A 72,089-nucleotide genomic window follows, 5' to 3' on the forward strand; every position below is an offset into this window, starting at 1 on the left:
ACAGAGTCCCTACTGGGAGACCACCTAGTGGAGCTGTGAGAAGAGGGCCACCATACTCCCAACCCCAGAATGTTACATCCACTGACAGCTTGCACTGTGTGCCTGGAAAAGTTGCAGACACTCAACACCAGCCCATGAAAGCAGCTGGGAGGGAGGCTGTACCCCACCAAGCCACAAAGGTGGAGCTGCTCAAGACCATGGGAACCCACCGCTTAATATCAGCATAACCTGGATGAGAGACATGGAGTCAAAGGAGATCATGTTTGAGCTTCAAGATTTGACTGCCCCATTGGATTTTGGACTTGCATGGGGCCTGTAGCCGCTTTGTTTTGATCAATTTCTCCCATTTGGAACGGCTGTATTCACCCAATGCCTGTACCTCCTTTGTATCTAACTAACCTGCTTTTGATTTTCCAGGCTCATAGGTGGAAGGGGCTTGCTTTGTCTCAGATGAGACTTTGGACTATGGATGTTTGAGTTGATGCTGAAATGAGTTAAGACTTTGGGGGACTGTTGGGAAGGCATGATTGGTTTTAAAATGTAAGGGCATGAGATTTGTAAGGAGCCAGCATGGAATATGGTTTGACTGTGTCCTTGCCCAATCTCATCTTGAATCCCCACGTGCTGTGGGAGGGACCTGGTAAGAGGTAATTGAATCACAGGGGCAGATCTTTCCCATGCTGTTCTCATGATAGCAAGTAAGTCTCACAAGAGCTGACGGTTTTAAAAAGGGAAGTTTCTCTGCACAAACTCTCTTTGCCAGCTGCCATCCATGTAAGATGTGACTTGCTCTTCCTTGTTCTCCACTGTGATTGTGAGGCTTCCCCAGCCACATGGAACTTTAAGTCCAATGAAACCTCTTTGTTTTATAAATTGCCCAAAATCAGGTATGTCTTTATCAACAGTGTGAAAACGACTAATATGGTGTTCTAACAAAAATACAAATGATATGAGATCAGAGAACAGAAGAGGAGAGAATAATTTTTGCTAGCAAGTCTTTTTTACATGGAATTTGAGCTGGGCTCTGAAGGAAATCAGAGTTTTAATTGGCATGTTGTGTTGCTAAAGGGAGGAACCCATAGGCAGGACTGGGAATTTAGATACCATTTAGATTATGAAGGACTTGAAAATCAAATTTTAAAAGTTATGCTTCTTAGCGGGGCGTGGTGGCGCATGCCTATAGTCCCAGCTACTTGGGAGGCTGAGGCAAGAAAAGCGCCTGAACCCAGGAGGCAGAGGTTGCAGTGAGCCGAGATCACACCATTGCACTCCAGCCTGTGCAACAGAGTGAGACTCTGCCTCAAAAAAAAAAAAAAAAAAAAAAAAAAAAAGATAAAAATTTATGCTTCACCTATTAGTAAATCACCAAAGACTTGCAAGACTAGTTAGGAAACCATCAGGAGTTAGGACTCGGGAAAAGATGACAGAAAAGGAGAGATTAGAGGTGATAATAAATTTTCAAGAACAGTAATGCCATTAAATAAATGGGTGAACACATAAAGAGGAACATATATGTAAGTCAAATGATAAAATGGGGTGGACATATTAACTTTTGGGGGTCTTGCATTATTTGGAGTGGTCAAGTAGGTAACTGGAAGTATAAAACAGAGTGTAGTGTTCTAAACCTGGCAGTTATTACAGTTATCCTGCATTTGTATTTGCTGTATACTGGTACTTTCCACTAGGTTATGTGGCTTTTAGAGCAGAAAGTATTACTTAAATACATCTTTATTTATCATGGAAATTCTTACTGCCCTATGCAAGAATGAGTTTTCTTTTTAATGGAATCATGGATTATATTTTTATTTGCCAGAAATAGGGATTGGGGGGGTGTAAGTTTTCACTTTTTCTATTCTTCTGCCTCCTGCTGGGATTGTACTTTGCTCATTTATGAGCGTTCTCAAGTTAACAATGTTAAGTTTGACATTTATGGGAAATATGTGAAGCCCGATACTTGGGTTGTAATGCCCTCTGCTGGGAAAAGTGATAGAACATCGGTGTCTTCTTGTGCAAAAGAAAAAAATAGAAGTTCAGATGTCAGAGACAGTAATTAAAGGCTTTTTATCCTTTAATCAAACATATATGTGCATATCTATTTTACATTAAAAAAACTCAAAATAGTGGATATATTTAAATACCAAGTTATTCTGGTAATTTAAAATGCAATTCCGTTTATAAAAACTAGCTTAACATAAATTTCATTAACACATTTATGGAAAACAAAAATAAATGATAAATCTATCATATGCCGTTATGTCCCATTTGAGCTTAAAGAAACATAATTATAGAATTTCAGTTATTTGTGACTATGCAACCATATGATTTTCCAAGACTGTTCAATGCAAAATTTTCAATTCATTTCTATCAAGCCAAATGTCCCAATTTAGGCTGGGAAAATATATTCACCATATTCATAAATATCTCATCAATATTTAATGACTAACGATTTATTGAAAATATACTATTTAAATTGAAATTTATTTAAACAAAGGTTAATGAATTTTTTTTTCCTTTTGGTTATAAAGTAACCATGCTCATTATGGAAAATATAAGACAGACTCTAGAAATCATTCATAAAATCACTAGAATAAACTCTGTTAAACAAACAAAAAAAAACCCTCTGGTCTCCTGTATTTTTTCTAGTCTTTTTTTCTACTCGTGTTTTATATAGCAGAGACAAACTAGAGAGTAGTTTTATGTCACTTTTTTCTTTGCGTTACGACTTATAAGTCTGTGCAATTTTAAAGAATTCTAATCCCAACATTGTACTTCTTTCCTTTTCCCTTTTCTACCCAATTAAAGATAAAAGCTCCCCAATACTAGCACAGAGCTTTTGATCATTATACCGGAAAGACTCTCTTGCTTGTCAGAGCCTTCCAGGCTCTACTTCTACTCCTCTTTGATCTGCAACTGCACTGCTGCCTACTAGTCAACATTCTAGTTTATTCCCAGAGCCCTCTACTGTTTACTCTGTGAAAACTATTTCTTCTTTGCTACAGTAGAAATTAGTGCCAGCAGTCTTTTTCAACAAATTAGTTTAGACCAGAGAAACTTCTGTGTCTCCAAATATATATGTCCTGTCTCACGTTTCTCAGTCCCCTTAAAGTTAAAAGGGGCCATTTAATAAGTTTTGACAAATGATCTAGGAGCATTAGTGGATATATTTTCATTCTGTTAGTGGGTCTATTAGCAGCATTCTCTTGCTCTGTGATTAGGATTGTAAAGGCAATGTTCACACGGCATAGCCACAAGATGAAAGCAGCCTGGTTTGCTAATCTGGCAGCGTAGGAGAGTCATCCTACTGTCAATAGCCTATGAGTGAGAAGTATATTTTGGCGTGCTAAGCTATGGAGATTTAAGTATGTGGAACCACAATAACATCTAGCCTATCCTGACTAATGCATGATAGTATATTCAGTCACAGTGTTTGACAATGTTGTTTTCTCTACTTTGGGTGCCCTTCCCAAGCACCTCCACCCCTTCACCAAGAACTTTTTCTTGGGCTTCCTCTTATTCATCCTACAGGGCTCATCTCAGGGGCATTAACTTGATAAACCTTTGATTGCCCCCATCCCTCATTCTGGATTAGTTGTCTGTCCCACCTGCTTCTGTAGCACCATAAGTATATAAATGAACAGTTCTTGGATATTTATGGATTGATGAAATTATTTTGTAGATATTGGTTATATAAAATTTCCTTTAGAATACTTATTAAAACAATTAGAATAGATCAGCAGTTTTCAAAGTGTTTTCTGCAGACCCCTAAGGGTCTCTGAGACTTTTTCAGGAAGTCTGTAAAATCAAACTAACAGTGAAAATAGATTAGTGACAAAAAACTGGGACTTTTAGCAAATCAAGGTAAAAGCACCAAACTATACCAGGAGTCATTGGATCATTGTATTTTTCACTGCCATGCATTTGCAGTAAAAAAATCCAACTTTATTTAAGAATGCTCTGGATGAAACATTAAAGATTACAAATTGTATTACATTTTGAAATTGAGTGCATACATATCTTGGTTATATTATGAATGACAAAATGAGAAGTAGACATAAGCATGGTTGCTGCATAATTGAATTGAATGGCAATCTTGAGTAAAAGCACTGAAGTAATTTTATGATTTGCAAGCTGAACGCATCATTTTTGTCATGGAACAACATTTTATCTGCTAAGAGTGACTGAAAACCTATTAGAATCAGAATCAGTAATTATTTAATATATTTAGAATCTGCATGTGGCAGATATTTTCTTGATAAAGTAAGCTTCTTATAAGGAAAGTGACTGTTGCTAATTATGAAATATGAGATTTATTAAGAAAATTAGAATTTCGGTAAACTTATTTGTGCTACAAATTAATAAACTCTGGCTCTCAGAGGCAGATGGAAGCAAAAAAGATGCCAACTCCCAGACAGAGTTCTGGCATGGATTCACATAAAACAATTACACTAGTATTCAAGTTGCATCTGAAGGCTTAAAAACATAAAATTACAAGATTAATTAGAATATTAGCAGTCACTGGTATCACTTTCCATAATCTCTACTCCTACCCCCACCTCAAGACTAGATCCTTTAATCTCCTCTGCCCCTTCTAGAGGAGTCGGCATCCAGGATCCACCTGAATGGGAGCCAAATTTGCCAGACCATGATTCAGAGGGCATTTTCATATAGGCTCAAATGAGAAATATACAATACCCTATAAATATAAATACTTTTGTGAAAGTAATCCTGATTTCATTTCCCAGCATGGACTTCTTACTGTGTTAGGTATTACCCAAAGCTGTAAGAAGTTTTCACCTTTTTCAGGAAAAGCAAGCAAGCAAACACACAAACACATAACACCAACAAACAAAAACTCCCACAAAAATGTAAATTATCAACAGCTTTGGGCACGGTGGCCCACGCCTGTAATCCCAGCACTTTGGGAGGCCAAGGCGGGAGGATCACGAGGTCAGGAGATCAAGACCATCCTGGCTAAGACGGTGAAACCCCGTCTCTACTAAAAAAAATACAAAAAATTAGCCGGGCGTGGTGGTGGACGCCTGTAGCCCCAGCTACTCGGGAGGCTGAGGCAGGAGAATGGCGTGAATCCAGGAGGCAGAGCTTGCAGTGAGCCAAGATAGCCTCACTGCCCTCCAGGCTAGGCCACAGAGCCAGACTCTGTCTCAAAAAAAAAAAAAAAAATCACTTCCTTATCCTGGACTTCTATGACTAAAAGGCAGGATTGTGTAAAGTGGGTGTTGTTCTGCATTCTTGGACAAGGTTGTTAACCTCTTGGTATCTGTTTATTCATCTATAAAGTTAAAATAATAATAGTACTCCTCATGGAATAGACAGAAGGATCAATTGGGATAATACATACAAAGTCATTAGAATTGTGCCTGACACATAGTAAGAACTCAGTAAACGTTAAGCATTACTGCTTCAATTATGATGATGATAATGAATACAATGTGTAATGTTAATTACCACCAAGGGAATTAAATATCAATATCATTAATAACTGAAATTTAATACGCTGAGACTACTTTAAAGGATCTTTGGTATTTCAATGTTTTAAGAAACTGAGTTTATGTATGACATAAAGGAACTAAAAATGCCATTTAAAAGTGATTTAATAAAATTTTAGGACAACTATTATTACATATATACTTATTTGAGATCTTTGGCAAATGCAAAATGGTTATCAGTAGATAGTATAAAATCCACACTTTCTGGAAGAAGAAAACTCAGTAAGTAAAAGATTTTCTCATCTATCTAATCTAGGTCATGGACGCTCAAGTAAAATTTAAATATTGTATAAGGACTTATCAAGACACTAAGTCAAATTTTCAGTAAATACCAATAAAAATTTTAATTTTTTAAAAGTGAGTATTACAGACTGTAGTTACTTAATGCGTGGAGATTGTGTGGTTCATAAAACAGGGCTCTACGCAAGCTTCTAGGGACTGTGGGACTGGGACCATGGCCAGAAATTAACATTTATGTCACACAAAAAACCCACCTGCAGACATACCGTGCTTACCTCCTTCTTGAACTCCCTTCTTTCCCGCCTCCAGCCTCTGACTCCTCCTTAACTTTCTCCCCAGACCCCCACTCCCTCTGCAGCTTCCAGAACCATCTTCTTGGCCTTCCCATCATCCCCCAGCCCAAGACGGATTCAGCCTTTCTTTTGTGCGCGTGTCTATTTAGCTCCTTTCCAAAGAACCGTGAGCCAGAATTACTGCGCCGAAGTGGAGGCCGCCGACAGCAGCCTGGTCAACCCGCAGCTGCTGGCGTCCGTTACCTACCTCTCTGTCTTCCTCCATTTCCACCGCGACGACGTGGCCCTGGAGGGCATGGGCCACTTCTTCCGAGAGCTGGCCCAGAAGAAGCGACAGGACGCCCAGAGTCTGTGGAAGACGCAAAACCACCGCGGAGCCCTCTGCGATGCCACCCAGAAGCCGTCCTGGGATGAACAGGACAGCAGCTTGGGCGCCCTGCAAGCCGCGTTGGCCCTGGAGATGAGCCTGAACCAGGTCCTGCTGAATCTGCACACCCTGGGCGCAAAGCATGCAGACCCTCACGTCTGTGGCTTCCTGGAGAACGACTTTCTAGGCCGCGAATGAAAACTCATCCGGAAGATTGGCAACCACCTGACCAGACTCAGCGGGCTGGAGGGGCCCAACCCGCGCTGGCCAGGCCTCTTCCTCTGGCGCAACAAGGAGCCTGCGGCTCCTGGAGGCCTTCAAGAGGCCCGCCGGCCCCATTCCTCTGTCAGACCTGGGGCAGCGTCCACCGGAGCTGCTCCCTTCAGCCTCAAGGTACTGTTTTTGTTTTGTTTTGTTTAGAAGAGTCTCCCTGCCTGGAGTGTAGTGGTGATTTCTCCTCACTGCAACCTCCGCCTCCCCGGTTCAAGTGATTCTCCTGCCTTAGCCTCCCGAGTAGCTGAGATTACTGGCGCCAGCCACCACCCCCCAGCTAATTAGACGAGGTTTCACCATGTTGGCCAGGCTGGTCCCAAACTCCAGACCTCAAGTGATCTGCCTGCCTCGGCCTCCCAAAGTGCTGGGATTACAGACATGAGCCACCAGGCCCGGCCCTCAAGATACTTTTTAACCACCCTGTGTCCTCCCGCAAGCCATGGTCCAAGTACAGGCAACCCTTCTTTTTATGGAAAAAGAAGTTAGAAAGGAAAACCCACGCACGAATTCTCAAAGCAAACAAAAACCAAAAAGAAAACTGTCATTAAACAGTTTGCTTTTAAATTTGTTTTAATTAAAATACATTACATATTTTCAGGGTGCATACTTTTCAAAATATGTTACAAATAAAGAATTTCCACAGAAACTTGTAACAACAGTGAAGAACTACTACTCTGCCTGGTCTCTGTAAGTCTAAAATGTGCTGTTTTGCCTGGTTTTGCTGATGTGAAATTCTTTCACAATGATTGCAAGAATTGATCAAGACCTCATACAAATAAAAGAGTGTAACTCAGTGCCTACATTCAGACTAGATTTAGATCACAACCACACACCTTCCACAAACACTATGATATGAAGGCAGATATAGCATATTCCAACCCAGTCTGCATAAAGTATTGATTCCAGTTACAGTGATTAATTTGCCATGGACAAGGACACACTTTCACAATTCTAGAAAGTCTGAATGACAAAAACCAAGAGTTTATGCTGTGATGAGATAGCCATGATGTGAGTTAATGAAACAGAAAAATAATTCGTATTATAATAGTCTGTTTTTGATGTGAACACTGTCTTTGCTTTGGTTTTTCTGGACCAAACCTGAGATGTCTTGTTTTATTGAGTTAGCTTAGAAGTCCACAGATATTCCCTTGGGATGACAGTTCTTTCAAAACAGCCATTGTACACACTAATTTAAAATGCATGTTAAGTAAGGCTTAGGAGTAACAGGCAAAATCAACCTACAATAGTTGCTAGGAGATGATTTTCTGTTAGACACCAGTCTTAGAGGCAATCCAGTTGCGGTAGGTGGTCACTCGTGTGTAGACCCCTGGACTATTGATTGCACCACATTCATTCCTTCGCCAGCTCACTACTCCAACAAGGTATTATTTTGAGAATTAGGATGAACTAATGGTCCTCCAGAGTCACCCTGAATAAAACAAAGAATATATATCGTTGTGAGAATTTCCTTTCGGATACTTCATTTACACTAAATGATAACTCCAGATAAAGTTTGTGAGTCATTAGCATTTTACCTACAGTGTAAATCCCTGTGTCACCATTAACTTCAACTGTGACTGACCAGAATACCTTGCCTAGGACTCTGGAGTTTACCTAAAACTGAAAGGTGTGATTTATTTTTTAAATTTATTTATATTTTAGAGACAGGATCTCACTCTGTCTCCCAGCCTGGAGTGCGGTGGCATGATCACAGCTCACTGCAGCCTGGAACTCCTGGGCTCAAGTAATCCTCCCACCTAACTTTCTGAGTAGCTAGGAATACAGGCATGCCACCACACTGAGCTAGCTATTTTTTTGTTTTTTGTAGAGATGAGGGCTCACTGTGATGCCCAGGCTGGTCTTGAACTCCTGATATCAAACAGTCCTCCTGCCTTGGTTTCCCAAAGTGCTGGGATTTCAGGCATGAGCCACTGCACCAAAGGTATGATTTAATAAGTTACAAGCTTTAATTCCATGACAAAGCTTTGGGAGACATATGAATATACTTGGAATACGGGACTTCATATCTGAGAAAAAATACCAGAACTCTAACCATGAGGGGGTAAGAAAGTGAGAGGAATTTCAGAATGGGCTGAAAGTAATTGAAAAAATTCTGAGATGATTATTTATTGAAATGTAGCTAAGAATCTGGACTGTGGTGCTAGACAGCCTAGGTTTGTATGTCAGCTATGATGTGCAAATTACTAAAATTTACCAGCCTCTATTTCCTCATCATAAAATGAGAATACTGGTATTATCTACATCATAAGAGTGTAATGAAGATTAAATGAATCAACATTTGTAGAGGACTTAAAACAGTGTTTGACTCAGAATAAGTCCAGCATAAATGTTTGTTAAACACTTAAAAACATATGTTGCATGTAGGGAAGAATTACTTTAGTGCCAAAGCTGAGAGGAACTTTGACAGGATTGGAAAAGTGCAAATTAATTGAAGTATAGAATTGTCTCCATATTGATGATTTTCATAAAGTAAGAGCAGTTATTTATATACTACTGGTCAATGTAAATAATAGCCAGAATTACCTGGCAGGCATCAATATTTCCTTCCATGTACCCAGCACATAGCATTGTATCCTGCACCATACCATGATAGGCTTCTTTAGCATTGCAAGTGTTTGTATCAATAATCTTCACAGATGCTTTCTGAAGGAACACTGGATATTTACCTAAAGGAATTAAATATCCGCAAACAAGCTGAAAGAACTGGATGACCTTGCTTTATCCTCTGTACATAAGACCCATATTTGACTATCGCATACTTTTAGAATGAAAAAGCCCACTCACTTTCCTCACTCAAACTGATAAAAAAGAAATGTTCAAATTATAATTTGAAATATCTTTCTAATGTTGCCTGTCTTTCTTTCTGTCTCTTCCTACATCTTTGGACCAGAGCTTTCTCAATTGGCTTTTCCAGGTTAGGGAGGTTCTACAACCAAATTGGTTTCCTTGGAATGTTTGAAACCCAGGCAGTTTGCAGTCATAACTCCATATGCACCATTCCCTAAGAGATTGTCTGAGAGTACTCAACATCTGGAGGTAAATGATGCCTTTGACTCTACACCTAGATTACTATTTTCCTGTTGGTTTTGTACCTTACATGGTATGTTACATTTTCCCTGGTCTTACCATTAAATGAAAGTCTTCCCCATCCTGTAACAACTCCTTCACCAGGTGGAAAAATCTGTGTGGCTTCAGGAAGAAAAACTCGATGTACATCATTCCTTTTTTTTTTGTTTTTTTTTTTTTGTTTTTTTTGAGACGGAGTCTCGCTCTGTCACCCAGGCTGGAGTGCAGTGGCGCGATCTCGGCTCACTGCAAGCTCCACCTCCCGGATTCACGCCATTCTCCTGCCTCAGCCTCCCGAGCAGCTGGGACTACAGGCGTCCGCCACCAAGCCCGGCTAATTTTTTGTATTTTTAGTAGAGACGAGGTTTCCCCATGTTGGCCAGGATGGTCTCGATCTCCTGACCTCGTGATCCACCCGCCTTGGCCTCTCAAAGTGCTGAGATTACAGGCGTGAGCCACCGCGCCCGGCCAATGTACATCATTCTTAAATAAAACCTTTTTAGTGAGCAGTGTAAGTGCAATATCATCATGATGTTCATCCTGGATGTAGTCTTCATGAATAATAATTTGTTGAGCATCATGTTGCATATAGGGTAGAGTTACTTTCATGCCAAAGCTGACAGTATAGTTTTTTGGATTTTTTGTCCTAAAGAAATAAAAATCATATATTTTGTATTTATTTCAAGATAATAGAAATACATTCTGTATCTACTGTACTCTTCTTGGCATGAATACTTCCTTGATCTATAGTTCATTAGCAATTTATAATCTGATTTTTAACTCATTTTAAAAAATCTTGAGCTCCTACACCATACACTATATAAGGCAATGGGGGAATAGAATAAAAATAAGTGGCCATGCCATAAAAAAGTTTAAATCTAGTGAAAGGTAGGTGTAAACACTAGCAGTTATAATAGGTTAAATAGTGGTGTATATAATTAGTGAGACTACAGAATAGGAAGACTTAAATCTGTATTCTTAAGGGAATGGAAGATTTCTTAGGGAAAATAGTATTTTGGATAAGACTATGGGTCTAAGTCGTATTTGCCTAAAAGATGAGCAGATGGGGGCAGGCATGTGCGGAGAGGAAGGTACATATGAAACAGAATGTGTTTCAGCAACTACAAGTAGTTTAGGATGTCTGTATTATAAAGTGATGAGAGGTAAGTATCATGTGAAGAAAAAAATGCACTGTCAAGAATGAATGACTCTTCCCATTTTTACTGAAAAGGTAGGAAAGTCTTAGATAGGCTTGCCATATAATTTTTCTTCCAAACCAGGACACTTTTGAGAATGAAAGGGAGTGCTGCTAATATTTAAACAGGAATAACAGGTACAAACTGGAACTTCCTCCAAAGCCTTTGGTTTCTGTTGCCTTGGGCAACATAATGAACTTACACTTTAAAACAGTGAGCCACAGTCACCAAGTATCTTTCACTGATCAATGATGCCCTACAGTAGTGTTGTCCATTCATTTTAAGGCGTGCTTGCCATGGCCATTCTCCTTCCTGAGCAGTGGAACCTACCCTGACTCTAACAAATGTAGGTGACATCCTTGCGCATCTCACACAGCCTGTCAGAAAAAGTCAGTTTTGTTTCATTAAGAATAACATTTGATTACAAAGCAGAGAGTGAGCTGAGTTCGCTTTGTACAGTTATATCTGACAATATCTTGTGCTTATAGCTACAGTATAATCTGTACAGGAATCATTAGCAGCCAGTGGATTGCCTGCATACCAGCATACTGTCATCAAGACACTAGCACTTGGAAAATGTGTGAGCTGTGGAAGGCAGATAAAGTTATAGTTAAGTTCATGCTCTGCAATCAGACTCCCTGAGTTTGTATTCTGGCCTCATCGTTTACAAGATAGATGAATTTGGGCAATTATTTCACTTCTTTGTGCATCAGTTTCCCCATCTCAAAAATGGAATCATAATCATCCCCATCTGTGGGATGGTTACAAAGATTAAATTAATTACTCTATGTGTGAAACACTTAGAACTGTTCCTAACCAACAGTAACAAATCATGACTGCTATGCTTTAGATCACCTCAAAACTTTAATTAAAAAGTATCTGAACTTACGGTTGTTGATAATTTCCGCAGCATTGACCTTACTGATTTCTGAAATAGAACAAAAAAATCGCAGTAAATTTAAAACCTAGCACCACTGACCTTGGGGCAATGGATTAAGATGATAGGTACAACAGGGCGGAAGGGTCCATAAATAATTTGCAATTTTAAAATAAAGTGTTAATACAAAGGAGAGAACACTGGCTTATTGGAATTGTCCTTTTACTATACATGAATGTATGACGTGGAGGTACCATCTTCATGGCTCCGCGTGCGAGACTTCTTTCTTATTTAATTAGAATTGTATTCCACATCATCTAAAGTGGAAAACTGTGAGTGTCTTTTCTTAGAAGAAGAGGAATTCCCTACAAGTGAACCTAATTCCTGTCAGTATACAAAAAATAACTTTTAAAAAGTGACCTGTCTTATAGTGGTGGATCCAATGCTGCTTTTGAAAGTTATGGGAGATTTTGTAAAAGATTAGCAAGACACATCAGTACTTATAAGGACTGTTTAGAGTATTAATATCTGCTTTTGAATGAAAAGCAGCCTGCCCTCACCCCTGAATCAAACAAAGTTTGGTATTATTGTGATTTGATTGTGTTTTTAATAGTGAAGAATACAAATAATTGCTCTGATGTAAAACAATGATGTTCATTAAAAAATACTGAAGGTCAGTTTTGTGTCTGATATTTGTGATATATGCTAGGGATAAAATGATGAAAGTAACGCCACTCCCATCATGAGCTTACCCATAAGCCTCAGAGAATTCAGATCTGTAGTCAAGGATCCTGAATGGTTCTTCAGCATCTAATGGAAGATACTTTCAATTCCTTTTCCTGTGTTTTCTTCCATTGATCTGGGACCCTTGAATACTAGTCGTATATGTGCTGTCACGCTGTTGTTATCAGGACTGGAAACAACATAAAGTTTTCATATGTTGCTGAAAACAGCAGTTTCTTCCTCATTGTCTGATCTTTCATAACTTGGTTTCTTCTGCTCCTTTATGGGTTTGTGGAGTACCTTTAGGTTAAGCACAGGACTATCCTTCCTCTTATATTTGCTTGGTGACAGTATGCATGCAACTGTATTATTCAATATGGAGAACAAGCAGTTACACAAATCTAAAAAAAGGGAGGCCAGACGTGGTGGCTCCCGCCTGTAATCCCAACACTTTGGGAGGCCGAGGCGGGCAGATCATCCAAGGTCAGGAACAGACTCAAAGTGATACAGTAAATTGCCAAAGATTCTAAGGCTATTAAATGCAAATTTGTAATATATATAAAATATATACTATATATTTATATTATTTAATATAAATATAAACTACATATAAATATATATATAGTATATATAAATTATATATATAATTTTTATCTGATACATATATCAATCATAAACACAGAAAAGAGAATGTTTGAGATAGTAGATGAAGATACGAAGTAAATAAACAGAATAAAATATTGGTTGAGACAGGAATATATACTATAAAGAGATTTTCATCTATAATAATCAACTGTCAGATTATGAATAAAAATAGTTACCACATAAGCATCTACTATGTGAAGATATTTTAGAAAAACTTTATGAAATATATTAATCTTTCAGGAGAAGTGTAGTCTCAGAGAGACTAAGTAATTTACCCAAAATTATATAGCCACTAAGAAGAGCCAAGGATCAAAACTCAATTTGTCTGACTCCAAAGCCCATACTTAAGCTATTACATTTCCTTCCTAAATTGTCATAGATACTAAGCTACTTGACATATGATACATGTTATCTCCAATGTGATACATATTCAACATTTAGGAATATGCTAGATACCACATAAGAGTGCCTAGCATATAATAAGAACTAAATAAATATTAATATTATTTTGCAATATGATTGTTGCCTTTGAAGATCATCTTGTGGAAGAGATGATATGAATGAAACCATTACATGTGGTATTAATATGATATAATTAAATGGCAAAGTTTATTTTTCAATTGCAAGTTCTATGTGAATGCAGAAAAGGAGACAATATGATTAAATATAATATAACTATAAATGTGAAAATATTTTATAATAAAGTTGATGGAAAAAGAAGTCAGAAAGCTCTCAACAAAATGCTGAAAATGGGTTGATTATAAGTGATTTATGAAGGAACATTGTTAATTTCAGTTAGTTTTTCTGTGGGTTATAGATCTTTTACTATAGAGATAAACTGATAAAGCTTTATAACAGTAGTTTACTAGGTTTTTTTAATAAGTAGCAAACAAAAACTAGACCTTGAAACTATGCAACTTCTCTCTCATAATTCAGTTTTCACAATGCATCATTCAGATATTTGGATTCCTAATTATTTCTACCTATTACAATGTTCAACAGCCATGAATATTCCTTAATTAATACAGGATTAAATTAATGTAATTAAGATTGGAAGGATATGGATTGGTTTGATTACAACTGAATGGAGCTCTTTTCCAAAGAGAGTGAATAAATTGAATATTTAATGTCTATGGCAATTAGGATAAAGAAAACATACCCTAGGACAAGAAAATCAACATTTGAATATCCTGTTACTAATTTAATTCTGTGTAGCAGTCTTAATGGGACACGGAGATTGCTCACTAACTATACCGAGGTCACTGTGAATACAGTCATTCTGCTCAGTTGATACCTAATGAGATGAAAATAACTTCTAGGAATGGGATGTCTACAAGGCATACTTGTACCATACGATTAACATTTCCATCTACGTAAGTAGTTTAAATGCCAGTATGAATTGAGAAAGATGTATAATAGAGCAGAAAAGAAAGGAAATCATTCTACAACTTTTCCATTACTTAATTATTTAAAACCTATAATTAAGTATGTTTAATTATATTAAAACATATTCTAGAAAGAAAACCTAAAACACACACATATACATATACATTTTTTTCCTGAGTGCTCTGGATGCAATATCAAGGTTTAAGCATAAATTATGAGAGGACTTCTATCTAAAGACGACAGAGTAAAATCACTTTTACATTTTCCTACCCCTAAGCCCAGAAAAAGAACAAAAGATAAGAATAGTGGGCCCCATTCTAAGGAAACAAACAATAAAGCTACCAGTTACAACTTCAAATTTTAAAATGTGAAGCAAATATGCTCCAAACTGTGAAATATACACTGAAGTGAGAGATTATGTACGTCAGAGATACATCTCACAAATTAAGCTAGATGTACATTTTTCTAAAAGTTCTCAGTGACTGAGTATTAAGACTTGAGAGCTGGCCAGACGTGGTGGCTCACACCTGTTATCTCAACACTTTGGGGGGCTGAGGTGAGCAGATCACCTGAGGTTGCAAGTTGGAGACCAGCCTGGCCAACATGATGAAGCCCTGTCTCTACTAAAAATACAAAAATTAGCTGGGCATAGTGGCAGGAGCCTGTAATCCCACCCACTTGGGAGACTGAGGTAGGAGAATTGCTTCAACCCAGGAGGGGGAGGTTGCAGTGAGCCAAGATTACACCACTGCACTCCAGCCTGGGCAACAGAGCAAGAGTCCATCCCTAAAATTAAAAAAAGAAACAAAAAAAAAAGACTTCAGAGCCTATAAAAAGACAGGAAGATTTCTGTAAAGGCCTATTTTAACACTGCATAATGGCAAAAGTAATAATAAAAGTGAAATCATGCAATTGTGACATTTTTATTGTATATGATCCAATCTTCCCGCTAAGGCAACTTGCTGAAAGTAAGCTGGGGAAAAGAAATAAGGGACGTCATAAATTATTATATCATAATTAGAGAGATTTCTTCAGGGCCATCCCAGCTTCTTAACTCTTAAAAAGTGAAAGTAAACGGACCCTGGGGTTAAAGAAAACAACAGTGAGATAAGAGAATGTTTGAGATAATAGACAAAGATATAAACTGCAGATTCCTTCAGCCTAGAAGTCCGAGACAGAGCAATAAGGGGAAAAAAATCCATAATTAGAAAGGAGAAAGTTAAATTGTCCCTGTTGACAGGTGACATAATCTTATATTTAAAACAAAACCTAAAGATGTAACCAAAACAGTCTTAGAACTGATAAATGAACTCAACTAAGTTTCAAGATCAAAATTCAACATATAAAAATCAGTAGCCTTTTTACACATCAATAACAAACTGGTTGAAAAAGAAATCAAGAAAACAATCCCAATTACAATAGCTACAGAAAAAGAGAAAGCTACAAACGAATTTAACCAAGGAGGTGAAAGATCTCTATAAACACAACTACAAAACTCTGAGGAAAGAAATAGAAGACACTCAAAAAAATTAAAAGACATCACATGTTCATGGAATGGAATAATTAATATTGCTAAAATGACTGTACTATCCATAGCAATCTACAGATTCAATACAACTCCTATCAAAATACCAATGACTTTTTTTAACCATTGACCTTTTCAACAGAAATAGAAAAAACAATCCTAAAATTGATATGGAACTACAAAAGACCCCAAATAGCCAAAGAAATCCTGAGCACAAAGAACAAAGCTGGAGGCATCATACTATCTGACTTCAACATATACAACATATACTTCAACAAAGCTGTAGTGACACTAATAGTATGGTATATATTTACAGCTATCTGACTTTCGACAAAAGCAACAAGAGCACACATTGGGAAAGGACAATCTTTTCAATAAATGGTGCTGGGGAAACTGGATATCCACAAACAGAAGAATGACACTAGACCCCTCTCTTACATCGTATATAAAAATCAAATCAGGGTGACATACAGACTTAAATGTACGGCACAAAACTGTAAAATTACTGGAGGAAAACACAGAAAAAATGCCCTAAGACATTAGTCTGGGCAAATGTTTTATGAATAAGACTTCAAAAGCACAGGTAATAAAAACAAAAATAGACGAATGGGATTATATCAAACTAAAAAACTTCTGCACAATAAAGGAAACTATCAATAGAGTAAACAGACAACCTGAAGAATAGAAGGAAACTATTCATCCAACAAGGGATTAATATTTAATATCTGGAATATATAAGGAACTCAACAGAAAAAGAAATCCAATTAAAAATAGGCAGCTGATCTGAATAGACATTTTTCAAAACAAGACAAACAAAGGGACATCAGGCCTATTTTTAAAAATGCTTGACCATGTGTGGTGGCTCACACCTGTGATCCTCACACTTTGGGAGGCCAAGGCGGGTGGATTACCTGAGGTCAGGAGTTTGAGACCAACCTGACCAACATGGTGAAACCCGTCTCTACTGAAAATACAAAAATTAGCCGGGCGTGATGATGGGGGCTTATAATCCCAACTACACAGGAAGCTGAGGCAGGATAATCACTTGAATCTGGGGGTTGGAGGTTGCAGTGAGTCAAGATCGTGCCACTTCACTCCAGCCTGGGCGAAAGAGCGAAACTCTGTCTCAAAAAAAATAAATAGGCCGGGTGCGGTGGCTCAAGCCTGTAATCCCAGCACTTTGGGAGGCCGAGACGGGCGGATCACGAGGTCAGGAGATCGAGACCATCCTGGCTAACCCGGTGAAACCCCGTCTCTACTAAAAAATACAAAAAACTAGCCGGGTGAGGTGGCGGGCGCCTGTAGTCCCAGCTACTGGGGAGGCTGAGGCAGGAGAATGGCGTGAACCCGGGAGGCGGAGCTTGCAGTGAGCTGAGATCCGGCCACAGCACTCCAGCCTGGGTGACAGAGCGAGACTCCGTCTCAAAAAAAAAAAAAAAAAAAAAAATAAATAAATAAATAAATAAATAAATAAATGAAATAAAATAAAATAAAATAAAATGCTTAACATCATTAACCATCAGGGAAATGCATATCAAAACCACAATGAAATATAATCTTACCCCAGTTAGAATGGCTATTATAAAAAGACCAAAAATAACAAATGCTGGCAAGGATGTGGAGAAAAGGGAGCTCTTCCACAACATTGGTAGAGATTTTTAATTAATACAGCCATTATGGAAAACAGTATGAAGTTTCCCAAAAAGCTAGAAATAGAACTACCATATTGTCTAGCAATCTTACTACTGGGTATATACATATCCAAAGAAAAGAAAATTAGTTTGTCAAAAAGAAATCTTTGCTCTCATGTTTATTGCAGCACTATTCACAATAGCCCTAAGTGTCCATCAACAGATGAATAGATAAAGAAAATGTGGCATAAATACATCATGAGATACTATTCTGTCATTTAAAAAAAATGGAATCCTGTCATTTTCAGCAACATGAATGGGGTACATTAAATGAAATAAGCCAAGCAGGCACAGAAAGATAAATACTACATGTTCACACTTACATGTAGAAGCTAAAAACTTTGATCTCATAGATATAGAGAGTAGAATAGTGGTTACTAGAAGCTAGAAAGTGTAGGAGAAGGGGAATAGGAAGAGGTGTGTTAACAGATACAAAATTACTATTAGGTAAGAGGAATAATTTCGTTTCTTCTAAAGCACTGTAGGATGGCTATATTTAACAATAATTTATTATATATTTTCAAATAGCTGGAAGAAAAAATTTTGAATGTTCTCAACAAAAATAAACAGATAATGTTTGAGGTAATGAATACGCTAATTACCCTGACTTGATCATTACATATTATATACATATATCTAAATATCATGCTAAACCTTACAAATACATACAATTACTATGTGTCAATTAAAAAAAAAAAAAAAAAAACACTCCCTCGGCCTATAATCTACCCTCTAGGCCCACTTCTTACAGTATTCTTTAGAAAACATCTATCCCAAACCCCAAAGAATAAATAATGTTACAAATAATGCAGTAGGAACTTCGTAGATCTTGGAGGGAAAAAAGCCAAAAGGAAGAAAAAATATTTTTAAAAACTAGAAGAGGAATTACTAAGGGAACAAAAATGTGTTAACAGCTAATTCCAATAGTCTCAAAGATGCAGTATACAAAAGAACTAAACAATGTACAACCATTTGGTGAAGAAGACCATTAAGCTGCAGAATTTAGTAAAGGAATGGAAGAGGAAAATAAGACTATCAGAGATAAAAGCCACATTGAGAAGAACAGGTACAGATTTTTTAATATCTTGTAACATGAGGACAGGCTTGAGCAAAACAAATAAAATAAAATTGAAAAGAGAAACTAAAATTATTGAAGGAATAAACAACATGAAAGGAAAAGGAGGTCCAACAAATGCTAAATTGGCAGCCCTGAAAAAAAGAACTCAACAAAGACATTTAAATCTGTAGCTTTAAAGGGCCCATTTGTTCAAAGAAAAATTAAAGGATGAACACAATACTAAGACTGACTGGATTTGATGAATCTATAGCATAAATAATCTTGTGATGATTTGGCAGAAAAAAGCAACAAAAAATCATTTACATTTATATTTACAAATAGGAAATGGTCAGGATCTTTTCTTTGACAACACTAAATTGACAAAAATACAGTGGGAATAGTTTACAAAGTTCTAAGGAAAAGATAATATAAACAAATACGTTTTTGCTTATATATTGTTATGCATGTAAAATCTCAGGAATTTCAGCAGCTCAAAATCTTAAAGGAATGACTTCAAGAAGACTGATAACCAACCTAGAGATTAGTCATAATAAGAAACTCAAGAATCAAGAACATTCACTTAAAGATGATAAATTTAATAAATGCATCTGTACATGTTTCTTCCCCAAATCCCGCTAAAATGATAGGAAAAGTGTGTGGTTTGGGGTTTTAAAGAAGTTAACCCACAAAGACAATGATAATGGGAGAGGAGGCAACAACAGCATTATGAAAGCTGGAGGCAGGTGAGTGGTAATTCGCCTAACAGACTAAGAAACCTAAAACCTTATATTGTAGTGGGAAAAGTAAAGGCATGTGCTGTCTTAAAAGAGTAGCTTAAATGGTACCAGGTACTCATGGAAGTAGGAATAGAAGAAATGAAATTAAAACCAGAAAAATTGATTGAAACAACTAGCTCCTGGTGTCTTCCCCAACTGCTAAGGTTTTCATACCATGGAGATTAAAACAGTTGAGGTCAGGTGCACCACACTCAAAACATCTATGCTGGACTCTTCCCAACTTGACTACAGAAAGGTAGCAGCAAATATTATATGCATGCAGAACAAGGGAGGAATTTTCCCCTATCTAAGAATTCTGACCAACTCAAAAGAAAATACCTAAATATACTGGTAATTTAGATTCTCTCAACAAAACATCTGACCAGATAGAACATCTGTAATAAAAACTAACACTTCCTTCAGTCAGGTCTTTGATCCCCAATTTTGAAAATTTGCAGACACCAAAGGATCAACATATATTTGAGAAAAGTATGTAATAGGAAATATGACTGAAATAACCAAAGAAAACCTTGAAAGAAAAAGACTATTCAGGCAAAAAAATAATTTAAACATTATTATCCTCAGAGAAAGCGTTTGTAAGAAATAAAATCAAGATGCTATATAAAGGAACATTTAGATAATTAGAAAAGTATCTGGGAATTTAAATATATAATAACAGAAATAAGAAATCAATAGAAAGTTTAGAAAGTAAACTTGAGAAAATCAAGAAAGTGATTTTTTTTTTTTTTTTTTGAAACTGAGTCTCACTCTGTTGCCAGTCTGGAGTGCAGGGTTGTGATCTTAGCTCACTGGAACCTCTGCCTCCTGGGTTCAAGTGACTCTCCTGCCTCAGCCTCCCGAGTAGCTGGGACTACAGGCACACACCACCATGCCCAGCTAATTTTTGTATTTTTAGTAGAGATGGGGTTTCATCATGTTGGCCAGGATAGTCTCGATCTCCTGACCTCGTGATCCACCCGCCTTGGCCTCCAAAAGTGCTAGGATTACAGGCATGAGCCACCGCACCCAGCCAAGAAAGTGATTTTTTTAAAAAAAGATGAAGAAAGGAAAATATAAAGGAAAAGATTTAAAAAAATAGATGTCACATTTAGGAGTCTCACTGTCAAAATAATAGGAGCTTCAGAAACAGAGCATGAAGGACAGGAAATCAACAAAGACATAATCCAAGAAAATTTCCAGGAACTGAAGTATAATGAATTTTCAGATTGTCATAGCCCACTAAATGTCAGCACAATAGATGAAAACAAGATCTCCACTCTGTCACATTACCATGAAATTTCAAAATACTATGGACAAAAAAAAAAAAAAAAAATCCAATGAGGTTTCAGAACATGATGGACAGGGGTAGAAGAAGTTTCCGTCAAAAATTCTAGAATCAAAATGTCATCATGACAGACTACAACGTGCTAGCAGCCCTCGCTCACTCTCAGTGCCTCCTCAGCCTCGGTGTCTTCTCTGGCTGTGCTTGAGGAGCCCTTCAGCCCACTGCTGCACTGTGGGAGCACCTCTCTGGGCTGACTGAGGCCAGAGCTGGCTCTCTCTGTTTGTGGGGTGGTGTTGGGGGAGAGGTGCAGGTGGGAACCGGAGCTGCGCATGGCGCTCGCAGGCCAGCGTGAGTTCCAGGTGGGCGTGGACTCAACAGGCCCCACACTCGGAGGGGCCAGCCGGCAGTGCCAACCCCGGGCAGTCAGGGGCTTAGCACCTGGGCCAGCAGCTGTGAAGGGGGCACCGGGTCCCCCAGCACTGCCAGCCTGCCCGTGCTGTACTCAAATTCTTGCTGGGCCTCAGCCACCTCCCTGCAGGACAGGGCTCGGGACCTGGAGCACCCCCATGCCCGAGCTCCCCTACGGTGGGCTCCCGTGCTGCCCGAGCCTCCCCGACAGGCACCGCCCCCTGCTGCACGTCCCGGGTCCCATTGACCACCCAAAGACTAAGGAGTGCAGGCTGTGCAGCGGGACTGGTGGGCAGCTCCACCTGAGGCCCTGGTGCAGGACCCACCAGGGGAAACCAACTGGGTTCCTGAATTGGGTGGGGGGGGGACTTGGAGAACTTTTATGTCTAGCTAGAGGATTGTAAATGCACCAATCAGCACTCTCTGTGTCTAGTTCAAGGTTTGTAAACACACCAATCAGCACTCTGTGTCTAGCTCAAGGTTTATAAATGCACCAATCAGTGCTCTGTGTCTAGCTAATCTTCTGGGGACTTGGAGAACTTTTATGTCTAGCTAGATGATTGTAAATGCACCAATCAGCACTCTGTGTCTAGCTCAGGGATTGTAAATGCACCAATCAGCACCCTGTCAAAATAGACCAATCAGCTCTCTGTAAAATGGACAAATCCACTCTCTGTAAAATGGACCAAACAGTAGGATGTGGGAGGGATCAGATAAGGGAATAAAAGCTGGCTGCCTGAGCCAGCGGCAAGCTGCGGGTCCCCTTCTCCACTGTGGAAGCTTTGTTCTTTTGGTCTTTACAATAAATCTTGCTGCCACTCACTCTTTGGGTCCACACCACCTTTATGAGCTGTAACAGTCATGGCGAAGGTCTGCAGCTTCACTGTCAGTGAGACCCCGAACCCACCAGAAGGAAGAAGCTCCAGACATATCTGAATATCTGAAGGAACAAACTCCAGACATACCATCTTTAAGAACTGTTAACACTCACCGCGGGTATCCGCGGCTTCATTCTTGAAGTCAGCAAGACCAAGAACCCATCAATTCCAGACACAATCAGACTTCTTGACAGGAGCTTTGAAGGCAATAAGACAACAGAGCATCAGCATCAAAATGAAGAGGAAAAATTGTTTTCAACTTAGAATTCGATATTATTAATTAAGGTAAACGGTAGATTTAAGACATTTTCAGGCACACAAGTTGTCAAAAATGTACACTTCCCATCATAACCCTTTCCCAGAAAGCTCCTGGAGCATATACTCCACTACAACTGAGTGAATACAGTAATAAAAAGAAATATGGAATTCAGGTATTAGGGTGTCAGACTCAACAGGTAGTTGAAGGTAAATGCTGCTAAAGGGAAATCCCAAAATGACTGCTATGTCGCCAGAGTATGAATGTGTACAGAATCTTCATTCTTCCATAGTAGAAAGTGAACAGATGATGCCAACAATTGAAAAATTAGAATACAGCAGTATTAAGAAGCAGAGAATTGAAAGTGGTTGTGTCTGAGAAATGGAAAATAGGGATAGTGAAGGAGAGCCTGTGTTTGCATAAAAAACCTCTGAGTAACTATTTGATTATTTATGAGTATATCCAACTATGGAGGAAGAAAAACAACACCCAGGTGTAGCAATACCACGAAGAAAGTGTTGATGGTGAGTATATGCTCCATCTAAATATATATTCGAAACCAAACAACTGTAGTAACATTTATTACAGACCAGAACAAAGTGTTACAAATGTTCACAATGTAATAAGAATAACATTGCTAACAAACTACTGAGAAGTGTAGGAGGAAAATGAAAAGTACAAATACATGATTTTCTTGTCTTTCATAGTAGGATATAAATGATATAATATCTAAAGTTAAAACATAGCATTTTTAAAAAATGACTCTAACTTTTCTTATGTTTTCCAAAGTCTTCCTATCTGTGCATTCATGTCTGTGTATGAATATCCATTCTTTTACCTGTGTATAGTAAAAAAGATGTCTGCAATACAGTGTTTGACAAATGTTAACAATGCTGATTTCTGTAATCTGTGGATCCTGGTGCCATTTTAAAGGGAGATAATTCACTGTTTCAAATTTTTTTATCTTTTGTAGAGATTGAAATAAAGATTACAATAAAATGAAATAAATAAAATGTATTATTTACCAACCTATTGCCAGAAAATGAACCAGGAGACTATTAGTTATTCCAAAGATTAACTACACTCCAAACACAAGAAGGGCAATCATCCATAGTGACACAGATGTACGGGAAGCCATGACTGGTCCGCAAGTAAAGGATGATATGAATCTGAAGGCTCTACTAGAAAAACCCACAGTCATTTTAAATCTGTATTTCTTGTCTCCTGCTTGCCCCTAGAAACTCTATAATTCAGATACAATAGTAACAAAAGACATTTTTAAAAGGAGGAAGAAAGGGAGAGTGGGAGGGAGGGAGGAAGAGTGAGAGCAAGAGACAAAAATTTTTTTAAAAATCAGTTTCCCTTAAAGTTTTTGATTGAACCTCTCTAAATCTGTTATGAGATTACATTTAGGAGTACAGTGGTTGGTTACAAGTTATCTATACTTGGCACCTTGCTCCCTCCCATGATCAAGGATTAGAAACAGAGTATCAGTAAGTGAAGATCTTGTCAGGTCAGAGGGGTAGGGAAGGGAAGGGAAATGTCCTAGAAGTTCTTTATGTCTAAGCCCATATTAATCTTTTAAAGTATGATCATGATCCTATATTATTTATTATGTCTTTATTTTATACAAAGAACATGCACAAATATGAAGTGCTATACTGTGTTAGAGAACTGTCCACCTATCTTATTAGCTTATTTATTACTCTCTTTCAAAGAACTCTTTCGTAGAAAAGCATGTCGTGGTGAATCTATCAGGTATTTTCACTATGTCTTGTTTAGGCAAAAATTGGTATTGAGAGCCTCAATCTAAGTTGAAATAAGGATCTGTGGGAGTTTTCTAGACAAAATGGCATAGGAAGACATCTAGGAAGAGGGAACAACATGCAATGCTTAAAGAAAGACCAGCAATTCCATTTCGTTATGGCAAACTGTGAGTCATGAATCATTCAAAGATGACATTGGAGAGTATGATGGCTAATTTTATGTGTTACCTTTGGCTAGGCTGTGGTGCTGAGCTGTTTGGTCAAACACTACTTTAGATGTTGCTGTGAAGGTATTCCATTGCTGTAATAACATTTATAATCAATTGACTTTAAGTAAAGGAGGTTACCTTTGATAATGTGGGTGAATCTCATCCAATCAGTTGAAGACCTTAAGAGCAAAAATGAAGGCTTCCAGGAGAAGAAAAAATTCTGCCTTGAGATGATAACATAAAAATCCTTCCTGAGTTCCAGCCTGGCAGCCTGTTCTATGGATTTCAGACTTTCAAATCACACAGTTGTATGAACCAATTCCTTAAAATAAACCTGTGTGTGTATGTTTGTATATATGTGTGTTTCTATATCTGTATCTTCTATTGGTTCTGTTTTCCTAGAAAACTCTGCCTGACACGAACAGAGAAGTAGGAGCAAGAATTACCCTTGATACTACACAAGGGTGTTAAGATTTTGACTTCTGTATTGAGACTCTTTCAAGTGCAATTGGAGAGTGGCCTTAATCAGAATCACCCAAGGTGATTAAACTGCAGATTGTGGAATCTTATTCCAGATCAAGTGAAATAGAATTCCTAGTAGGGCCTGGAAATTTGCACTTTAATAATCCTGGTGATGCAGATTCTCACTACACTATGCACTATCTTTATGGTAAAATATAGAAAGACTTTAATCTACGAAGGCATGTTGTCAGCTTTTTTTCAGATATATTTTCAGATTAAAAGTAGCATCTGAGTGCACTGTGTATGATACATTGGATCATAGAAAAAATAAATTGGGTTGATGCTTTCAGGAATATAAGATCTTTTTTGAAATCCATCCTCTACTGATGTTTTATCATTTTTCTAGAAAATGATTTCATATCAGTTTTCTCCTCAAACTTCCAGCACCATCTGACTCATCCTCACTCCTAGTTGATAACTGTAGTATTCCACTGAGAAAATGGAAGACATCACTAAAGAATTTTTACAATTCCATCATATTTCTGAACTTCTCTTCATCTGTGCCCCAAACTCTCTTTTCTTTAAGTTTCTATAAATAAACTGCATGTGTCCCTGTCTTAGGCCAACCCCTCCACTATCTCTTCTCACTCTCCAACAAATAACCTATGTTCTAGACATTTCAAACCATTTACAGCTCTATGGACACATAAGACTCTTGTCTCTATGCCCTTGCACTCTGTTCTTTCACCTAAAATGTTCACCTCAAGTCTACCCTGTGAGCTTGCACTCAAACTTTATCACAAAACTCTGTCATATCCTTTTCATTGTCGTCTTCTGTGGTCAACCATATTATGTCCTACATTCATAGTATTTTTTTGTGTTTACATTTCAGTCTTTTTACCGTTAGTTTTAAGCATGTTGTGATCTGGGACCATATCATTATTTGGTTTTTTTTTGTATCCAGGATATTGCACAGTGCCTAGCATTAAAGGTTGAATAAGTGAATGAATAAAGGCAAGGGAGATCAAGGGCAACTACATTTTGGAGGAAAGATCAGAGGGACCCAAGTTATGTAAAGCCTTCAGAGCTAGTCAAAAGAGTTTCGACTTTATCTTGTGGAATAACTAACACGAGGGCTTGTAGTGCTTAGGAAGATGAAATTGCAGGTAATATGCGTGATAATAGTGGAAAGGAGGAAGAAAGTAAAAGAAAATCAACAAAGAAAGCTATTCTATTCCATGGGACTGGAGTGATGGGATTCTGCGTGATGATAATTAGAAAGAAAGTAGGAATTCAAAAAAGTTTACAGGAGTAAAATATATGCAAGAACTTGGTAATTAGTTTACTATATGGATAATGGATAAGGATATGTTAATGAACAAATTTCCCTCAAGAGGAAGGGGAGAATGAAATGAAATCTAGAAGAGATAATTTGGGGAGAAAAAATTGTAAATTTTTCATATTTTGAGTTTGAGGAGCATTGAAATTTTCAGGAAACAATTGGAGATGTCAGACTCTTAGTTAAATGAGGACTGACACTTGGAAGTATAAATTTAGAAGTTATCTAAACAAGAGAGAATCAAGGCTGTGAAACTGTATCAGTGTGTCAGATGGCTTATTATATTAAAAATTAGACAAAATTAGTATTTCTTTTTCCAAGGCAAACATTTGTTTTCATTCCAATGATGGCTAATTATCTCAAATTTTTTATACCCTCCCTAAATGTCACAGTCTTATTCTTTACTATCTCTCAAAAGCCTTTAAATAATGAGCATTTTTTTTCCTCATTGTCAAATTTAAAATATTACTGATCTTTTAATGATGTGTCAACACTTAGTTCATCTCATAAGCATTCAGCTCCACCAAAACTACCTTACTCACTGGTTGGTTCTCTAATCACTTTTCTGTCTCCTGTGAACTCTTACTAATTACTTTTTTCCCTTAATCATTGTTTAATTGAGGATACATTTGTACATTTCTTATTTTGGCTCATTTTATTGTTAAGTTTTTAATTCAGAACAGGTCTTTGCATATATTTTGGGCAAATCTTTTGTTTTATGTCTACAGTTTGTTTTCAGAAGTTGTATTCTATGAGAACAAAAAAACCTAAATTTATTAAATTGTAATCAAATAAGATGTTTTAGAATTCACCCAGACACTGTGGATTAAAGGTGAAAAACTGAAATGACGTCCTAATTTTCAACTTTATGTCATTAGATTGCTATAGGATTTAATATTTTCATTCCTTATTCCCTTTTCCATATTGATTATCTCTTGTCACAACACAAATGATTCTCTGGGTTGTAGCTACCTTTAATTTGTAACCTAAAGACTTCATGACAGTGACTAGATTAAATAGCTGCCTAAAAATGGCAGAGACTTCTCAAGCAGCAAGAATATCAGCTATTAACCAATTTCTGGTAGTCCATACAACAAATTCTTCTGGAAAATCACATAAGGAATTACTCGGAGGGGACAGAGAATATAAATTATATTTTGCCATAAAAAAAAAACTCCTGGATGTAAACTTCTCAATACTTCTTTGCAAAAATCTAAAACATTGCCTTCTTCTGAGATGTTCCTCATTCTATTTAATAGGACTAACTCTAAGAAAAAATTTGAAATTGATAAAATGTGGTTTTGAATTCTTTATTTCCACTTCCGGTATTTTTTTTTCTTTCTCTTAACTATTCATCAGACACCCACATGCAAGCACAAAGTTCACTAAGATCTTCTCAAATGTACATGCAAGTAAGCTATATTTCTAAATCCCTCCATGTTCTGCTGTGTAATCAGATTAATGCCTCATTATGAGAAGCTAATCCCTGAATTAAAGCTTGAACCTTTCCCAGGTAACAAGGACTTATTCGAAAGAATGGCTTTATCTTTTGAAATCTTTTAGGTTAGAACTTCTCACGAGTGTCAACACGATGAAAGAAAATGAGGAGGTGCCTTAAAGGAAACAATATCCACTCAGCATAAAGGTGATGACTCCCTGGCAGGCAAAACAAAACAAAACAATCATGCTGTTTCTTTTCCACTTTTAAATGTGTTTGATCACTCTTTTATTGATAGATCAGAAGTGTTGGTAATAAGAAAACATCAGGGTTATGAATAAAATAGTATCCTTAATAAAAAAGAAATAGTCACACAACAAAAACCTTTTTACTTTAGTTGAAGAAAAATTCTTAGTATATTCTATCACAATGAATGTTCCCTGTCAAATCACATTTTCATATGAATACTGATATTGTGAATATATATATATAAACACATACACACATATCTTAAAGGGTTCAAATATTGACTTAAAATACACATTTTAGAAAATTATTTGTGTAAGGTATGTACTTATATTTCACAGTTATCCAAACATTAAGTGTTATAAGTTAAATTCAGTTAATTTTGCTATATTTTATATATGTAGATGAAAATTCCTTGTGAGCTGAAAGTATGTTCTTAAAATTTTGCCATAAATGATCACTGTTCACTTATTGTGATAATTATCGTTAGATACTTTAAAAATAGATGCATGTGTAAATACATAATTGTACGATTCTGGTTCATGAATATTTAACAAGTAAAATATGTGCATTTACATATGTTTCAACAGAGAATACTTATGAAGCAATGATACTGTGAGATTCAATATATTATTCATGAAAGCCTTTAGAAAGCAAAAGTTATTAAACAAATACAAGGAAATCCTAATCCTCATCACTATCAATAACAATTTATCATTTGTTTTATAAGAAAAGAAAATGTTCCCTCTGCTACCTGCTCTCTACAATAGTGACACATTCATACTATTTTTCATTCACAGGAGGTTTAGCTGCACATCACTTTTCTAAAGCACTCTTCAAATCATTACAAAAAAACTATAAATTGCAAACACAAGTGTGATAGGGTTGTCTCCATGCAGGAAACCAAAAATGCTGTGGAAAAACTACAAGTTTCTTACCCAAACTCAGCTATTTTACCGCAATCTTTGGATGGGGGTCATATTGGGGAGATAGTGTTAATTCTATTGATGTCAGAATTTTAAGCAAGCAAATCTCCACTTACCTATACATAATGTGCTGATATAATGGCTGTTCAAGTAAATAAAGAAAACTTATGCGCTTCTTTTGTCGTGATCTATCCCAGCCCGCGGGATAGTCAGTGTAGGCCCTGGAGGAGGGGGTGGGAATTTGGGGAACAAGAGACACCAGAAACGGAGACAAGACAGTGCTCTGATCAAGTCTCGTTTAACGGCGGTAATGCAATGCCTTATATACATTTGGAGGGGAAGGGGTTGGGCTAAGGCGGGAATGACCTCATTGCGGAGGGCGCGGTCAGATAGGTTTCGGTTTCTCCTGTCGGACGTCATGTTGCGCCTGCGCTGTCAGGTAGTAATTTTCGCGGGCGCGGGAAAAATGAATGAAGAAGAAATAGGAAGAGCGCCATCTTTTAATGGCGGTATTAATACAGGGAAGAAGGTAAATCTAGGGAGAAGGTATGGGGTGGAAATGAATATAGCTCAGGTGTTTAATCCTTAATTATTATTCGCTATGGCCGGGGCGTGCAGCTCCGAACAGTGATCAGTTCTTCTCTGGTAAATGTGCTAACCACAATGACAGTTGAGATTTTGAGGGCTGGGTAAAACAGCAAAAAACAAATAAAAGGAAACTTGTTTAACAAGTGTGATGACAGCTATGGATCTGTGATTTAAAGGAAGAAATGTAAATCCCCTTTGAGTTGGATATTTAGAAAAAAAAAATAGATATTACTTGGATTGGTCTTCTGAGAGGTCCACCCTCAAAATACCACCACAGATTGGTGAGTCTGTGTTCTGACTCAAGTTCCATCCATCCTTTCATGGCATAGAGCTCCTCCCCAGAAAAACCAACTATCTAACAGAGATGTCTTTGACAAATAACTTAAATGCAAATTGTCTTTATTTGATACAATTATTCTGCCACAGCGTTACTCATTTGAAACATGCTTAATCCAAAAATTCTCAATGAGGCTCTGCATATACTTTTGCAGAAACTGATTTACAGAGGGAGGGAGGTTTTAGAGTAAGAAATAGTTCTGGTTTAGAAATTCTTTATAGGAAATGGAATTATTTAGTCAAGAGTTGTTTTACTAAGTGAATATGGTAATTCAATATAATACCACGAAAAAGAAAAGAAACACTAAATAAAATTGCACATTTTTAATGGGTGCTAATAAATGTATTTAAATTCATGTACATGTTTATAAAGACATAAATAAATATCCAAAAATATCTGGAAGGATTCACAAAATAAGAATTACCTCAGAGAAGGAAAGAGACCAGAATTGGAAATGATGAGTGGAAAAATATTAGCCTGATCTATAATGGGTTCATTTTCTTCACAAACATAATGTATTCATATATTTCATATGTAATTAAAAAACAATTAGAATACTTATTGAATTGAAATAAAAGCATATCTTGTATATGGATCTGAGTAGGGAAAAAAGATAGAATTAGCAATAAAATTTAGCTTTTGGGGATGTCAGGACAAAATTAATATAAACTAAAAATGAACTGTATTTGTTGACTTCGTGAAACTTTCCAGACTGAGATGGTGTCTTAAAGCAATAGGCACAATCTATGAGAATACAGTGGATAAAAAGTCTCACAAAAAATGTGAACTAGTTTTTAAAGCATAGTAAGAATATATCAAGAAAAAAAATGTCAGAGAAGGGCTTCCCAGACTTGGAGTACACCACTTGGAAAGACACATAACAGCATGTTCTATAAATCCCAACTGAGGGGTTGAAACATAGGCAACATGCAAGGACATGATGGGACATGAAAAAGAAGCATGTAGCAGCCAGATCCTGATAGTGCATCTCATTTTTGTTCAGCTGGACACCATGACTACCTCCATGAAGCTAGCCACCAGTCCAGGACCACAGAGATGAGAAAGAGCTCTTGAGGGGCTCACAGTCTAGTAGGAGATTCAGATGCGTAATTTTTACATCTGTGGAAAGTGTAGTGACAGGTGTAAGCCTGGGGCAACCTGAAGCCACCATCCTGGGGATGTAAGGAAAGGCTGCCTGGTGGGAGTTACACCTGAATTGTGTTTTAAATAATGAATAGGAAGAGTAAGTCAAGCTTTTTATGGATTTGCAAGTCATAATAAAGAATATGGGTTTTATTTTCTAAGCGCGGTAAGACAGGGAGGTAAGGGGAGGAATAGGATTTTAAGCAGGAGATAGAAGTGCTGCCAGACTAATTCTCCATGATCATTAAGATGATTGTTCTTGAAGAATGCCATTATAGTACATTAAAGATAGGTAGGAGGACTAACGATTCAGATGGCATGCCACATTTTCTTTTTTAAAAAAATGCCAGATTAATTTACAGCATAGCACCTCTCTGGCTCTTAAGTTACCTTCTCTGATGATGGCTTGGTTTGATTTTTTAAAATCTTCTCTTTTTTAATCAAATGCCTGAGAAAGGTAATGTGGGAATGCTCTCTCATTACTCTGGTTAGTGATTTCTGTCTCATTGAATGTTGTCTTTAGCAGATGAGATAAATCTGACTTAAAGAGCATAAATCTAAATTTATAAAACCTGAGGTGGTTATTTAATGGATTCTTGTATAACATGTATTCCTATATTTAGTGAAAATAAAGTTTTGTTTTTACAACCATGAGTGTCTATTGTGACAAATTTTAAATGAAGTTAATTAATTTTTAAGGCAACAACACAAGAAAGTATAATATATTGGTCAAGTGCAGTGGCTCACTCACGCCTGTAATCCCAGCACTTTGGGAAGCCAAGGCAGGTGGATCACCTGAGGTCAGGCGTTCAAGACCAGCCTGGCCATCATAGTGAACCCCGTCTCTACTAAAAATATAAAATTAGCCGAGCATGTTGGCCTGTAATCCCAGCTACTCAAGAGGCTGAGACAGGAAAATCACTTGAACCTGGGAGGTGGAGGTTGCAATGAGCTGAGATTAAACCATTGCACTCCAGCCTGGTCAAGAAAAGCAAAACTCCATCTCAAAAAATAAAATAAAGTAAAATAAAATAATTTTTAAAAATAAAGTGTAATATAATTATTTAATTTTCACAATAAAGTATAATAATTATGCAGGACAACAACATATTCTAATATAATTGGGTTATTTTGAAACCCATTAATCACTATAAACTGTAAGTCTGAAATGCCCTTAACACATATCATCATGAAATGTTTCAAAAACAGATTCTTCTGAAACTTTCTCTTGCATTGAAATTATGAAAAATAAAAACCAGTAAGAGACTTTACTTACCACCATCAGTGGCAGGCAATACTTAGGGCATTTAACAACATATCTGGCACAGTGGCCAAAAGCTCGTTTGTAATGTCATCAAACAGAAATTGTGCCCCAGTTGCATCATCTAGTGAAAATTTCTTTCAAAAACATAAATGAGAAATAATTACATTCAGTGGTGTGGGGTTAGTGTCTAACAACAAGGTCTTGATACCGGTGGGAGGGAGCTAATTAAAAACATTTGCCAATTTCCACAGTATAAATACACCATGGCCAATTTCAAGCTATATACATGACATCACTATGGATTTAGGCAAGGATGAGCAGTAGCATTCTATTATATATCGCCAGCATATAGATACAACATATGCAAATAATCTCAAGACCATGAATACTAACAAAATTTAAAATAATGAAGACATCATGCATTTTGAGTATTTACTACCTTTAATTTTTAACTATTGCTGTTTCACTACTAGCTTATATGATTCTTGAAGTTTTAACACTCAATTCTTGTACATTGCTGCAAGCCAGATTCAGCACATCATTGCTTCACTTTAACTATTAAAATTTACAAATACTTCACAAGTTTGAATTTTTGAAAGGACTTATAAAACTCCGCAAAGAGTACTCACATAAAGCTTTTATATACAAGTATATGGCCGGGCGCGGTGGCTCAAGCCTGTAATCCCAGCACTTTGGGAGGCCGAGACGGGCAGATCACGAAGTCAGGAGATCGAGACCATCCTGACTAACACGGTGAAACCCCGTCTCTACTAAAAAATACAAAAAGCTAGCCGGGCGAGATGGCGGGCGCCTGTAGTCCCAGCTACTCGGGAGGCTGAGGCAGGAGAATGGTGTAAACCCGGGAGGTGGAGCTTGCAGTGAGCTGAGATCTGGCCACTGCACTCCAGCCTGGGAGACAGAGTGAGACTCCGTCTCAAAAAAAATAAAAAAAAAAAGTATATGATAATTATACACTGTACACATGTATCAAAATAGCACATGTACTCCCAAAATATGTAGAAACTATTATATATCAATTAAAAATGTAAAAATAAATAAAGAATGCAAAGCAGCAAGAGAGAGAGTGTAGGCAAGTATTAGGGGAGCCAAGAGATATACAGGTGCAAATGCCCCATGGTCCCTACTCACACATACACACATTTTGTCTCCAGATTGAACCACCAAAATCAATGTGATGAATCTTAACTTCATGAACACTCAAGGCAGAAGTTCTCAGCAGGATCTTGGGTCTGCAAAACAAAATGGCCCAGAGGTTGCTAGGAGAGCTTCAGACTTTAAACCTCACTTAAATCTCACTGGACTTACTCTGGCCAAGATTCAAAGCTAAGCAACTTTTTTCCCAAAGAAAAGTATTCCCAAAGAAAAGGATAGAGTTTTCCCAGTCCAGCTGTATATTAAGTCTATCTTATACAAAATCCAATAATGAAATTAACAAAAAATAATGCCTCAAATATATGTTACCCAAGATGATTTCAGGTTCATGCTTTTGAAATGTAGAAGACTGAGAAAAGATGAGCAATTCTATTTTGACATACTAATAAAAACTGCCTATTAGATTTTCAAGAGGAAATTTTTAGAGATATGCCACTGAAGGTTCGGGGGATGGCAAAACAGTGATATCTAAAGCTACAATTAAAACACTTGGAAGTGGAAGCATAGAGTTGGCATTGAAAGCCATTGAACAGGCATGTGTGGTGGCTCAGGCCTCTAATCCCAGCACTTTGGGAGGCCAGTGGGTGGATCACCTGAGGTCAGGAGTTCAAGACCACCCTGGCCAACATAGTAAAATCCTGTCTCTACAAAAAAATACAAAAAATTAGCCAGGCATGGTGTTGGGCACCTGTAATCCCAGCTACTCAGGAGGCTGAGGCACGAGAATCACTTGAACCCAGGAGACAGAGATTGCAATGAGCCAAGATCATACCATTGCACTCCAGCCTGGGCGACAAGAGTGAAACTCTGTCTAAAAAGAAAGCCATTGAACTGGATAAGATCACCTAGGGTATGAGTGTAAGTAGAGAAGAGGAGAGATACGAGCCTGAGCTCCGGGACAGTCCAACATCTAAAGTTGGGGAAGATGTGGAAGATCCAGCAGAAAAACTGAGAAGAAATTGCTAATGACATAGAAAGATTGCCATAAAATATGTTTTTTTTTCCTAGAAGCCAGATAAAGAAAGTGTTTCCATAAAAAATGATCAACAATGCTAAATATTACTGATAGATTAATTAAAGGAAGAATTGAGAATTGAGCATTGGAGTTGCAACACGAAACTCATTGGTGACCATGACTAATGCAGTTTTGGAGGAACATCTGAGTCAATATTTGGAGTGAGTTTGAGAGGGAATGAATGGAAAGGAAAAAAAGACAGCACTTTGAACTAGTTTCACAAAGAAATATAACAGGTGAAGATGTAGGATTAAAAAATAAGTATGTTTTTATCTGGAAGATATTGCAAAGGTTACTGTGTCTATGGAAATGATCCAGTATAGAAGGTAAAATTGATGACATAAACAGGGATGGGGAACAGTTACAGAAATAAAATCTTTGAGAAGGTGAGTACAGATGGGTTCTTAGCACAAGGGCGGAGTTTGGCCTTAGAGTGGTGTACAAACAGTTAATCCACTGTAACAAAAAGGAGGATAGACAGCAAAAACACCTAATGCCTATCTTGCATTTGCTATGTGTTCTAAGTACATTACTTTTAACTCCTTGAATACCCCCAAACAACACCATAAAACAGATATCATTCTTATCCCCATATCACATCAAAGAAACTGAGACATAGTGATTTCAAATAATTTGCCCAAAGTCACCCATCTTGTACATGGCAAAGCCAGCATTTGCACAAAGGCTGTTTAGTTCAAGTTCAGTTCCCTATACTGCCCTTTGAGAAGCAAATAGATTTGCAGATTTTTATGGTAAGTGCCAGTAGAAACTCTCATCTTGTTCCTTTGTTTTCTTGGTGAAATAACGAGCATGATCATCTGGTGAGTGTAAGGAGGAGAAAAAGACAGTGTTGGAGTTAAGGGTAGGAGAGAAGTGAATGAGTTATTTAGGAGAATAAGAGGGCGTTTTGGTTAAGGAAGTGCAAAAGGATTTTCAGAGAGCATTAAGGATCTAGCTGAGGTTTATGACTATGATTTTAAAGAGTAGTCAGCATGATGTGTGTTTTTCTCCAGCTAAAATCAACAACTATGGTACATGCACTAAAAAGTTGAAGAGTTGGATTAAACTGTGTTTGTGTTTTTGCCGAGCTAGATAGTGAATGGGGAGATAGGGGCAGGGACAGTGAATGTAGATGTCATGACTGATCACAGTATTTAAGTCATGACAAATGGTAAATGACAAGCTCAATGAGGAGAACATGAAGATATTTGCGGGTATGCCAAAAAATAAAAATAAAAATTCTAGTCAATGGAGAAAAGCTTCTAGCAGGCTTTGAGCCATTAGACCAATATCTAAGACCAACTTTTTTTTTTTTTTTTTTTTTTTGAGACGAAGTCTCGTTCTGTCTCCCAGGCTGGAGTGCAATGGCATGATCTCGGCTCACTGCAAGCTCCACCTCCGGGATTCACGCCATTCTCCTGCCTCAGTCTCCCAAGTAGCTGGGACTACAGGCGCCCGCCACCACACCCGGCTAATTTTTTGTATTTTTTAGTAGAGACGGAATTTCACTGTGTTAGGCAGGATGGTCTTGATCTCCTGACCTCTGATCCGCCCGCCTGGGCCTCACAAAGTGCTGGGATTACAGACGTGAGCCACTGCATCCTGCCTCTAAGACCAAATTTTTTAAAATAAACTTAAAAACATTTTTAGATACTTGTTATCACTTTGTCTCTTCTGATTTATTTTTCAGTGAAAGTATTCCTTGAATGCATTAATAGAAAAGTCTGTGTTGCATAACAAAATACTGCCTTATGAGTTAAAAAAGAGTTCTCATCCACTGATAAGTTGGAGGTGTTTCTACAGTAGACACAATCCTTGAACAAGGAAGTCACTTTCAAAAATTCCTTATTAAAGCCAAAACTAGTTGGTTAATTGGAGGCTTTGCAAGAAGGAGGGAACAACCTTGTCAACTTTGTGCTATCATATATGGCATTAATTTTTTTTAATCTTTAAAAAAATGCCATTTTAATTAGCACTACATGCACAAAAAGATCTTGGCTTATGCTTCATAGCCAAGATATCCGTATCTTATATCACAAAGAGTTTCATATTTCAAACACATAAATTTTTATGTTTCTCAAGAACATATGGACATTTACTAATAGTTGTGGTCCCGCTAGTCAGTAATGGTATGCTCTTTGTCAAATTCTTGCTCAGTGGATTCCTTCAAAATGGACTTCAACTTCCCCTACTTAAAAACAGGAAGAAAGAATTAAATTAGACCAAGTTGTTTTTTGCTTTATTTTGTTTTGTTTTTTTCTGCTTAGCTGGGGGATGAGGGGGGCATAAGATACCTCCTTAATCATTCATCTCTGGTTTCTTTTCCATACCACTTATGAGCTGTAAAAGCATTTTAAGAAAATCTTTTACTTTTTAATAAAATGGTGACTAATTTTGTAATGCAAATAATGACACTTTTGTCAATTTAGCATTTTAATTTTCATGCATTGTGATTAGTGTCGTTGGTTTTATTTCTCAAGGCAGACCTCTAATTCTTTGCTTGTGTGAACTTCTCAATGTGCTGTTAACATCAGAAGGCCAGGAGGGTGCAGTCTATTACTACCAGAAAGAAAGAAAAAACACTTACTTTTAGCTGATCCATCACACATAGAGTCCATATGAATGTAAAGATTCTAAGTTCTTAAGACTGAAGTAAAGGCTGCTATTGCACCCCATAAAGAATCCACCTTTCGCTGAATAATAACTGTTTTACCTTATATAATTTGCGCCACTTGCTCCTTACCTACACCAAGCCTAGAGATTGGCCACTCATGCTATCATTTCCCTGCTTGTTCAACCAGAGAGCCTCAATCTTGAGAAATCTTCACTCTTCATTTCTTTCTCATGGACCCCTTAGTCTCACAACTTCTCTTCCTCCACCAATCTCCCACCCTCCTTCAAATTCCCGTCTACCCTTTCCTTCCAATCACTTTCCTCTTTCTTCCATATTGGGGTTATTACTCATTCAGTTCCATTTGTTTTCCCTCTGGAAGAAGCAAGGGACAGACTGTGATTCAACTCATAATGTTGGGGATAAATTAAATGTTTGTAACGTCTGACCTCTGAATTAACTATCCTCAAGACAAGGAAATCATTACACAGCCTGCAATACCTTTGGCCTCTTAGTAATACTAAAGTTTGTTCTACTTTGAGTTGCACTATAAAAGGACGTCTTCTGTTATCTTACCAAGGTATATTCCTAGCCCAAGGAAAACGGTGAATATGTGTTCATTTCTTACTAGGACAGCTGCAGTAGCTTTCTAAACTGTCTGCCTGTATCTCATTCTGTGCTCTTCACCCCCACTCCAGCCAATTGTCTTCATCAAAGTTAAGTAATCTTTTCAAAGTATGTATTAGATTATCTCACTCCCTTTGCTCAGAAAACTCCTGGACGTCCCATTGCAGTTAGAATGAAAATCCAAGGTCTTTACCATGGCTTACCAAGTGGTACTTGACTTGGCCCCCAGCTACCTCTTCCATCTTCTTTCCTACCGTCTCTCATTTATCCACGGGATTTCAATCACATTGGCCTTCTTTCTGCCCCACATATCCATCTCACTTTTCTCTCTCTCTCTGGATCTTATACTTGTTCCCTTTGGATATCTTTTCTTTCATATGTTTTCTATGTTTTGGCTTTTCATTCTTTTTTTTTTTTTTTTTTTTTTTGAGATGGAGTCTCGCTCTGTCACCCGGGCTAGAGTGCAGTGGTGTGATCTCGGCTCACTGCAACCTCCACCTCCCAGGTTCAAGGGATTCTCCTGCCTCAGCCTCCCAAGTAGCTGGAACTACAGGCACGTGCCACCACGCCCGGCTAATTTTTTATTTTTAGTAGAGACGGGGTTTCACCATCTTGGCCAGGCTGGTCTCAAACTCCTGACCTTGTGATCCACCCGCCTTGGCCTCCCAAAGTGCTGGGATTACAGGCTTGAGCCACCGCGCCCGGCTTGGCTTTTCATTCTTTAGGTACAGCTCAAATGGCTACCCCCTCAGAGATGTCATTCAGACTTCCCAATCTAAAGTATAGCTTATCTGCTCCATCATTTTCTATCACATTACTTTTTATTTCCTTTATAACATTTATCATAATGTAAAATTATCTTATTTATGTGTTTAGTGCCTATCTTTATTCCCTAAATGTGGTATCCTTGAAGGAAGACATTGTATCTATACCTGACATTTCCTGAAACACATTAGGGACTCAATAAATGTGTGTGGCTGGCCCGAAACAGAAGTGAGGAGAGAAAGAAACCATCTTGTTACAGTTGGTTATAGATTTGCTTGATGTCAATATGCATGTCATTTGAGCCATATTTTACAATAAAGAATAAAATAGTAACTCTACAAACAACTGAAGAAAGGAGTATTTTTTTAGTTTATTTTAATGGCCTTTAAATTTTTGGTGACTTTTACATTTGGAAAATTACATAAGGTAAATTATTTGTAGAGATTACAAAGTTAACCATCCATATGATTGCACTTTTACTATAAGGAGATGCCACACAGTTCTCTGCCCTTGATGACCTCATATTATTTTGCTGTAAGCAAAAGCAAATGACAAAAGATGAATATGAAGAAAATGTTGTATAAATAATTGCCACTCAAAAGTCATTCTTTAATTCCTGACAAATTTTGGATCTAAACTCAATGAGGACAAATTTGTGTAAGGATAAATGTATCAACTTATCACAGATGATGGAGAGTGACTTTAAGCAAATCATTTCTCTTCTCTGGTCTTCAGTTTCTTGATCTGTAAATTGAAAGACTCAGTCTAGTTGGACCTCTGATACTCCTTCTTCACTGCAAGATTGCATGATTTTATGAGGTACATGAATCATTTCACATATAAGTAAAAAATTAATTTACACTGTCGCACATATTCCAGTTTAACAAAATGAAATTATAATTGATATAATAAAAAGTAACTCATTTGATAAATCCCCTATATATGTTCTCATACTTTCAAAATTGATATTTTATTTTCTTTTGATTCTGGAAAACAAATTAAAGTCAATTCTGAATATAATGGTAAAATGAATCACAATTCAGTTATTAAGAAAAATTATATATTAGCCTTTTAGCCATTTTTATTTTTCTTTTTTTTTTTTTTTTTTTTTTTTGAGACAGGGTCTCACTCTGTCGCCCAGGCTGGAGTGCAGTGGTGGCGCAATCACAAATCATCACAGCCTCGACCTGCTGGGCTCAAGCAATCCTCCCACCTCAGCCTCCTGAATAGTTGGGACTACAGGTGTACGCCACCATGCCTAGTTAATTTTTGTATTTTTTTGAACACAGATTTAGTCATGTTTCCCAGGCTGCCCTCAAACTACTGGGCTCAAGCAATCCGCCTATCTTGGCCTCCCAAAGTGCTAGGATCATAGGCATAAGGCACTACACCCAGCCTCTTCCTATCTCTTACATTAATTTAAAAGATTAATAAATGCAAGGACAGTGTTTTAGCTATAACAAAATATTAATAAAGACATTTATATTTTTATATATAATAAAACAATTAGTTTACCAACAATCAAAATAAAGATATCCCGAAGCCACAGATAAGAATAGCCTGCAGTTGTCTTTATGTTCCTTTGTATAATTCCTTTTCTTTCAGAGTCTAGTCTTGGATATAATCCAATTGTGATAAGAAGTCACTCGAGTATAGACACCTGGCTTATTCTTTTTACCACATTCATCACCCCAGCTTACTATTCCAACAAGATGCCAGATATTTCTGGAATCAGGGTAAGCTAGTGGTCCACCAGAATCATTCTAGAAGAAGAAAAGAAAAAAATGTTTCTTGTCTTAACAAAAACTTTCCTTTTACCTGTCCTGTGGAGTTGTCAATACCTCCTGAGCACTGAAACCAGTTCACTCTCTTTGGGCTTAGAACTCTGAAACCCTTAAGATTTTTTTTAAACACAAGACAGCTACAAACCAGAGTATATGGCCTAAAACTGCCAAATGTTGACTTGAGCAAACCAGAGTTTGACTTATATAATGAGTGCAGCTTGAATATGGAGAAGGTGACTTAGCTACTTGCACTGAGCTTAAGTCTCTATGATGAAGCCTTTGAGGAACGAGTAGCATAGGCACATGCCCAGACTCCTGATGCATCTCTGGATAAAGAGAAGACAACATTCTAGGCCTGCAGGTTGCCTGGAAAGTAGGACAAAATTCACCTTGCAAACATCTTCTAAGTATTATTCTTTGTATGAATTCCTAGATTGGAAACTTCACGAGGGCAGGAGTGTGTTCACCTCCACATCCCTAGCATGTAGGCTAGTGTCTGGTACATAAATGGGATTAACATACTAATAGATTTTAGTGTATTGAAATACAAAGTTACTATGTCAATATCACTAACACAAAAAAAAAATTTATGTGGATAAAAACTTCCATTTGATTAACTGTTTGGGAGAAAACAATTGGTTAATGTAACTAGACATACCTGACATGCATCAGCTTCTCCTGACATAAATCCAGCACATAACATTGTATCAGTCACAAAGCCAGAGTATGCATACGGGGCATTGCAAATTTTGTTGTCAATAATCTTCAAAAAGGCTTCTTGAAGTATCACTGGAAATGAACCTAAAAGCAATAAGTACTGCATATTATGCAGATCTTAGACTTTGCTGGGACAAAGAGTATTTACAGGATAAAGCAGATTCTCTTGGTCACCAAGAGTCAGGCCAGTCCCAGGTTAGATTAGTCTCTTTCAGGTGTTTGTAATTGTTGGCTGCCTAACATAATTTCAATTTTTCCAATTCCTATTCCTAGAGATATTTTAGAAAGTGAAGACAATTTGACATCATGCTTTTTGTCCTACCACTTGGTTTTCTTTTCAGTATATTTACTGATTGATTAATGGCATGAGGGGATGATTGATTGATTAAACAGTTATTCCCATGCAGCTATTATGATTTTATAAAAAAACTTACCATTCATGTTAAGTGTTCCCCATCCTGTAACAACAACACTGTCATTTTCTGAGAGCTTCATTTTGGCTTCAGGAAGACAAATCCTGCGAACGTACTTCGTAAAAGAAACTTCTTCAGCAAGCTGCACAAGGGCAATATCATCATGAAGCCCAGGACTGCTATAATTTTCATGAAAAATAATGTTTTGGACTTTCCGTGTCATATATGGTTTATTTACTACAATTCCAAAGTTGACAGTCCAATCTTTTGAATTATTTTTCCTAGAGGACACAATGTAATTAGAATACACTCAGTTTCTGGGTCACAACAGTGTTCGTAGTGGTGATTATCTCACAAATTTAAGGCATGAGGTTTCCAAACAACACTATAACCCACTGAAATTCTATTTGGAAAAATATCTTTGACATGGAGCTGTTGTAAATGTTGCAGTCACATAAAAATAATGCTGAGGACTCTGACTTGTCAGATTTCTGCCGATCCTTTCAAGTAGAGTCACTGATGTTTTCCCCTGCTTCTTCAGTTCCATCCAGTTTCTAAACATTTAATTTGGTCAGGAATCACATAAGCATCCTCAATCCCATAAGTGGATGGGGTCCAAAATTAGTCTTATTGCCACATACCCTCGGTTTCAATAGCTACTTTTTTGACCCTCACCCTTCTACCACCCTCAAGTAGGCCCTAATGTCTATTGTTACCTTCCTTGTATCCATATGTACTCAATGTTTAGCTCTCACTTATAAGGGAGAACTGTGGTATTTAATTTTCTGTTCCAGCGTTAATTCATTTAGTTAGGATAATAGCCTGCAACTGCATCCATGTTCCTGCAAAGTCCATGATTTTATTCTTTTTTATGGCTGCATAGTATTCCATGGGGTATATTATCCACATTTTCTTTATCCAGTTCACCATTGCTGGACATCTAGGTTGAATTAATGTTTTTGCTATTGTAAATACAGCTGTGGTGTACATACAAGTGCATATGTCTTTTTCGTAGAACAATTTATCTTCCTTTGGATATACTCAATTTTTGGGTCCAGGTTAAATTTTACATCAGATGGATATGCTGTCTTTCTTCTTCAAATTTCCATAGTACTTACTATCTTTGTAATACATGTTATGTTTACAACACTATGCAGCCTTGTACTTTTAATATATGACATTTAAATTTTTTCAACTAGATTATAAATTTCTGGATGGCAAGACAAGGAAGCACCTAGTAACTGGAGTCAGACATACTTAAATTCACATTCAATTTCTATTATTTAAGAGCTAGGCTGGGCATGGCGGCTCATGCCTATAATCCCAGCAATTTGGGAGGCTGAGGCAGGCGGGTCACCCGAGGTCAGGAGTTCAAGACCAGTCTGACTAAAACAAAAACAAAAACAAAACAAAACAAAAAAGGCCAGTCCGACTAACATGGTAAAACCCAATCTCTACTAAAAATACAAGAATTAGCTGGACACGGTGGCACGTGCCTGTAATCCCAGCTACTCAGGAGGCTGAGGCAGGAGAATCATTTGAACCCAGGAGGGAGAGGTTGCAGTGAGCTGAGATCGCGCCATTGCACTCCAGCCTGGGCAACAGAGTGAGACTACATCTCAAAAAACAAACAAACAAACAAACAAAAGAGCTGAGTGATCTTAGGCAAGATTTGTCACCTTTCCTGAGTGAGCCTTGGTTTCCTCGTCTTCAAATAGTTTAAACTATACCTTCCATACAGAATTGAATGTTGTGATTAAATGAAATGATGTTAAGTAAAGCACTTAATGTCAGGCCAAGGTACCTATTTGGAAAATGTTAATACTTCCATTCGCTTTTCTCTCCTTCCCTAATTTAAATGCTTTTCCTGCTCTTTAATTATGCAGGTGATCGTAAATGTTCTATATGATTGTAAATTTTATATGGTCTTGGTGAACCTTGACACAGTAAGTTAACCCCTACATACTATCCAAAATAGTTTTGCACCCAGCATCCTTCATTTAGTCAAATGTTCAAACTTACTTAGCAAAGCAGTGAGCTGCAGATAATAGCCACCTGCTGCTGATCAGAGAGGCTCCACAGTAGTGATGGCCTTTCCATTGCATGCTGGCCTGCCATGGCCATGCCCCCAAAAGGGCATTTTTTCCATTCACAATTCTGTTGTCAGTTATGATACTGTTGGCTAGTTGTCTCCCACAACCTAGAGAAAGGATTAATTTACACAAGAGCAGGTATCTTTGATTATGCATTATAAAAAATATATCATTAAAAATTACTTGAAACCTTCAGTGATTGTTCAACATCTTCTAATTGATGATGTTTCTTTCCTACAAGATATTCCTGTGTTGGTTCTGTATTCTATCTTGGTTTGAGTGGTTCTTACTTATTCTCTTTTCCAGCCTCAAACATCTTTCAACCACTATCTTTTGTTGTGTCTATGTGTTACAACTCTTGTCTCTAAGCAGATTCTTGAAGGTGGAGACTTTGCCTCATTGGTGTCTACATCTTGCATAGAATATGCACTGCTGTCTGTAAGACACCATGTGAACAAAAGATACTCCATAAATATCCATGGAGTGAATGAATGCATGAATGTACCTTGTGGACAACATGATACTCTAAAGAGAATGTATTTAAAAGATGTAACCGGACAGTGATGTGCTCCCATTAGGCCCAGCTAATTGGGAGGCTGAGGCAGGAGGATTACTTGAGCCCAAGAGTTCCAGGCTAGTCCACTATAATTGCACCTGTGAATTGCACTACAGCCCACACAACACAGCAACATCCCACCTCTAAAGCAAAAAATAATAATAATGTTTAAGATGCAGAACTGTTTTTATCTTTAATAAATATATTTTATATAGCCAGGTTTTATATTTTCTTCTTATCCTAAATTGTCATTTCCTTCAGTCTTTCTCATTTTAACATATTTAAATATGACACTTTTCACTCACAATTTTATTATTTGGAATCAATTCTTATTTAACTTTTTATATATGTTTAAATAAATGTTAAAATTAATAGACCACTGTTTTTCAAAGAGAAATTCTAAGTCGATATCTAGTATATCCAGTAATTTGGAAAGTGTGTTATGGGATTTCCACATGATATATTTCAAATATTTTTAATAGAAAAATAATGAGAAAATACCTGTGAGTTCATCAAATTTATAATAAAAAGGTCCTTAACTTACAGTTGTTGGTAAGCATTTCAGAAGCAGCCTTGCTGATTTCTGAAAGTGAAACACAAAACAAAATATAAAATTGACCAAATACCACCAAGCAATTGACTTCAACCTAAGAACATAAATGCTAACTTTCCTAACCCAATATTGTCCAACATTTAACTATTTGGAGTAGTTCAGGTATTTTCAGCCCCTCTGACTCTTATTTGTTATATTACAGCCATCTCTCCATATCTCTGCTAGGTAGCCTAGAAAAAGAGAAAAAGGAATAAAAAACAAAAATCAGTCTTATGATTATTGAAGTAAAATATTCAGTGCTGTAAGAAGCTGGCACCCTTACAAATATTTTTAAGAGATCTTGGCAGGGATTTCTTCCCCATGATAATTCTCTTTACTCTGAAATGCCGAGAATTATATATATTTTAAGGAAAAATGTGCCAATTAAAATTATACTTCATCGGGCCTATCCTGCTTTTTAGGGAAATCTCCTTACTAAGAATGAATCATGAAATTTTGAGAACTTAAATTTAAATCTTTGTCCTATTGATAAAAGACTTCAGAGAGAAGGAGAAGAGGAGGAAGCTAAAGAAACACCAGAAAATGATGACTATACTCTATGGGACACAGAAAGAGAGTAAACAATGTATCCCTCTTTCCCAAAAGCTACTCACAGAAAAATTTTATTGCTCTTTTGAAAAGTTATACCTCAGGTTCACTTCTTACTAGTGATTCACTGGTAACAGGATCTTTATTGTGTGGCAAAGGAGCAGTAACTGGCAGATGTTGCTGGCCTTTCAAGTCCTCAAGGACGCTAGGATTAATAGTCTGGCTGCAAGAACCATGAAACTGGACTCTGAAACCACGTGCTTATCACCTAGCTGGCCTTTTAACAATCAAAGTGACAGTTTCAAGACCTTTGCAGAACCTTCACGATCTTTACAAACTTCACTTTCTGTAAGGAGGCAAAATCTTAACATTTTCTTCCCTTATTTTCTAGGGAATTTTCCAGACAATTTTTTTTTCTTTAAAAGTGGTATTACTCCAGTTTTCTCACAAGAATCGGTAAGAACTCGCATCCCCAACATTGTTCTTACTCCTGCAGTCTCCTTACTGAAACACCAAGAAAGCCCTAAATCTGCTTTCTGTCATGAGATCCTGGCAAAAGTAGGGAGAAGAAAAGAAAAATACTTTGCCTGGGCTCCGTGGCTCACGCCTGTAATCCCAGCACTCTGGGAGGCCGAGGCGAGCGGATCACAAGGTCAAGAGATTGAGACCAGCCTGACTAACATGATAAAACCCCCTCTCTACCAAAAATACAAAAAAATTAGCCAGGCATGGTGGCAGACGCCTGTAGTACCAGACTGAGGTGGAGAATTGCTTGAACCTGGGAGGCAGAGGTTGCAGTGAGCCGAGATCGTGCCGTTGCACTCCAGCCTGGGCAACAGAGCAAGACTCCATCTCAAAAAAAAAAAAAAAAGATACTTCAGTTAGAACCCTTCACCCCCTTTCCCATGCATAATAGCCAAACCCTTCCAAACTTACATCCATGCTTGCAATGTAACCCTCATTCCTATCATTCTTGAGACAATGATTCCTTAGCACTGCCCTTTCCACTACCAAGTCATTGCTAGGGGTGACGGAGTTAGGTACGCATATTTTTTTCCCAAATTACTAAAACTCTTAGTTCACTTTTTAGTACTTTAAAAAAAAAATACAGAAAAAAACCTATGTAATAGAAAATAATGGAAATAAGTCAAATACCCTTGAGTTTAATGGAAGTGGGAACTGCGTTCCAGGATGCCATGTTGTTTTTCAACATCTGATGTAATATAGCCTTGATTTTAGTCCTCATGCTAACTCTCTCTGCTGGAGGAAACTTGAATTTCAGCTGTAACTGTACAGTTGAACCATTGGCATTAGGCCTAGAAACAACAGACATTTTTTAATGTACTGTTTCTTGATCTTTTAGAGGTTTTGTGAACATATTAAATTTCACACATTTTAATTATCACATTTTCTTTACATATATTAAAGAAAAATATACAGATACTATCTAAACATGTATAAAATGCAAAGATACGTAAAAAATCTTCTAGTATGTCTAGTCCAGACATACTATTCAAGGAAGAAAATATAGACCACAAACTAAAATCAGAATATTTCAAACACATACAGGAAACGGAATACTGGCCAAGACATGATTGGCATGAAGTCTTACTATAATACAATAAAAACCAGTGCTCTCATACAGAATTTCTCTAATAACTTCATTTTAGAGAAAGAGATCAATGAGAAAGTAAAGGTAGGGCAGGGAAGCATTCAAAACATAATTTCCAGCATGTGTTTAGAAGCCAGTGCTAAACTTCTTCCCATGGTTTTTTTATACATAACCAGTATGCCCACAACAGATTTATGCAATGAGAAAGCTCAGAAAGAGAATTCTAAAGCATGAAGAACATCTCGATTATATATTCAGTACACTATTTTTATTAATCAGGAAAAGAGATTACTTCATTTTGGAAGACTTTCAAACCAAACCATATCAATCAGAATTTTTGAAAATATCCATAATTTCACTTTCAAATAATCATGATCAATTATAGGGTCTTTGAAGGTTTTTGTTTATCTGTAGGTAAGTAGGTTGGTTAGGTCAGCTGGATTTTTTGTTTGTTTTGTTTTGAGAGTTCAGAATTCTCCAGAATAGATATTAACAATTACCAATTACAAGTGAGCTCTACCCTCATTACTCTTCCCCCATACACCATACCTTCCTCCCTGCATCCCTCCCTACCACCACTATCTTCAGGCATCCTTCATAGGTATGTCTATACAGATGTTATCTTAAAATATTGTCTTTGTTCCAAAGTCATTGCAAAAATGAAAATTATTAAGGAAACTAAATAGGATGTTTTTAGGGAAGGTATGGGCTAAAAACAAACCAGTTGAATTATTTGTTTTCCATGGAGTTATAATTATCTTTCATCATAACAGTCAGTTAGGACTGACCACCACCAATAACCTTATAATTCTTTTGCAGGTATGAAGATTAAAGATTTGTGTATAACGACTCTTGCCTAGAACAGAAATTTGCTAGATACAGTGATACTTTCATTCATGGAGAACTTGATTTTTCTTTTTCTTTTTCTTTTTTCTGTTTCCTTCGTTCCTTCCTTTCTTTCTGTTCCTTTGTTTCTGTTTTTCTTTATGTTTGTTTTTTGGTGTTATTGTTATCTAAAATCAAGGTTGTATGATATATCACCTACTTTCCTTTCATAAAATCTTGAATGAACTTGTACTTACAGAAGTTTGATGACCTCAGATTTGATATATTCCTTATATATACTGGAATTTTGAAATGCATTTAACATCTGACAAGAGAAAAAAAGAGTCACCATATATATTTCAATCAAATTTATGATAAAATTAACTTTAAAAATCTCTGATTTACCTTAGTCTCAATATCTTTGCTTAGATTTGTGCTGGCTTGTGAAGCTACATTTTCACAATTGTCATTGTACGTGACTCCAGAAATATGAAAATCACCTTGATAATAGTAAGTCTTCTCTGCAAAATTAAGGAAAAAAAAAAACCTCAATGAATTTTAAAGTGGAAAGTGACTTTAAAGCAATTTATACCTCTGCCTCAACATTCAACCCAGCTTTAGAAATAATCCATTTATACCTCTGCCGCAACATTTATACCTCTGCCTTAACCATTTATACCTCTACCTCAACATTCAACCCAAGTTTAGAAAAAATCCAAGGGAGGGAGAAAAATAAAAGGAGAGGAGTGAACAATAGTTTATTCCAGAAATGGCAAATCCATATCGTTCATTCAATGACCCCACCTTTCCCTTTATGTGATAATAGACATTACTGTCCTGCCAAGTCCAGATATACCCTCAGCACCCTTCTCAAAACAGCAATGCCCACAATCACTAACAATCCACCTGAGTATGCACTAGAGATAAAACATCTTTTACATGTATAGTCTAAACTCAGCCTAGCAATTACCCAATTAATCTTTCTAAGCAATTTTAATACAGGAAACATACAAGCATCAGTTATCCTTCACTTTCTGGATGATATACCCTGTCTTGCACCCTTTTGCATGCCCTTTGCCTGCTGGCCTGGTTTCTATTCCTTGATGTTATTCCTGGAGGACTCCATAGTGCCATTATTATATTATTAGTAGTAGTAGTAGTAGTAGTAGTAGTAGTATACTTTAAGTTCTGGGATACATGTGCAGAACGTGCAGATTTGTCACGTAGGTTTACACGTGCCATGGTGGTTTGCTGCACCCATCAACCTGTCACCTACATTAGGTATTTATCCTAATGCTATCCCTCCCCTAGACCCCCACCTCCCGACAGGCCCCGGTGTCTGATGTTCCCCTCCCTGTGTCCATGTGTTTTCATTGTTCAATTCCCACTTATGAGTGAGAACATGCGGTGTTTGATTTTCTGTTCCTGTGTTAGTTTGCTGAGAATGATGGTTTCCAGCTTCATCCATGTCCCTGCAAAGGATATGGACTCATCCTTTTTGTAGCTGACTAGTACTCCATGGTGTATAAGTGCCATATTTTCTTTATCCAGTCTATCATTGATGGGCATTTGGGTTGGTTCCAAGTCTTTGCTATTGTGAACAGTGCTGCAATAAACATAAGGGTGCATATATCTTTATAGGAGAATGATTTATAATCCTTTGGGTATATACCCAGTAATGGGATTGCTGGGTCAAATGGTATTTCTGGTTCTAGATCCTTAAGGAATCACCTCACTGTCTTCCACAATGGTTGAACTAATTTACTCTCCCACCAACAGTGTAAAAGCATGGTGCCCTTTTATTTCTCTACAGCATATGATAGGTGGTGCTTGCTGTGTGTCACAAGGTCTCATATCTCCATCTTTTCCTTTCCCCAAATATAAACTGTTTCACCTGGTACATTAGGTCACCACAATTTAAAACAGGACAAATCTTTTAAAAATAGGAACTGCCCAGATGTGGTGGATTATACCTATAGTCCTAGCACTTTTTGAAGTCGAGGTGGGAGGATTGCTTGAGTCCAGGAGTTCAAGACCAGCCTGGGCAACATAGTGAGACCCTGACTCTACAAAAAATTTTTAAAATTACCAGGCATGGTGGCACATGCCTGTAGTCATGCTACTGAGGAGGCTAAAGTGGGAGAATTGCTTGAGCCCAGGAGTTCAAGGCTACAGTGAGCTGTGATTGCACCACTGCACTCCAGACTTGGTGACAGAGTGAGACCCCCATCTCAAAAAAAACAGGAACTAACATGAAACAATGCCCTGTTTTGTTTAAGTAATTAGCCATTCCTGTATTTTGAGAGCACTTGTGCTTTTGATCCACCTTTACCATACACCATGTAGTCGCTAAGTGACTGAAAAGTATGATCTCCTGAGCTGAAATAATTTGTTACCCTATAAGTTAGAAATAACTTTAAAATAAAATAAAATAAAATAAAATAAAAACTGGTTTCCTATATTTCCATAGATTCCTATATTTTTCCTTATGGTAACCAGTACATACAAAAGCCCCAATGCCAAAGTCTGTCTGAGAAGTTTCCTGAAAAGACAAATGCATATGAAGCTAGAGGAGCTAGTTCCAGCCCCATCACAAATCAGCTGTGCTGTCTTGGTGTATTTAACCCGCTGGGATTTTCTTTATTAATTACAAAAACTAAATTGGAGCCTGGTGCGGTGGTTCACGACTGTTATCCCAGAACTTTGGAGGCAGAGGCGGAAGGATTACTTGAGGTCAGGAGTTCAAGACCAGCCTAGCCAACATGGTGAAACCCCATCTCTACGAAAAAAAAAAAAAAAAAAAGAAAAAATTAACTGGGAGTGTTGGTGCATGCCTGTAGTCCCAGCTACTTGGCAGGATGAGGCAGGAGAATCGTTTGAATCTGGGAGGTGGAGGTGGCAGTTAGCTGAAATCGTGCCACTGCATTCCAGCCTTGGCAATAGAGTGAGACTCCATCTCCAAAAAACAAAAAAACAAAAACAAACAAAAACTAAATTACAATAAACTCTAACACCCTCTTCTTTCTACTATTTTATCATTTTGTCTGTGAAGTTTGTCACCAAATGAATTAAAGTAAATAATTAGAATCTGCTAACTTTGTGTTACACCCAGAATGCTGAACCAGGGTATTTACAAGTAGTTAGATTAATTTGTCAAAAGTCTCATACATCATGCCCAGATTCCAAGAAACCATTATGGTTAGATTTCTGATTCCAGTTATGATTTTACTGGAGAATTCTATCAGTTCAAGGTACCATTTTACAATTAATTTTCACTTGATTATTATTATGGATTGAATTGTGTCCTCTCCAAAATTCGTATGTTGAAGCCCTAAACACCAATGTAACTGTATTTGGAGACATGATCTTTAAGGGGGAATTATGGTTAAATGACGTCATAAGGTTGAGACATGAATCCAATAGGACTAGTCTCCTTATAAGAAAAGAAAGAGAGACCACATCTCTCTCTCGTGCATGCTCTCTCTCTCTCTCTCTCTCTCTCACTCACTCACTTCATGCCATCTCCCAAAATACACACAGAGGAAAGGCCACAGGAAGGCACAGTAAGAATCCAGCTATTTGCAAGCCAGAAAAGAGGTCTCCTCGGAAACCAACCAGCATATTGGTCTTAAAAGTCCAGTCTCCAGGATTGTGAAAAATGTCTGTTGTTTAACCTAGCCAGTCTGTGGATTTTGATATGGCAGCTTGAGCTAATATAATTATTTAGATAAACTGAATGGAAGTCTATTCCATATTCTATACTGTGGTCAGTGATTTTCAGTTTTACAGACATAGAAACATTAATCTTTACATGGTAAACTGCCCTCCATTTCAAAGTTTATAAAGTCTTTTTTCTTAAGATAGACATTATTTTATTACTTCTCTAAAACACTGTTTTATACTAATAGATTGTAACACCACCTATATATCATAATCACTACAGACTTTCCAAAAGGCATGCATGGGTAGGTCCTGCCCTGGTCCAGCTGAATCAGCTAACCTAAGGGTAGGCCCTAGGGAATAAACACTACTTCAAAAGCGCTCGACAGCTGATTCTGAGAAGAAGGTAGGGTTTGGAACTATTAGATAAACTATCTGAAGAATTATGAAATTGGTTATACATGTGTATATAATCTTTTGGAAATAACATTGTTAAGTAAAACGGTTGAGAAAGAGATGAACCAAAGTCATTCTAGAATAATGATCTTCATGAAATACTTATTTCTGAGTTAATCGAAAAAGTGGAAACTCAAAAGTTTAAAAAAAAATTGATTGAGAAATAATAGATGTATTTAGACAGGGAAACTAATTTCATACTACTTCAATGAGGGATTACAATAGCTGCCAATCAGCTAATTTCATACCACTTAAATGAAAGATTACAATATCTGTTATCCAGCTTAAGTTGTTCTCAATATTAACAAATATTATATTCGTTCCTAAGCCAGAGTCCTAGAGCAAAAACCCATCTTTCAAACTGACTTCAAACAACTTTTACCGCAGAGTTTGTATCCATTTTTACTTCACAAGGAGTGCAGTTCAAGTAATTCAACTTTAAGCAATTTAAGCTACTCTAGCCTTATATCTGAAATAGTAGGTGGTTGACCATGTAGAGGCATTCAAGGGTGAATTCTCGTCCCATGCACCTCCTGCTCCAGCCAGGGTGCTGTAGTTCCCCTTTGCACCACTCCTTTCCATTAAGACACTGCTTCCCCAGGAAAGGGGACCTGTTAAGATGCAAAGTGTATATTGAAAAACTGGATTTATTCACAAGGGCTTGATTTTGAAAACTCAGAGTGCTGTCTTTAAGGAAATTTTGTGAAGAACGTTATTTTTTAATGAGTAGAGGGAAAGAAAATTTCATGGATAGATATGGCAGACAGGAGATTGAGCACCCATTATCCTTCTGAAAGACAAGTCTTAAGAGGACTGAGGAGAAACAAAGGAAAAGAAGCCAGGTTGAAAGAAAAAAATGTCATTTTTGCTAAGTCAGCCAAAATTTGTTGACATTGCATTATTGTATAGGGTTACATATTTCAGAGATATAAAGCTCAGAAAAATCATGATAAAGTGGTATAATTACTTAAACTATTAAGTATATTAATATGCTACTTAAAAGCTTGTGATATCAAGCAAGTCATTTTACTTTTCTGAGCCCCAGTCTACTGTATGTGAAAATAAGGATAGTGGTAAAATCTGTCATCCCTAGCTCACAGGATTATTGGGAAGATAAAGTGGAACAATGGATGTCAAGTTTATTTTCAAACATTAAATAACTACACAAGTTTAAGGACTTATTTTTCAGAAAGGTAAAAATAAATTGGAAACTAAGCTTTGTGAGTATACTGTTAATAAAAGTTTTAAAACTAAAACCATGTTTGTGCAAACATTTAGCCATTCAACCATGGTTGACTATCTACTATTAAAAGAGTTATTTGTAGATTTGTAGATTTTTCATTGTTACTTATTCATCATATCTTAATAACCAATAGCAGAATTGAGCCAAGAAGAGAAGGAATCTCTAAAGTGTGAGATGTATTTACTACAGGATGTAACAATTCAACTACAAGCCTACTATAAGCTCCTTTAATGACAAGGAATATTGACATCAAAGCATTGAACATTTGTCTTGCTCCTGCCCCCATAGTTGGTGATATAATTTACAAGGAGGCCTCTGATTCAAAAAATTTTATAAACTTCTGTATTATAATAAACTGTGTTGAAATAAAATAGTAAGTAAATAAGAAAACTCCCAAGAAGAAATTTAATGTTCATGGTTTTTTTTTCAATTTTTAAAACTAAAAGATTTATAGCAAGGATGAAAATTGAAAATAATCTATACTGACCAACTGCCAGAAAATGAACAAGAAGACCAATAGTTACTCCCAAGATTGCTGCCACTCCAAGAAACGTAAAGATCGTAGTCCACAGTGGCCAAGATCTTTGGGAAGATATGCTGTGCCTATGAAAGAGGAAAGAATTGGTTCAAATCAGATAATAACAATCAAAATCTACCTGCCTCTCCTTCAACTCATAGTACATGAATTGTAATTTATACATTGGTCCTTTATGTTACTTGAAAACCTAGAAACCTCAAATGCCTCAAAGAGGATAGACCATAATGCTCATTCACTTAACAAATCATTATTGAGCCCAGGTTAGCTACTGGAAATATATCGATAAGCAAAATAGACATGATTTCTGTCCTCATGTTGCCAAAGAGAAATTGACTTGCTTTTTTAAAAAACTGAAGCAGGTTGCAAAACATTAGTTGTAGTCTGATTGTATTTTTGTAAACTACAGCCATATCATGCACAGGGACATATAAAGACTTATAGACACAATTAAATACATAATATAACAAGTTTTCATTATAGGTTTGATAAATGCAGATGGAAACACCATGATGTCAACTGCAGTAATCTCTATGTAATAAAATTATAGATTTTTTGTTTACTTTTAACTTAACTATATTTTCTAATTTTTCCTTTTTTTATTTTCTTTCTTTTTTTTTTTTTCTTTTTTGAGACAGAGCCTCACTCTGTCACCCACGCTGGAGTGCAGTAGTACAATCTCAGCTCACTGCAACCTCTGCCCCACTGGATTCAAGTGATCCTCCCACCTCAGCCTCCTGAATATCTGGAACCACAGGGGTGCACCACCCTACCCAGCTATTTTTTTTTGTATCTTTTTAATAGAGTCAGTGGTCTCACCATGTTGCCCAGGCTAGTCTCAAACTGCTAAGCTCAAGCGATCTGCCCATCTTGGCCTCCCAAAGTGTTGGAATTACAAGCATGAGCCACCACCCCTGGCCTATTTTCTATAATGTTTCTCCAACAAATGTAAATTATTTGCATAATATAAATTAATAGATCAGTTAGTTGTTTTATCATCAAAGTCAATCAATTAGATGAAAGAGAATTAGAAAATATGGTGGTTCTGCATCATACAGATAAAGCAGTGTATGGTTACAGTTACATTGTATGGCCACATTAAGCTTAATCTACATGAAGTTTGAACCCTAGTTATTTTTCATATCTTGAGAGATTATGTTATATAATTGTCCATTGGAGGAAGGGCTGTAACATAAACATTCATGATTTCAAATTCAAAACATCCTCAGCTGCTTCTTCAATCTCTATTCTGTATCATTCTAAATAAACCTTGCAAAAGAGAAGAGTTTGCAATCAGGGAACATATTTGGTGAATTACATATTTCCTGTGAATATGTGAACCTTTTCATTCTCATCCCATCCAGGACCAACTGACTTTTAGGTAGATACATCTTTGTTTCTGTTTTTTTAGCATTACCTTATACAACTGTGCAACTCCACCTAAACTTGTTTCCTTTTCACTCTGTTCTACATTCTTAATCCTACCTCTTCCTTATACCTCTTTATCTCTTTTGATGACTTGTTAATTAGTGTTTCCCAGAACCAACATTGTCAAAGCTCTTCAAAGAAACTCCTTCTTTCAGACACATTTCATGTAGTTTTTCATACCAGAATTCTGTTGTTTAATATCAGCCTCAGATAAAAAAGCCTACTCAGGCATAGCATTTTTAATACAGTATTTATAACTTTATTAATATTTGATAACATGTTTCTTTTAATGACTATAAAAGTGCACTGTGACAGTAAGGTCTTAAGTTTGTTTTGCATTAGCTAGTTATAACAGTCTGGTAGCTCAGGCTTTCTGAGAATAAATAAACCTTTTTCCATAGAAAACTTTAAATCATTAGGGTGAGAATTGTGCATAAGGAGCAGAGAAGTGTAATGATCAAATGGGTAATGGCCTCTATCTTCACTTTCTCCTGGAACTTTGGAAAAAAGAGAGTCTACAAAAGGAAGTCATTTGAAAATTTATGAAGTTTTGAGAACCTGCAGTTTGCTGGTTGCTAATTCAAAATCTATATTGGAAAGTACATTATTCCAAAATCTATAATGGCATTCATATTTTTCATTATTCCTAAGAAAACCTATTAATATTAGAAAATTTGATTTCAATTACATTACTAGAGAACAGAAATGGTAGTGTTTTTATGAGTGATTATAAAAGAAATCTTATGCCTCATTTCCTTAAGATTTCAGGTCAATTATATATTTATATTCTTTCCCAGTAAGCAAAATTTTGCTGAATTATTATTTTTCTTTTTAACTTTTGAAAACTTTCCCAGAGATGTCAAAGGGCCTGTAGACCTCAGACAATAGCGTGTTTCTTGACAGTGTCCAGAAATAAAAACTGAATTATAAAAAGCAATCAATTAACAAAAAACTAGAACCCACTTAATGGCAACTTGCTAAACTTTGCAGACTTACTCTCCCCAGTGAAATCCCCTTTACCTGTACATAATGTTCTGATGTTGTGGCAGTATCAGGTATAATGGTGGTAATGATGATGATGAAGATAACGATAACAGTGATGATGCTGGTAATAGTGATGATAAAAGTTAGAATCTTCTGATGTAGCTTTTGACTTATGTGCTACATCTAGTGTTGCAGCTTGGTTTTTATGGGCTGGGAAAGATGTAGCGAACAACTAAGATGAAACTTGTCTGACTAGTGTTAATGACAGTCGTATTTCTATAGTTTTAAGATAGGAGTCACCCCAAGAATGACAAATTTCCTTGACTTGGCGATTCAGAAAAAATTACAGTCCAGTTTGGTCACCTAAGATGTACAACCAGGAAATAGCTTTGGAGTATATAGGGATAATCCTCACTCTGTATTTTACCAATTCCATTATACTACCTTGTCCCTTCTCAATTGAAACTAACTATAACTAGTTAAAAGTTTCCAATAAATGTCTTTCTACAATATGTCAATTTTAATATGGCAAATATTGCCATCATTCTCACGCAGATGAAATTCTATTTCATTGTGGCTTGCATTTGCTTTTCCTTAATTACCTGTGAGAATAATCATTTCACATATTTTGAGGGAATTTGTATTTTCACTTTTGAGAATCCTGTTCATAAGTTTAGCTTTTCGTCAACAGGCAGCAGATGGTAAAAACAAAATGGGTTGCTAATCTTTTTTTCTTATAGTTATATGTGAGTTCCTTATATGATCTGGATATTAATATACTAGATATTAACCTGTTATGTTCACCTATTTATTAATTACTTGTCCCCAGGGTGCAGCTTAACATTTCATTATGTAAAGAGATTTCAGTTCTTTAAAAACTTTAAGAATCAATTTACTTTTGTAATGACATGAAATGATAATTTAATTTTATATTGTATTAATTTGGAATTATTTTTTCTTACTAATGACCTGTTTTCCAAGTCTTTTTTATGGCAGAGTTCATCTTTTCTCTACGGATGTGTAAGGCCTCCTATGCCATATACAAAGCCTGCGTGTTTCTTAACTCTCTATTCTGGTCTATTGGTCTATTTACCTTATCTTCTGTCAATACTAAATAGTTTTAGTTACTATAGATCAGGAGTCAGCAAGCATTTTCTGTAAAGCACTAGACAGTAAACGTTTGAGGCTCTGTAGGCCATATGGTCTTCATTCCAACTGTTAAATTTTGCCACTGCAACACAAAAACAGCCAAAAATGCTAAGTAAAAAAATGCAGGTCGGGCGCAGTGGCTCACGCCTGCAATCCCAGCACTTTGGGAGGCCGAGGCGGGTGGATCACGAAGTCAGGGGACCGAGACCATCCTAGTTAACACGGTGAAACCCCGTCTCTACTAAAAATACAAAAAATTAGCTGGGCGTGGTGGCGGGCGCCTGTAGTCCCAGCTACTCGTGAGGCTGGGGCAGGAGAATGGGGTGAACCCGGGAGGCGGAGCTTGCAGTGAGCAGAGATCTTGCCACTGCACTCCAGCCTGGGTGACAGAGCGAGACTCCGTCTCAAAAAAAAAAAAAAAAAAAAAAAAAATGCATGCAGTCATGGCTGTTTTCCAGTATTTACTTATGAAAGCAAGTGGTGAGCCAGGTCCATGCGTTGTAGTTTTCCAACCCCTGCTACAGATTACAGTAGGTCATGATTTCTGAGAGCATATGTTTTCTCAAACACTTCTTCAAATTTATATTGGTAATTCTTCACCTTCTATTCTGCCATATGCTTACTGGATCAGCTTATTAATTCCCATTATTAAGTCCCAAGAAGATAATTTGAGATTTTGAGACTTCGATAGAAATTTTGTTTATCTCACAGAATAGTTTGGAAACATTCAACATCTTATATTGTTAACTGTTTATCAGCATGACACATCTTTCTATTTATTCATTAATTTTGTTTTGTCATTTTACTCATAAAGTGATATAAGGCACATCTTTTTATATTTATTCCTTTGTTTGAAGTTTTTCTCATAGTCATTAATATTTTTCCTATTAAATTTTCTGATTATTTATTGCTAGTGTATAGGAACGTTACTGATTGGTATTAGTAGGTAGCATGCCCAGCAAATTTTAGTTACTTTTAAAATTAATAGCTGTCTTTAGATTCTTTGAATTTTCTATATGGATGATTATGTTGTCTATAAATATTAAGATTTCCAAATATCATTCAGTGCAGTCCCTTCCTTTCTTGGATTGGCTTTCCTTCAGTTTCTGATATTTTTTGTCACTGTCCACTGCCTTCATATGGTTAATTTTTATATTATTTTCCTAAGTTTATAATTATTAACTCTAGAAGGCCTCAATGTAAGGTAGTTTGCCATTACCGGAATGCTTTAACAGTAACTTTTAAAGAACGGAATTTATTAATTTTAATTTAAAATTTATCAATCTTTTCTAAGTTTAGTGTTTTATGTATACCTGTATGTGGTCTAAGAATTATTTGCTTTTCACAAAGACATTCTCTCATGCTTTGTTCTAGAAACTTTAATGAGTTACCATTTGCACTTAGATTAATAATTCACCTAGAATTTACTTTTGTGTACGTGATGAAGTGGGAGTAAAGGTGTACTTATTTTTATTGGCTTTTAATTTTGCCATTATTTTGCCATATCACACTGCTTTAATTATTGAAATTATAAAAAGTCTTGATGACTGGTAATATAAGTCCATATTTATTTTCCTTGTTCAATGTTGTCTTGGCTATTTTCAGTTCATTGCATTTACTTATAAATCTTAACACTATCTGATCAATTTCTAAAGAGAAATCTCTAGAATTTTGTTGATATTGCACTGAATGTACAGATAAATTGGAGGATAATTGGTTTCTTAAAATAGTAAAGCTTTCAATCCATGAACTTGTATACATTCGTCCATTTAGATTTTCTATAATTTTTCTCAATATCTGGATAGAAGTCATACATGTTTCCCTAGAATTAATTTATGGGCTTCATATTTTTCTGTCCTGTTATAAATAGTATTATTCCTTGAATTTTGTGTAGCATTTGTTGCCAGAATATTGAGATACAATTGATTTTTATATAACAATTGAAAATGGATTAATTTATTAATTTTTTTGTTTGGACATCTTTTGAAATTTTTCGTATACATGTACATCATCTTGCCATCTACATAAAAACTGCATAAAAACAGTGTTACTTCTTTTCCTTTGTTTATATTTTTTATTTTGATTTGTTTGATTAAATGATTTTTTTTTTTTTTTTTTTTTTTTTTTTTTTTTTTTTTTTTGCTTATGGCATAGAATTCCAGTTCACTATTGAATGGAATGGTGATAGCAGGGATTCTTTTCTATTTTCCCAATTTCAGAGAAAGACTTTTAGTATTTCACCACTAAGTAGAATGTTTTCAGTCACTTTATCAAATTAAGGAAATTCTCTTGTTTTTTGTTTGCTAAGTTTTTATAATAAATAGAGTTTGAATTTGACCAAATCCTTTTGTCTGCATTTATAGAGATAATCATGTCTGCTTTTATCTTATGAATGTCGTGATCTACGTTGACTCATATTCAAATGTTAAACCAACCTCGCATTTCTGGAATAACCTCAAGTTGATTGCAATTTATGACACATTTTATATACCACTGAGTTTCAGATGCTAATATTTTGTTTAAGATTTTTTGATATATACTTCTGAGAGACAATGACACATAGTTTTCCTGTCTTTTATTTTCATTGTTAAGTTTCACAGCTGAGATTATGTTAGCCTTATAAAACAAACGGGAAAGTAACTATTTTACTGCAAATTATTTGAAAAGGTACATATATATATAAAAGGCAGGTTGCCAAAACTAATATGGTACCATTATAAGGAGAGCTACCCGCCCTTCAGGGATACCACATTTTGGACTTTGCATAAACTTGAAATAAACTTTTCTTTTACAAGCCCATCAAGATTTGAGAATTTATCTGTTGAAACAGATAATACATATATCTATAACTAATAAAGATCCTATTTGATGTTTATAGTCAATTAACTTTTTTAAACACCTTAAAAAAACTTAAATATTTTAAACTGATATATAATGTGTTTGTATTAAATCTCAATCATTTCACATGCATTCATTCTTCCTTTTGATTTGCTCTAATATCAGAAATAGCCACTGTGGACTGATGAGGTTCTCTAACTTTCCACGGGCGAGCAGTGTTGCTGCTGAAACAGGATGATTCTTTCTTCCGTCTTGAACAAAGCCTAAAATGTCAGTGTTTATGCCATTTTCTCCCTATAGCTTCGTAGCCACAAACGATTTGTCAGTTATGAAGGAGAAGCACATACATCACGTTGTGCTTATGGTCTCATTGAATCATCATTCTTTAAATGAATGAGTTAGTAAACATACATTTGTTCCAAGGACACTCCCACAGACTGCATGTCTCAGTTTCAATTGAACCTGAAGTCTCGATGTCAGCTTGGGTAAGAATTAATCAAATGCTCTGTAGCAACTGGGATTATCCACCTCATGACAGCACTTCCTCTTCCTGGGTTTCTGTTTCTTTAAAAGCTTTACCATGTCATTCACATGTAGATATACTTCAAAATTATTCAAACCAACCTTAAGACTTACAACTGAATCTTCTACAGTAACCCTGGCCCACATCCATTTTATAGTTTTCTGAGATCAAATTGCATATATCTCATAATAACTAATTATTACATATTCTTCTACTTGTGTCATATTTGTTTCCCCAAATAGATTATAAATTCCTGGAGTGTAGGGTTTATGTTTTATACTAGTTTCCATACCTTCCATGTTCTTAGTAAGCAGTGACAGGTTAATTATTCAATCTTTACAACATGGAAGAGAAAGAAAGACCCTTTCTCCTCCCCTGTTTATTTCTACATAGTATTTGGTTCTTATTAGCATTATTTTCTTTTCATTTGCAATAATATTTTGAGTTAGATTGGCTGGCAAAGTAACAGAAGCCTTTTTTCATCCTCAGACATCTTTTACTTATTTATTTATTTGCTTATTTATTCATTCTATATAATAGACTTCATTTTGTAAAGCGGTTTTAGGTTCACTGCAAAATTAAGTGGTAGATACAAAGATTTTCCATACATGCCCTCTGCCCCCACACATGCTTAGCCTCTCTGTTTATCAACATCCCCCATCAGAGTGGTACATTTGTTACAACTAATGAACCTAAATTGACATATCATTATCACCCATACTCCATAATTTACATTAAGGTTCACTCTTGGTATTGTACATTCTATGAGTTTGGACAAATGTATAATGGCATGTATCTACCATTATAGTATCATACGGAGTAGTTTCACTGCCCTAATAAATAACCAAGAGGCCGTTTTTACTACACTGTTCCTTGGTACACTCACTTCTAATAGGATCTACTTCTCAAAAGATCAAAATCAGAAGCTCAAACTTATCGGTACTGTCTATCATGACCCAGCTCTAGGGAATTACTTCACATTTTTCAGACTCATGACACATATCTTGCTAACCAAGATGTCGTTTAGTTAAAATGGGAGGTACCTATTTCCTGCTTATGGAATGCATGATACATAAGAAGAAAACTCTCCAGGAACCTGGGTTTCCTTCTCAATAAGCATGAGATTTTACAAGTAATACGTATATGTCAAATCCAAGTATTCTGGAATGTAACTGCCCACTTCTATAATCCTTTTAGATTAAAACATCATTTTTACACATTGGTAATTTTTGTTACTGAAAATATAACTTGAATATATAATTTTTTTCTTTTTTTTAACAGTCACTTTAGCTTCAGATGATTGTATAAACTGCTCGTGCTAAGGAAATAAGGGAAGATTGACATGCTTTGAGAATCCTTGTAAATATAATGAACGTTAATAAAAATCTTTTGATTGTAAGAGACTAAGTTGCTGTTTCATGAGTTTCAGTCTCTTTTTAAAATTAATTACCTCCTAAGGTACTAAGAATATTTACAAATGAAACTGCTGAAGTATTACAGCTGTTTACAGAATGTTGATGATTATTTAAATGAGAGAAATATGAGAATGGAGATAATACTTTATTTTTTAACTGGGAAAAGTTAGTATTGAAAACCATAGGCCGGGCAAGGTGGCTCACACCTGTAATCCCAGCACTTTGGGAGGCCAAGGGGGGGGTAGATCACCTGAGGTCAGAAGTTCGAGATCAGCCTGCTCAACATGGCGAAACCCCATCTCTACTAAAAATTTTAAAAAAAATTAGCTGGGCATGGTGGCAGGTGGCTGTAATCCCAGCAACTTGTGAGGCTGAGGCAGGAGAAATGCTTGAATCTGGGAGGTGGAGGTTGCAGTGAGCCGAGATTGTGCCATTGCACTCCAGCCTGGGCAACAAGAGCGAAATTCTGTCTCAAAAAAAAAAAAAGAAAGAAAGAAAGAAAACCATTTGACACTGAGCCTGATATCAATTTTGAGGGGAAAAAAGCCACAATAAATTCCTAAAAGTATGGCTGGGCAAATCTAAAAAGACTAAAAAAAAATCTAAAAAGACTGCAATTATTACTTTGAGCCAACGTTGGTTCACTTAATAATTATTGTTTAAATAGATATCCTAATAACCTCTCAGAATTACCTGCCTTAAAGCAGTAGGTTTTTCCTGGTTTAAGCTCTGATTTCCACATTAGTAGCACCATCTAGAATCCTACCTATATATTTCCCTATCGAAAGAGTCAATTTTTCATGGCACAAATGGAATTTATATAGTACTGCCTTCATATTTATTTTTAAATATAGAACTCCTTTGTATAGAGAGTATCATTAATTTAAAAAAATCAAAATAAAACAAAACTACTAAATTCATAGGGTATATATAAGTACTTACAATTGCAAAAGAACTTATTCTTTCCCATATAGTTTTAGTAAGGATTTGACTGAGTTTATCTGGATATTTTCCTACTTTGGTTCCTACATGCCTATATGCCTGGGAAGCTTCCCACCCTTCTCCCTGACATCCTACTCTCACAGACCCCCCACCACAACTTGCCTTGGAGGCCTTCAGGACAAATCCCATTTTGCTCTTTTTCTCTGTTCATATCACTTACCTCAGGAACCTCTACACTCCCACTTCATGGCAGTCCCATTCTTCAATATGAGACCTTCTCACTCCTTTCACTAGCTCTCTAAACCCTACTATATGACGGTCTCTGGAAGTCACAGTATGCTTTCTGCAACTTCTTTAGGACTTCAGTCTCTTCTCCAAACATCCACTCCATATTCTTGCTCAAACTAGAACCTGCCTTTCCTCCAGTATGCAGATTTCATCACCTCCCTCTTATAAGGTGCCTACTATTTACCCACCACTCCTTCTACTGCTGTCCCTATAGGTGGAGTGCATGCACTCCTCAGTCCTCAGTGCCACTTCCAGACCTCTGCTCTCTAAAATCAGATTGTACGCTACTATGCCTTCACCTGGTGGGGTGTATTTTGGATTCACATGGAAGGTGTAGTATGCTACAAAAAAATTGGCCACCTATAGATACCCAGTCTTAATCCCTAGAACCTGTGTTATATATATATATTTTAAAATCTTTGAAAATATGATTATGAATGTTGATGTAAAGAGAATTTTTTTAAAAATTTTAAATACAAGAGTACACATGCAGGTTTGTTACATGAGTATATTGAACCCAGGTAGTGAGCATAGTACCCAATAGGTAGTTTTTCAACCCACCATACCATCCTGCCCCCTCTAGTAGTCCACAGTGTCTATTGTTCCCATATTTATGTCTGTGTGTGCTCAGTGTTTAGCTTCTACTTAAAAGTGAGAACATGAGGTATTTGGTTTTCTGTTCTTGTGTTAATTCACTTAAGATTTATAGCCTCCAGCTCCATTAATATTGCTTCAAATGACATGATTTCATTCTTTTTATGGCTGCATAGTATTCCATGATGTATATGCATCACGTTTTCTTTATCCAATCCACCACTGATGGGCACCTAGGTTGATTCCATATCTTTGTTATTGTGAATACTGTGTATGTGTCTTTTTGGTGTAATGATCAATTTTCCTTTGAATATATAACCAGTAGTGAGATTGCTGGGTCGAATGGTAGCTCTATTTAAGTTCTTTGTGAAATCTCCACACTGCTTTCTATAGAGGCTGAATAATTTATATTCCCACCAGCAGCGTATTAGATTTCCTTTTTCTTCACATTCTTGTAAGCATCTGTCGTCTAGACTTTTTAAAAATGGCCATTCTGACTGGTGTGAGATGGCATCTCATTGTAGTTTTGACAAAAACAAGCAATGGGGAAAGGACTTCCTATTCAATAAATGATCCTGGGATAGCTGGCTAGCCATATGCAGAAGATTGAAGCTGGATCCTTACCTTTCACCACACAAAAATTAACTCAAAGTGATTATTCTTGATTGTTCTGGTAGGCTCTAAATCCAATCACAAGTGTCTTTATAAAGGAGAGGTAAAGAGACAATAAATAGATACTCAAAAGAGGAGCAGGCAGTGTAAACACAGAGATCGGAGTGATGTGACCACGGTACTTTAGTTTTGTTTAAGTTTTAAATTTTCTGTGTACATAGTAGTATATACTTATGGGGTATAAGAGGTACTTCAATAGAAGCATACAACGCATAATAATCACATCAGGGTAAATGGGATATCCATCACAGCAAGCATTTATCCTTTCTTTGTGTTACAAACAATCCAATTATCATCTTTTAGTTACTTGGAAATGCACAATAAATAATTCTTTTTTTTTTTTTTTTTTTTTTTTTTTGGAAACAGGGTCTCACATCTGTTACTCAGGCTGGAATGCAGTGGCATGATCACAGCTTACTGCAGCCTCAATTTCCCAGGTTCAAGCTATCCTCCTCTGTCAACCACCTGAGTAGCTTGGACTACAGGCACACACCACCACACCCAGCTAATTTTTGTATTTTTTTGTAGAGACAGGTTTTTGCTATTTTGCCCAGGCTGGTCTTGAACTCCCGAGCTCAAGTGATTCTCCTGCCTTGGTCTCCCAAAATGCTGAGATTCAGGCATGAGCCACCATGTCTAACATATTTCCCACACTTTTGAAGTTCTGTTTGAAGGTGAGTTTGTAGGAAGCCCTACTCAGGACAGATATGTTAATTGAGAAATGAGAGAATCCAAAAAATGCACTGTGAATAAGGTGTTGCAGGCCTAAGGGAAAAAGTATTTACTTTTACTTCACATAATATGATTGTGAACCATCATTTTCTAGATTTGCCTTTATCTGTACTTATAGCAGCTAACAGATAGTTCTCAAGTACCTTGTCTATTGGCTGGTGGTATAATATTTATCACCACAAGTTATTTATCACTAGAAAATATTCTGATACTTTCTTCAGTAAGCAAAACTTTTGTTTTTCCTCATAGGAGATAATTATATGTATAATTTCTCTAACCTGTAAGTAAAAAATGCATTCAGTATGAGATCAGCAATTTATGACGTGATTTCAAATTTAAAGGTTAAAGCTGAAAGATCAAATCTAGGTGGGACACTGTAGAAGGCCAACACAGGTGGATCACTTGAGCCCAGGAGTTTGAGACCAGCCTGGCAACATGACAAAACCCTGTGTCTACAAAAAAATACAAGAATTAGCTGGGCATGGTGTCATGTACTGGTAGTCCTGCGTACTCAGGAGGCTGAGGCAGGAGGATGGCTTGAGCCTGTGAGGTCGAGACTGCAGTGAACCATGATCATACCACTGTACTCCAGCCTGGGCAAGACCCTGTCTCAAAAAAAGAAAAAACAAAACAAAACAAAAACAGATTAATTGTAGAGTGTGGTGCTTATTCTCAATAGTCTCAATGCTGCCAGTCTAAGGACATCCAGATAAAAGGTAGTGGGCACTAGAGCCAAAATCAAGTCAGGGAAAAAAGACTTTTGTCTAAATAAGTGAAGTTTTAAAATGGTAAAATTTAACTTTAATAACTTGCTTCTATTTTAAGTTATTTTCATGCATCATTTTCTTTCTTAGTCTTTTTAATGTGTTAATTGCTTAACTGTTTCACTCTTTCAATTACTTTATTAGTTGTAACGCAGTTGTCCACTTTCTCTTTGTCCAGATACTTTCTTCCTCAATGTTCTTAAGAACACATCTCTGGCAGCCATGAAGAAGAATGAGTTCATGTGCTTTGCAGGGACATGGATGAAGCTGGAAACCATCATTCTCAGCAAACTAACACAGGAACAGAAAACCAAACACTGCATGTTCTCACTCATAAGTGGGAGTCGATCGATAAGAACACATGGACACAGGGAGGGGAACATCACACACTGGCGCCAGTTGAGGGGTGGAGGGCAAGGGGAGGGAGAGCATTAAGACAAATACCTAATGCATATGGGGCTTAAAACCTAGATGATGAGTTGAAAGGTGCAGCCAACCACCATGGCATGTGTATACCTATGTTACAAACTTACACGTTCTGCACATGTATCCCAGAACTTAAAGTAAAATAAAAATAATAATAATAATAAAGAACACATCTTCTTAATCTCCTTTACTTTTTCAAAAGAACTTTAAATTTTGTAGTTTTTAGGTTTGGTCCAAAGTTTTCTCTCTTCTCGCTCTACCATCTCTCTCTGCTGGAGCTTATCCACTCACCCAGCTTAAAATACCACCTATATGGTAACAATAATAAAATGTATATCTTAAGATCAAACTGCAATTTTTGGTACCAGATTTACTTGTTCAACTCCCCCTACTCACCTGCTCCTTTCACATTCTTCATAGACATCTCAAGAATATATCCAAGAGTAAGCTCATGATCTCTTCCCCAAAACAAGCCCTTCCTCTTTATTCATCTTTTCCTATCTCAGTAAACAGCTCCTTAGGGGTTTCATTTTGCATATCAGAAATGAGGGTCCATTCTTAAAGACTCCTCACTCATCCACTCCCATGACCCACCAGTTGTCTGCATGGCCAAATTTTCTTGCTGAGTATTTTTAAAATTCATCTGCTTCCTTTTATTACCTCTACTACTACTCCTGTTGATATCACCATCGTTTACTACCTGAACTTCTGCAAAAGCTTTGTACCTGAGCTCTCCACATGACACTTGGCTGCCTTGCATGTAACAACTCTTCTCTAGACAGGGTAGGATCCCTGAAACACAACCCTGACTGGGTCCTTCCCCTAATTCCAGTGGCCATCAGGTTTAGGATGAAAGAATCCTCAACACAACCTACCAGGCCTAACAGAATCTAGTCCCTGACAACTTCTCAGTCTTATCTCAGGCTGTTGTTTCTCACTCTTCAAGCTAAAGTCACTGTGGCCTTCCTCACAATTTTCCTATGGTTAAGTTATGCACTTCTGGGCCTTCTCACGTGCTAATCTCATAAGCTAATCTCTTGACCAGAACATTCTTCCCTTCACGTCTCATCTTAAAGGCCACTTCTTCAGGGCCACCTCCTCCCTATATTCCAAGCTAAGTTAAGTCCCCTTAGAGACCTTCTTTGCTTCAATTATGACTTCAACAGTAATTTTATTCACGTGGTTTTTAAAATTATTCAATGTCTGTCTTCCTTGCTAGATTATAGGCAGGGGAGACAGAGAGATGTCTTACTCTTTTTTTTAAAGTAGCTAGATTACAGTCATGCCCTTCATACCTGTTTGATCAATATATATTGAATGACTTATGATATGTCACTTTTTCCTTATTTGGATTTTCTTTTTGGTATTTATTTGTATTTACTTTTTAAGTTACAATTTTTTTTCTTCTCTCTGACTTCTGATAGGCTATGATCCATTATGAGCAAAGAGTACTTCCCATCTTCTTCCTCCAATGTCACACTTTCTAAGCTATGTAACTTAAGAGATTCATAGGCCAACTTCTTATTTTGAGGATAATACTATGTTTTAACTTATATTAATACAACATTTGAACTACTAGATTGTGACCATCTTTTCAAGTATAAACCTTCTCACCTGTCCACAAAGATGATGTAATGGTCATTCTAAAAGACTCTTTAGGTCAGTATTTATTTCTCTGCCAATTACTCCTTTAAAATAAGTCAAAACAAAAATGTAGTATTAGTTAAGCAGTCCATAAATGTTTGGAGTACCAGAGTTTCTTGAGAAAGGATGCTTTCTAATTCTCTAGTGGTTAAAGAACGTGGCATGTAAGATTTCTCCTCTAGGGAATCAATTATAATTTTCTCAATGACTTATATCTGGCCAATTTTTGTTTTAGTGTGGCTCTCATGAACAGAATCTGGCTGTTTTGTTTTTTTTTTAAATCACAATCTCAGAATGTACTGGATACAGTGATGTGCTGCCCAGATTCCCCTTCAAGATCAAAGCAGTCATTCCTCTAGCTGCCAGGAATTGTACTAGGTAGTAGTTTACAGCTCATTCCCTACACAGAAATTGCGCCCAACCAAAACGGCAGCCATCATTCAATGACTAATTACTGGGGAGGGAGGAAGTTGGTTTTAAAGCCCGAGCATCAAGTGAAATAACTCAGAAACTAAGTCGAATAACACATATTCTCACTTATAAATTGGAGCTAAACAAGGACAATATAGAGCGTAATAATAAACACTAAAGACTACAAAAGGTGGGAGTGTAGGAGAGGCATGAGGGTTGAAAAATTACCTATTGGGTACAACGTTCACTATTGAGGTGACGGGTATAATAAAAGCCCAGGCTTCACCACTATACAATATATGCATGCAATAAAGCTGCACTTGTATCCTCTGAATACACAAAAAGTAAAAATTAAATTTTTAAAAGCTAGGGTCTTTGATTGGATTCCAGACATGTCTGAGAGGCCATCTCAGCTTCAGAGCTCTGTGTGATATTGATTGAGGCCCTTGTGGCAACTTCTTCCTCTTCCAAATCTTGCTTCCTCACCTTTTTCTAGGTATTATTCCTGTGAGCATTGTTCAGTAAACCCCAATATGCAAATGTCTGTCACAGAGTCTATTTGCTGGTAATTTATGGCAGATTATCTCTGGCTTTTAAATGAATCTAACTCATTTATGTTTATTATGATTATGCATATATTTAGACTTGTTTCTACCATTTATTTTATGACTTATGTTGATTTGTTTTTATTGTTATTTTCTTCTTTATAATGAATTAAGGATATTTCTTTATTTTTTGTAATCTCTGGCAGTTGAAAAATTGCATATTCTTTCAATTTATATAATGATAACAATGTAATTATCTTATTTCAATGTATGCCTTCAGTTTCTACCAAAAATTTAAACATATTTGTCTATCATTATCTAGGGCTAATAGTATCTACAAGAGAAGAATTTTAGCATCCGTTCCCTTCTTCTATTAAAATAATCTGGCATTTTAACTTTAGAATTTTTGTTTGTTTTCATGTTATATGGGAAATATAATTGCAGGGTAAAAGTTTTTCTGGTACCTTTTAATCTTTCTTACTTTGGTCTCAGGTATAGTTTTTCTAAAGTACCTTAATTATTTTTAAACTACATATTTTTAACACTTGGATGATAAGTGTAAGCCCCACTCACATCACAAATAATTTCCAAAAGCTAAGCATTAAAAACATAAAATAATGTAAAGAATAGAAAAGAATGTTGAAAGCTTTTTATACATTGTTGAGTATGGAAGAATTAGGACACAAAACCTATCAGTTTGACAACTTAAAAAATGTAAAACTGCAATATGATAAATGTCATTTATATAATGTTAAAAGCAAGTGACTAATTAGGGGGAAAAAACTTACTAAATATGTAAGAGGATTAATATTCATAATATATAAAGAAACCCAACACATCAATATGAAAAAGAATTCTTCCTAGAAGAAATTTGTATGACTAATTCAAATTAGTCTTTACTGAGAAAAGAAAAATAGCTCAGAGCAGTCTGGGCTTTGTGAGGTCTGCAAAACATAATGAGATCAGAAAGACATGAGCATAGCAATTGTTTAAGGCATTTTGTTTCTGACTAACTGCCTCATCCATTATCTTCATGTTCTTGGAATTTGTGATACAAAGAGCAATATATAGCCACTCTGTAGCTTATATTAATATAATATAAATTCTTAGTAAACAACTTAGGAACAGCTTCTTTTTCTTTAAAAATCCACTTGTAACTGCTGCTAATCACAATGTATATTCAAGGCAACTTGAATCTATGCTCCCAGGTTGCAGTCCCCAAACTTGGTCCAAATAAAGTCCCTATTTATATTAAATTTGTCTCAGCTTTTTCCTTTAGACAGAGAGTACCATGGCATTCAGCATGTTATGAAGGCTTTGTCTTACTTTCTGGAAGAGTTTACATTAGATTTCAGTATTATTAACCTTCATTTGTAGAGTTATCACTCTTCTGCTCAAAAGTTCCTCGGCTGCTGTGCCTATGGAGTAAGTATTCTTTTATTCCTTTACTTTCTTAAAAAACTTGCTTTCCCTTTAGTCTTTGCCCTGAATCCTTTCTTGCATGAGATCCAAGAACCTTCTCTTGAAATGTAGATTGGCACCCCTTCCTGGTAACACCTTCCTGGTGAACTGTGAAGAGACTACTCAGAGGAGACCCCCAACCCAAAAGAAATAGACTGCAGCACTAATTGGCTGATTTTGGGTAAGTGGGGTGCATATACCTGGGTAAAGGATGGGATTAGGTTAGAGGCCCAACTTAGATGAGTTAGAGTCACTCCTAAGACAGAGAGGGTTAAAGGCCCCACTTAAAAAAAGGCAAGTACGCTGACTGAACTTAGGTTTGAGGCCCAACTTAGGAAGGTTAGAGTCCTTCCTAAGGCTTACGGGATTAAAGGCCCATCTCAGTACAGTCCCTCCTGGCTAAGAATGACAGGGGCCATCTGGGGGAATGTTGGAGTCATGCCAGTTTGATATTGGGTGGTAAGCAGGGTGGCTACTGTAGCAAATCTCGTGTACCTTGTGCCATAAATTTGTCTTTCTGTATTGTTCTGTCATAAAGAGGGGTACCTTAGGATAGAACACGGGGCTAGGACCTTATACGCCTGCTGTTCAAATTAACCCAGTAAACTGGTCAGTTACAAACTTTGCTGCAAATCCCTGGAAAAAAAAAAAAAAAATTGAATAAAGTTTTCATCTCATTTTGTTTCATGTCCTTAGAAGCTTGACCTTGTAAAGACATGGTGGTACTTTCTCTTGGTTTCCACTATCCAGCAGACAGGAATTTTGGAATTCATGTCATAGTTAGCCCTAAAATCTATCTTGAGCAGTTAAAAGCCTTTGCAAGCTCAAAACTGGCCACTCTAGGCTCCTTTTAGGAAGGGCAATGGGAACTGCCCAGTGCTGTAGCTTAGTAACTAAGGCTTTGTGTTTTCACAATGGCGGCATGTGTTCAGGGTTCGATTCCTGACTTAAAGCATGAGTACTTTCTGTTTGATATCTGTGTGAACTTTGCCATTTATTTATTCTCTTCCCCTCCATGAACTATCTTGCTTTTTTTTTTTTTTTTTTTGGCACCTGGGAGGATACCTTTGGAAAAGTTCAAAAGCCAGAAATGTTGGCAGTTTTGTGTGGCTAACCAAGGGTAATAAAGAAATTCAAAAGGATTTATTTTCTTTAAAGAACACTGTATTAGCCTATTATCATGCTGCTATAAAAGAACTCATTTCTTAAGTGGTGGCAGCCAAGAGGGCATGTACAGGAGAACTTCCCTTTATAAATCTCAGATCCCATGAGACTTATTCACTATCACAAGAACAGTGTGAGGGAAACTGCCCCCATGATTCAATAATCTTCACCTGGCCCTGCCCTTGACATGTGGGGATTATTACAATTCAAGGTGAGCTTTGGGTGGGGACACAGCCAAACTATATCAAGAACTTTGGTTAAAAGTCAGTTTAATTAAAAGTAGATAGATCCCTCTCAAAATGTAAGGCTCTGTTTTGCAATGCGTTATATGATGGTTTTTACTCTTGGGGGTATCTGAAACCACTTTGCATTTTGTTTAATAACTTTGATGTGTAATAACTAGGTAGAAAAGATAGTTTTGGAGATCCTCAGCTCTTTGCATGTTTGGATCAGAGAAGCATGCTCTTGGCTACCTGGAAGGTATGAAGATGTCCCAAACCCCCAATGAGAGAAAAGACTCCCATGTAGGATGGGCTAATCACAGAATGGGCTGATTGGATTTTGTTTCCCTTGCAATAAAATCATTGCACTGTATTGTTCTGTAGAGTTTTTTTGTTTTGGGATTTAAGTTATGATATAAAAAATGGGATCCTTAATTTTGGGAGATATGTTGTAACTTCCAGTTGTGCCTGCTT

General features: G+C 36.7%; 1 protein-coding gene and 1 long non-coding RNA gene across 2 annotated transcripts; one reads left to right on the plus strand and one right to left on the minus strand.

Moving 5' to 3' along the window:
* Window positions 1–6,182: 6,182 nt before the first annotated feature.
* LOC126955168 (uncharacterized) lies at window positions 6,183–23,608 on the plus strand. The gene is made up of 3 exons (XR_007725821.1): window positions 6,183–7,367; window positions 9,616–9,737; window positions 23,444–23,608. It is a non-coding gene; the product is annotated as an uncharacterized LOC126955168 (long non-coding RNA).
* Window positions 23,609–38,725: 15,117 nt separating this feature from the next.
* Window positions 38,726–56,005, minus strand: LOC126955137 (transmembrane protease serine 11B). The gene is made up of 10 exons (XM_050791417.1): window positions 55,863–56,005; window positions 53,367–53,482; window positions 47,926–48,041; window positions 47,778–47,845; window positions 46,239–46,399; window positions 44,487–44,525; window positions 43,316–43,493; window positions 41,315–41,574; window positions 40,822–40,964; window positions 38,726–40,142 (listed from the first exon to the last, which is right to left on the minus strand). Exons 1-10 carry the CDS (start codon window positions 55,868–55,870, stop codon window positions 39,981–39,983), a joined length of 1,251 nt encoding a protein of 416 aa, XP_050647374.1. The 5' UTR covers window positions 55,871–56,005; the 3' UTR covers window positions 38,726–39,980.
* Window positions 56,006–72,089: the final 16,084 nt, after the last annotated feature.

The sequence above is a fragment of the Macaca thibetana genome, chromosome 5, assembly GCF_024542745.1.
Source record: "Macaca thibetana thibetana isolate TM-01 chromosome 5, ASM2454274v1, whole genome shotgun sequence".
NCBI classification, from domain to species: Eukaryota; Metazoa; Chordata; class Mammalia; order Primates; family Cercopithecidae; genus Macaca; species Macaca thibetana.

What these genes read in the sequence shown, in the direction of transcription:
- LOC126955137 (XM_050791417.1), bottom strand. An exon ending in GCAAAGATATTGAGACTAAG is followed by an intron (nt 47,846 to 47,925) that starts GTAAATCAGAGA and finishes TTCTCTTGTCAG; the next exon opens with ATGTTAAATGCATTTCAAAA. An exon ending in GCAGCTCACTGCTTTGCTAA is followed by an intron (nt 41,575 to 43,315) that starts GTAAGTTTGAAC and finishes TGTGTCCTCTAG; the next exon opens with GAAAAATAATTCAAAAGATT.